This window comes from Echiichthys vipera, assembly GCF_963691815.1.
Source record: "Echiichthys vipera genome assembly, chromosome: X".
In the NCBI taxonomy this organism is placed as follows: Eukaryota; Metazoa; Chordata; class Actinopteri; order Perciformes; family Trachinidae; genus Echiichthys; species Echiichthys vipera.
In genome coordinates, this window is record NC_139825.1 from 10,076,716 (window position 1) to 10,138,323 (window position 61,608).

A 61,608-nucleotide genomic window follows, 5' to 3' on the forward strand; every position below is an offset into this window, starting at 1 on the left:
CAAAACTGTGATTACATTAAATCTGTGCTTGATATCAAAACGCCCATTCAGTCCAAAGAAGTTGCAAATCTCCTGACCCGTTTAAACTTTTAATCGGTTTCTGAGTTAAAGAATGGCGAATCGCTGTGGCCCCAAAGAGGGGCGGTTTTGAGCTTGGTCCATGACGATTTTCCATTGTTGTGTATGTAAAAATTTGGCACAATTTTTTTGCGATTTTCATGAAAACGGCTTGGCAAATCGTTGTCAAAAATAATAGCACACCATTCCCGATCTTACTGCACATTTTGGTGTATGTTTTGTGCATGTTTTGGAAACGCTGTCAGACTTGAATCGAATCAAAGTTTTAGGCGGAAGAAGAAGAATAAGCAGAACTAGAAAATGCATTTCCTGCAGAAAATGAGTGGACATGCTTTATACGCTGAAGGTACACTGAAAAAAAGACATTAAAATGGAGAATGTGCAAAACTATGAAAAAGCTGAATATTTAAAAAGACTATTAAAAAAGCTTAATGTTTGAAAAGAATATTAAAAAAGGTTAATATGTGCAAAAGTATAAAAAAGCTTATTATTGGAAAATAATATTATAAAAGCTGAATATGTGAAAAAGTATAAAAAAAGATGGGGAAAATTGAGAAAAAAGTTGAATAAAAGGATAAATGTGCTTAAAGGCTGAAGCTACACTGCAATGCTGGCTTAAATGTGTAAGTAGAAACTGAAATAGCAGGAAGAGTTAAAAGAGTGACAACGGGTTTAATAAGTATGAATGTCTATGAAAATTTGAACGATACCATAACCATATAAAAGATGTGGAATATTTTAAGGTTTTAGAAAAAGCTGCCAACAGTTTTGCAGGCTTAAATGTTTCAGGTGAAGGTGGAGTAGGAACAGTTGGAAAAGTGAGAACAGGTTTAATTGGTATGCATAGCATTCAGAGGATGAATAATACTACACTGTATGGAGAAGCAGTTGGAGAACGAATGCGTTGGAAATGTTGAAAAGGGTCTAATTAGTATGAATGGGATTTAAAAGATGAATAATACCACTAATGTAGGAAATGTGTTGAATACTTTTAGGATTGAATTGAGAACAAATCACTTGATAAGACGTACGTAAAAGCAGTTGAAAGCTGTGTTAAGATAAGATTTATGGAAAAAGTTTAGCATTGGAAAAAGTATAAAATGCTAAATACAGTTACTTTTTGAGTAATAAAAACACTTTTTTATTGTAAAGTATGAAAGAAGCCAAATATGAAAAAACCTTAATATTTGAAAATAATATCAAAGCTCAAGATCAGCTGAAATGTCCTCCATGTAATTGATTTGGCAAAGGGAAATAGACAGGCAGGCAGGCAGGCAGACCAACAGACAGACGGACAGACAGACAGACAGGGAGATCGACAGGCAGACAGACAGACTGATGGACATGTAGGAAACATTGCCCCATATGTCGCAATCAAAAGAATAGGGACACATTTTGCGATGATGCCCCTAGATGCCAGTCTGATCAGAAATCCCTGATACCTAATCAGACATCTCATCTCTCTCTCTGCTTGGCCTGCCTTTGCCCTATCTCTGTTCCTTTGCCCAGCTACAAACTGCTTCTCCACTCTCAGGACCTTTTGACCTTTTGGAGGAATCCCAAACTCATTGGCGAGTGAACGAAATGACGTCAAGGTCATAAAATGAAGAACCATGTAAGACTAATTTATGTGAGACAAACAGGCACTGTCAAAATGTGAAATTTATCTGTTAACTGATGGGGAAAGACTTCAGTCCCATCCCCCTACCCCTTAATTCAAGAAACCTGTGACACTTTTAATGACTCTGAGCAAGCCACAGAACTCATTATCTGATCTAATAAGAAGACAGACTCACCCTTTAATATATTCCTAAAGAAAACTATTATAGGATGTATAAACTGTTACAATGTGTATTTTATTCATCCGTAAAGAAATTAGTGTTGTTTTGAACGACTCTGCTCGTTCTAAGATCAAGATAAACAAAGTTACAGAAATGTGGTGATATTAAACCTGAGCATGTAAGTATTGACATTAAGGATCCACCAAGGATTATATTTTAAGTTTGTCCCAGTCTGTATGCATGTGTCATTCAATCATACCGTATATTATCATTGAGGATTTTATTTTAACACATTATCAAAATATACAGTATTTAGACTACACTGTAACGAATTGCTGTAATAAAACAGCCAAATTACGACAGTAACATACTGTTTCCATTAAAAAGGTATTATACTGTAGAAAACAATGCATTCTGGGCAATATTGGTAGGTAGCTTGCCGTTTCCCATAAAATACTGTAATAAACCGTAAATAGCATTGCATTCTGGGAGTGATGTTAGAATCAACAGCAGAGAGGCCGCGCAAATACGGAACAATACTGTATTTCTAGAGGAGACATGCTACAACACGTGGGAACAGTTGGAGTCATCAAGTCAACTCTGGTCTTTCCTTTCTTGGAACATCTATTTTAATCCTGCATTTCATGAGCAAATCACAGGGTAAGTTAAACTATATTTTATTTGTTTGATGATGTTTGCTTGCTATCATACTATGATTTTATTTTAGTTAAACTGTGATTAATCAGTATATGGTCATCTTAACTTTCCATGCGGTAACTGGACAGCTACAGCAGGAACATTTAGCATGCTATTTTATAGTTCTTTTTGTCAGGCAGGCAGATATCTACATTATTCATTTTGGTTCTTATTTGTTCAGTGAGACCAATGAGAAGCTGTATACAACCTTAATTAAATTTAAAAGTATCCTTTCTCAGACTCATGGACACTGTATATAAAAAAGTTAAATTACAAAGATAAAAAGGTCAGTAAAAATAAGACCAGAAGTTGAAAAAAGAGTGAAAAAACTCCATTACAGTAGTTCTTACGAAACTGTTCTCACTACGAATAAATTGTCTGTGCCCTACAGTTGTCTGCCACAGTTGATGACGTCGAGAAGGCCCTCACCTTACCGGCAACTCCTCGTCTAATCCTCCTCTGTATGTATTCAGTAAATGGACATACTGTCTATTTCATATCAGATGAGCTTTACGTTGATAAGTGAGTTCTCTGTATCACAACACAGCATGAATGTTCTTCCAAGTAGAGATATTTATCCAGGATTTTCAATCAATTCTGATATTACTCTTATTTCACGTTTCAGGTGGAACAGAGCGTGTGAATATTGGACACTGGATGATCAGCCTTGAAGGTTGTGTTAGGGCATCCAGCCCACCTTTGTGACAGGTCTTGCTGCTCTGATTTCCCTGTACTATATCTTCAACCTACAGTACCAAGAGGAGTCTTGAGTTAATTCAAAGGTAAGGCTTGTGTTACCTAACGGTCATTTTTCAAAGCAGTCATTCTGACATGAAATTGTGAGTGAGCACTTTTTTCGGGTTGTCTTTGGTCAAAGGCATTTTGATTTGATTTTGTCCATATCACCCAGTCCTCTTTATATAGTAGCAGACATTATTGCTATCCCTATAATCTCAGACTGCTGTGTTTTCAGGCGCTTCATCGGGATCAACCCAGAGAGAGTCCAAGTCCAGCTGGGGAAAGATTATCTCCAAGAAAACAGGAAAAGTTGTCCAGAAGAAGTCGGTCACAGTCAAACCCCATGTGTCCAAACTTCTGAAGAATCTGATGGACTTCCAGTGGAATTTTGTATAGGTTGGTCAGTGAGTCATCGTCACAGTCACTGTTTTTACCCATTTTTTGTTTACAGTTATGTATGTGTTCTCGTTCCACTGACTAAATATGTTATATTGCACTTCAAAAACGTAGATATTTATATTGTTGAACGCTGCAGAAAAACGTGTGTGTAGCTACAGTTAACAAGCAGGGATTATTATTATTGTTATTTATTATTTATTTTTATTCTATATTTTATTATTATGTTAGTTTTAGCACAACTCAGAGTTTCAATGCAAGCACTTTAAATAACTTAACTGAAATTCAGTGTTCCATTGCAGATAATTTTGTATCTATTCAGGGCCTTAAGCGCCACAAGCTGGTTAAGCTCCATTTTACCAAGTATCTCTTGCCTACAAAACTAAGCAAATCAATTACACTAAAACAGTTGAATTTGTTTTAATCAATTGTTAACATGTTAGGTATTGCAGTTGGTGATCATTTTTAAATAAAGGTTATATAATTGATATTTTCTAAGTCTCTTCTTTTACACATTTTAAATGGCTGTATTATAATTAACTAACTCATTCAGTATACGGTATATTAAAATTGCTAAACGAGGTTACAGTGAAGACAGCGCTTAATTCATAGGAAGTGGCTTTCAGACAATAATATGCTCTATCTATAAAAATGACTGCATTGTATTATATATGGGATTATGGTTAAATGCAATTAATGAAAAACAACAATATTGCAACTACCTTGCACTAGTACTGTATACTGTGAATTCATTCAGCACTATACTGTTTAAGTCTACTGTAATTCAGTATGTGGTTTTATCACAGTAACACACCGTGAAGTAGATAACAGTAAGGGAACTGTAAAATAAACAGTAGAATGCTGGCAACCCTGCTGCCAGTATTTTACTGTGAAATCAAGGAGATACAGGATTGTACTGTAATTCAGTATGTGGTTTTTATCACAGTAACATACTGTAAAGTAGATAACAGTAGGTGAACTGTAAAATTAACAGTAGAATGCTGGCAACCCTGCTGCCAGTATTTTACTGTTAATTAACAAGACAATTGTTTACAGTGTACTATCAAAGAATGATTCATTTAACATATGAAAATGTTATTGTTTGATGTTATTGTGTCACTGACATTTAGATTATTAACTAAGAGAAAGCTAACATTATGTGTTAATGTTTGTGTATCCACTGTTTAATTCCTACACTTGGCCTGATTTGTACTGTATATGTAAATGGAAACTGATCTCTTGTCTTAGGAGATAAAGGAAAGAGGGAGTTTCTGTTTAAGCGGGAAAATGAATGCATCTCAGTATCCAGGCCACACCTTTAGATAGCAGACCCAAGCTGCCTCCTCTTTCTTTTTTCTTCTTTTTGTCCTAGTCTTGTCTTAGTTTTTGTCTTAGTCTTGTCTATTGTACAGTCTTTTATTTTGTAACATCTATCTAGTTTATTTTTGTCTTTATTTTTACAAGTAACTTCAACAAAGTTCAGTGTTTTATTTGATTAATAACATTTTATGAATCAGTCAAACCTTGTTTTAAGTCAGTGCTCATGTTTTTGAGAACAAGATAAAATAAGCTTGTGAGAAATTAGGCTTTAGTCAACAGCGTGAAGTTACCCTTTAAAGTTTATTTCAGAGTCCAGTGTTCACCAGGAGCTTGAAAGTGGCCAACTGACTCTCTCATCCCCCTAACTCTGAGCTGCCGAAGCTGAAGGATCCACAAAGACTCTTTTTGGCTTAAAGCTGAAGATTTAGGGCTCACAACGAAAGTGACCCTTGACGCTGAACATTTGTTGCCACGGTGACGCGTCCCCTATCGAGAGGCTGTTACATGCCGCCCTATTGGACAGCCCGTCCACTCCATGGCCTCTGACGAATCCTCTGACGACCCGTTTCTGCCAGCCTTGCACCTCGGGAGAGACTTGGTGTTCTGCACATCTGGAACACTGCTCTGGAGCTGTGAATACACCTTCTACAAAGCTGAGTTTGGTGAGATGACGTCGTTGGTACTTTAATGAGCAGATCTGGTGACCACTGGCTATTTGATATTAAACTTTACTTTCCATAAAGGTATGATTAGAAATTGCATTTCCATATCATAGCTTTAACCATGCCCATTCGTTTTCTTTGTTTTTCTCACGTGTGTCATTTCATGTTATAATCTATCATGTATACTATGTATGGAAATATATTCATATTTCTGTAGTAAAACTCCCAAACCCCAGCTGTTGTCTGTGAGCCTTCGTTTTGTTTTGCAAAGTTTCGAGGTCACTGTTTTACGAGAACAAACATTTTCAGATTGAGATGGATATAAATTAATGGATACAATTAATTGATAAGAGAAACTGATAGAAAAGCATCATTTTATTATTTCTTGCAGGTGACTAGGTTTCCTTAGGGCTTAGTCCACATTACCTGTCTATACGTTGGTGGTGCCCCTTTTTAATGAGGAATAATTAATTCGCCTAATTTATACTTAATAGGGTGATTAGTTAATTTATTATAATATGTGTAGTTCTCTCTTCTTATCCTACAGATGGAAATGCTTTGTTAGCATTTTCACCAATAAGCCCATTCAATAAAAGCCCACACAAAGATACATGAAATCTGATTGGAGACTAGTCTCACTTTGTCCCACGGCAACATTAAAATAGTTTATATTTGTGTACACTTTCTCTGTTAATAATTGATTGTATTACCTAACCATTTCATTATAATATTCAGATTTATCATGAATAATTCAACAGGCACATGTATTTTAAGTCATGTTAAAGAGGGGTGGAGGTGGGGTCCAAACTCTTTGACACATTTAAGCATTTAAAAATGTACTTAAAATTAAAGCAATATTTACTTTCCATAGTAACTTGTTACTTTCATAATTTGTAACTCAGTTACTAATTCAGCTATTTTTGGGGGGGAATTAGTAACTGTAACAAATTACTTTTTTAAAGGAACGTGCCGAACACTGGTGTCTTCCTGATGTGTGTTTACCTGTGTGGCCGTTACTGTGACTGTGCTGAACATAGAGGAGCAGCAGGAGCAGGCAGAAGCCGATGAATGATGATATTGTACAACACAACAAGAAAGTGTAACTGCCCTTACTATGGATCACCTGCAGTAAAACACACACACACACACACACACACACACACACACACACACACACACACACACACACACACACACACACACACACACACACACACAATAGACAAAATTATATAGAATTAAAGTGTTTGATGTCCTATTGTGTTCTTAGAAGTGTGATGGGATTTTATTTATTAGGACTTTGCAACTTTGAAAGCAATGTATTATATCCACAGAACTGGTTTAATGCTGGTAGTTTTTATTCACTCAGACACAGCAGGCCGCCACCACCACACTCTCAGCCTCTTCTTGTGAACAATAATGCGGGCAGTGAATCATTTTGTTAGTAAAATACATTCAAGAAGAAAAAACACTTACCAATCCAACAAGCAGCTGCAGCATCATCTCCCCTGTGCTGGCACTGGTCACCAGGACAGTTGTGGCACAACCTTTAATACACACACACATACACACACACACACACACACACACACACTATAGACAAAAATGGCTGTGGACACTGTACTGTCTTGGCTGCAGCATCAAGTCAGAACCCAGAAGCTCCCGGAGGAAGACTTATGTTATTGCTGTCTTTGCACCCGTCTCTACTCCTCCTTTACTTCTCTTTCTATCTCTGTCTGTCTCTGTATCTCTCTCTCTCTCTCTGTCTCTCTCCCTCTCTCAACCCAACCGGTCAAGGCAGCTGGCCGCCCTTGAAGCCTAGTTTGCCTGAGGTTTCTACCCTGTTAAAGGGTAGTTTTTTCTTACCACCCTCACCAAGAGCTCGCATATGTGGGATTGTTGGGTCTCTGTTAAGTATAGAGAGTCTGATCTTAAACCTGCTCTATTTGTGATTACTAAGTGCCTTGAGATGACTTTTGTTATGATTTGCCGCCATATAAATAAAAGTTGATCTCTTCCAATGATTAAAAAGGTTAAAGTTAAAGCCCCACTGACTTTCAGACACCTGAGTATGGGAAATGTGTCCTCGGCATTTAACCCACCCCTCAGGGAGCGGTGAGCAGCAACAGTGCCACACTCTGGAATCCTTAGGTGGGGAACCCATGCTCCTGGAGGGCCACTGTCCTGCATGTTTTAGGTTTCTCCCTGCTCTAACACCTGAGTCTGACGATTATTACCGTGCCATACCAACTTTATTTATAAAGCACTTAAAAAAAAACAACAATGGACCAAAGTGCTGTATAAGACACACACAATGTACATAAAACGAAACAGAATAAAAACAAAGAAAAAAGTGCATTTAAAATAACACTATATAAAACCAATAAAACAATTTAAAACATAGTGTTTAGGTAAAAATTTGTCAAATAATAAATAAAGATTAACAGATAAGACATCAATTTAAAACGGGGTCAAATGCCATGGAAAACAGATGGGTTTGAGGCACTTTTTAAAAACATGCAGTGGTGATGCTTGTCTGATGTCAAGAGGCAGGTCGTTCCATAGCTTTGGTGCCACAACTGAATAAGTGCTAAATTGGGGGAAAGGTTCTCACGTTTATTTATTCCACTTAACAGGTGTGCGGCAGCATTTTGTACTATCTGGAGACGGGTGATGGCGGATGTGCAAAACCCTACATATAAGGCATTACAATATTCTGGCCGACTAGTCATAAAGGCGTGAATGGTCATCTCTAGGTGTTGCCTCGAGAGAATATGTTTTATTTTTGCCAACTGCCTCAGTTGGGAGAAACTCGACTTCACAACTGCCCTGATCTGACTGTCAAGATTAAGCCCAGGATCCATTTTTATCCCAAGGTTTTTGATGTTGGGTTTTGAGTATTGGGCTAGTGAAGCTAGATCAATTGGTGGAGTGTGCCATTAAAAACCATCACCTCAGTTTTATTTTCGGCAAAATTTAAAAAGTTCAGTGCCATCCAGGCCTTTAGGTCATTAAAACATTTTAAAAGGGTTTCCAAAGAAGATGCATTTTTCTTTTTGAGGGGCAAGTAAATCTGGAAATCATTTGCATAGCAGTGGAAGGATATGCCATGTTTGCGTAATATGGACCTCAATGGGAGCAGGTATGCTCTAATGTTGAACCCCTAATACCCACCCAGTGTTCTAAAGGAGATTTTGTAGTCCACTGTATAAAACACTGCCGTTAAATCTCAAAGCAAAAGTTTGTCACTATCACCAGAGTCGTTAGCTAAAAATATATCATTAAAAACTCTCAGTAGGGCTGATTCTGTACTATGGAGATTTTAAAACGAGATTGGAATATTTTTAGACTGTTGTGTTCTTCCAGAAAGGCCATTAATTGACTATACACTATCTTCTCAAGGATTTTTGAAAGAAATGGCAGATTAGAGGTATGCCTGAAGTTTTCAGGGATTGTGGGGTCCAGGGCTGGTTTCTTAATTAGAGGCTGGGTCACTGTTTAAGCGGTTTCGGAAAAACTGCAGAATACAGACTACTGTTTATAACCGCGAGGACAGATGGACCTACAGAAGGAAAGACCTCTTTGAAGAGGGGGTTTCAGGGGAGGGACATAGTAACAGGTTCAAACTCATTAAAAATAGCAGAGCAGGGGACCAAAATGGAGGGGTCATAGGCAGGAGGAGTGATGGACGCTCTGGATGAGGAGACTTTTTCAATGAAGAAGTTTAAAAAGGTTTCACAAGTGGCAGGATATGGTTACATACCTGCAGTCTGCTGGGGGTTAAGGACTGAGTCAATGATTTTAAATAATACTTGGGGCTTGTTAGAATTTGAAAGAATGATATTTGAGAAATTAGTTCGTTTGACATCTCTCTATGTTTTGTGGTAATGTTGCCAGTGGCCCTTTAAAATTTGAAGAGACTTTATTTCTTTTACATTTTCATTCCGCTTTTCGACACTCGCGTCTGGCGGCACAAGTGGCTTTATTTAACCAAGGCTCACGTTTGGCCGTAGGCAGCTTGGTTGTTCATGGTGCCATGGAGTCTAGATTGATTTTGCAGGTTGAGTGCAACCAAGGATGGTTTCCTCCTGTTTCCTCAGGTAATTCACCGAGTGCTGACACGTTTTACAGAATAACACGCCCCCATCCGCAGTAGAATCATTGGCAAATTCATATGCCCTATCAACCGCGGTGATCCGTGTCGCTAAATGACGACGCCTCAGCTCTTCTGCTGTTAATCTGGTTTTCGACATGATTTACCGGATGATTTAAAAAGTTTTTTTCCTTTGTTTTTTTCAATATTGAAAGTTGCAGAAGGGGGGGGGGGGGGGGGGGGGGCGTCCAGGGGGGGCGAGGGGCGTTCAGGTAAAGTGCTACACTACTGTGTTAAAATTCCGCGGAGCACTGTGGCGGCAGATTCCATGGCCTGGTTTCAATAATGTCAACTATGAAATTAATACTCTGTAATGTGTAACATACACTGCAGCTACTGCAGCCACTGCAACCGCACCAATATTATTTCTGACCCCCTTAATGACATTACGGCATTCACACAGAGCTCAGCTCAAATTAAAGGGAAAACATCTGTAGACTTCTGTGCTAGTCATGGATTGTCTATAACAAATACCATGTTCGGACATAAGGACGCTCATAAGTGTAGGTTGAAGGTCGATGATCGATTTTGTGATCATATCGTCTGATCTGAGGCCACATGTTTTGTACACTCACTGTCAACTGATCACCATCTGGGGATGAGTTGAGTAGTGCAGGTGAACTGGGCAATGTTTAAAGGTTCTATTGCTGAAGCTGCGGTGGTGAGCTGTGGCCTTAAGGGGCGGTTACCCTCGATCACCATGTAGGACACTGGTGGTCAGGGAAGCTGTACGATTGAAGAAGGACACCTTCCGGGACATGTTATCCCAGAAGACTCCGGAGGCGGTTGCAAGGTACCGACAGGACTGAAGGGCTGCAGCTTCTGCCGTATCAGAGGCAAAACAGCAGGTGTGGAAGAAGTTCGGAGAAGTCCTGAAGAAGGACTTTTGGGTGGCACCAAGGTGCTTCTGGAAAACCATCTGGCACCTTAGGAGGGGGAAACTGGGAACTGTCCAACCGTTTTCAGTAATGACGGGATGGTAGTGACATTAATAATAATAATAATAATGTGGGCTTCGTAGATAATTGGCAGTCTTTCTGGGGAAAACCTGGTCTTATTAGGAGAGATGGTATTCATCCTACTTTGGAGGGTGCCGCTCTCATATCTAAGAACCTGGATGCAGTTGTTAGCCGTCTAAAACCATGACAACCCAGTGTTGGGATCAGGAAGCAGAGTCGCAGTTTAATACACCTCTCTGCGCTGCCCTTATTGCAGGTGCCCAGGAAGCAGAGTGGCAGTCTTACACACCTCTCTGCGCTCCCTGTGGAGCCTTTTCCAGCTCAGTTTGGTATACAAACACTGTCTGCCCCACGATCATTTAAATTAAACGGATCAAAAATTAACAGAAGAGGAGCTATAAAGAAAAACTTGATACAAATCAACGCAAAATCTGCGACAATGCAACAATATCAGAAAATAAAATGTGGACTTTTAAACATCAGATCTCTGTCATCTAAAGCTGTATTAGTAAACGATCTGATATCAGATAACCGTATTGATTTACTCTGTCTGACCGAAACCTGGCTACGTCCCGAAGAATATGTTAGCCTAAATGAATCCACTCCTCCCAGTCATATTAATACTCATATTCCTCGAGGCAGTGGTCGAGGAGGAGGCGTTGCAGCTATTTATGACTCAGGCCTATTAATAAACCCTAAACTAAATTATAATTCATTTGAAAGTCTTGTTCTTAGTCTTTCACATTCAACCTGGAAAACTGTGCAGCCAATTATATTTGTTATAGTGTACCGTGCTCCTGGTCCGTACTCTGAATTTCTGTCTGAATTCTCAGAGTTTCTGTCAAATTTAGTCCTTAAATCTGACAAAGTAATCATTGTAGGTGATTTTAATATTCATGTGGACAGCGATAATAATAGTCTCAGTATCGCGTTTATCTCTCTATTAGATTCGATCGGTTTTAGTCAGAGTGTACATAAACCTACTCACTGTTTTAATCACACCCTCGACCTTGTTTTGGTTTATGGTGTGGAAATTAATGACTTAATAGTCTTTCCACAGAATCCTATTTTTTAATAACTTTTGAATTCATATTACAGGACTACTCACCTCTGGGCAAAAGTGTCTACACTAGATGTTTATCTGATAGTGCTATAACTAAATTTAGGGAAGCGATTCCATCTGCATTTACTTTAATGCCTTATCCTAATATTCAAGACTCCTGCACTAACGTTAGTTTCTCTGAAATTGATCACCTTGTTGAAAGTGTTGCAGGCTCTCTAAGAACAACACTCGACTCTGTTGCTCCTTTAAAAAAGAAGATAATAAAACAGAGGAAGTTAGCTCCGTGGTATAACTCACAAACCCGTGAATTAAAACAAATATCGCGAAAGTTGGAAAGTAAATGGCGCTCCACTAAACTGGAGGAATCTCACTTAGTTTGGCAAGAAAGTCTTAAAACCTATAGGAAGGACCTCCGTAATGCCAGAGCAGCATATTACTCATCTTTAATAGAGGAGAATAAGAACAATCCTAGATTTCTTTTCAGCACTGTAGCCAGGCTGACAGAGAGCCACAGCTCTATTGAGCCATGTATTCCTATAACCCTCAGTAGTAACGACTTCATGACCTTCTTTAATGACAAAATTATAACTATTAGAGACAAAATCAACTCGCTTGGCACTATTTTTTCATCAAACCCAGGAACCTTACGAACTGTACGACCTGATATATTCTTGGACTGCTTTTCTACAGTCGACCTTAACAAATTAACCTCTACTATTTCAGCATCAAAGCCCTCTACTTGTCTCCTAGACTCTATTCCAACTAGGTTACTTAAAGAAGTGTTACCTTTAATTAGCACTCCTGTATTAGATATGATTAACATGTCTTTATCAGCAGGTTATGTACCACAGTCTTTTAAAGTAGCTGTAATTAAACCTCTTCTTAAAAAGCCCAGTCTTGATCCTGAGGTACTAGCCAACTATAGACCTATATCTAACCTTCCTTTTCTCTCTAAGATCCTCGAGAAATTAGTTGCCAATCAGTTGTGTGACTTTTTACATAATAATGAGTTATTTGAGGATTTCCAGTCAGGATTTAGAGCAAATCATAGCACTGAGACAGCACTGGTGAAAATTACTAACGACCTTCTAATAGCTTCAGACAAAGGACTTGTCTCTGTACTTGTCTTACTAGATCTTAGTGCTGCCTTCGACACTATTGACCATCACATCTTGCTACACAGACTAGAGCATCTAATTGGCATCAAAGGAACCGCACTGAGCTGGTTGAAGTCATATTTATCAGATAGATCTCAGTTTGTACATGTTAATGACAAATCCTCCATGCACACTAAAGTTAGTCACGGAGTCCCACAGGGTTCTGTCCTTGGACCGATTCTTTTCACCTTATATATGCTTCCCTTAGGAAATATTATAAGGAAGCACTCCATAAATTTTCATTGTTATGCTGATGATACACAATTATATTTGTCGATCAAACCAGAAGAAACCCATCAGTTAGATAAACTTCAAATGTGCATTAAGGAAATAAAAAGCTGGATGACCTGCAATTTTCTGATGTTAAACTCAGACAAAACTGAAGTTATTGTACTTGGCCCCAAAGGCCTCCGAAACTCAATAGCTAAAGACATTGTTACTCTGGATGATGTTGTGTTGTCCTCCAGCACCACAGTAAGGAATCTGGGTGTTATTTTTGATCAGGATATGTCCTTCGATTCTCACATAAAACTAACAACAAGGAATGCATATTTTCACCTGCGTAATATTGCAAAAATTAGGAACATTGTGTCTCAGAAAGATGCAGAGAAACTTGTCCATGCATTTGTTACTTCTAGGCTGGACTACTGCAACTCCTTATTATCAGGCTGCTCCAATAAGTCTGTTAAGAGTCTCCAGTTGGTCCAAAATGCTGCAGCTCGTGTACTAACTAAAACAAATAGAAGAGAACACATTTCTCCTGTATTAGCTTCTTTGCACTGGCTACCTGTAAAATCTAGAATATAATTTAAAATCCTTCTCCTTACCTATAAAGCTCTTATTGGTCAGGCTCCATCGTATCTTAAAGAGCTCATGGTACCACATCACCCAACTAGATCTCTGCGCTCTGAGAATGCAGGGATACTCGTCGTTCCTAGAGTCTCCAAAAGTAGAAGTGGAGGCAGAGCCTTCAGCTACCAAGCTCCTCTCCTGTGGAACAAACTCCCAAATGTTATTCGGGAGGCAGACACTGTCCCCTTATTTAAAAGTAAACTTAAAACTTTCCTTTTTGATAAAGCTTACAGCTAGGGCTTACGATAAGAATTTATTCTGCTTAATTATGCTGCTATAGGCCTAGTCTGCCGGGGGATAATACTTTTCCTGATACTCTGAGCTTCTCTCCTCTCTGTCTGTACCATTCATGTCTCATCAATGCATGTTACTAATTCAGCTTCTTCCCCGAGGCTGTTTGTGCTTTGTCGTCTCGCAGGTCTCTGCTGATCGTGGTGGTGCCTGCTGCCGTGGTCCTACATGACGCTTCCTGCTGCTATTATCACTGTTACTCATATATACTATCACTAGTTTAATAAACTATAAAATGTGTAGCTGTATCGTAGCTGCTATTGCCACTACTCATCATTGATCATGTTTGCCACCATAATTATTATCATTTTCATATTCTGTCACCTTAGCTGTGCTTGTTTCTACTATTCTGTTGTATTAACTGTCTTAACATATACGTTATATTCACATTACTATAAATATTATTATAGTTACTGTTAGGCTTTGCTTGCATCTCTGGAAGTGTGTCTGTCTGTCTCTCTCTGTCCATCTGTCTGTCTTTTCTCTCTTTCTCTCTCCTTTTCTTCCTCCCCAACCGGTCAAGACAGATGGCCGTCCTCTACAGAGCTGGGTCTGTCTGACGTTCCTGCCTGTTATAGGGAAGGTTGTCGTTGCCACCGTACTCTACAGAGGAATTGTTGGGTCTATGTAAATCATAAATAAGTCATTGAGTGTGGTCTTTACCTACTCTGTAAAGTGTCCTGAGATAACTTTTGTTATGATTCGACACTATAAATAAAATTGAATTGAATTGAATTAACTGTAGAGCCTGTGATTGTGTCATTTATCCAGGTCATCGTTATCCCTTTGACTGAAATTGCTTTGGGGATTAACTGTAGAGGTAATCGGGCAGTGGAAGGAGCACTTTTGACTAACATGCCCTCTATTGTCGAGGCAGACCTGGAGGCTGATGGGGGATCATTGTCAATATCCTTGGCGGAAGTCACTGAGGTAGTCAAACAACTCCACAGTGGCAAAGCCCCAGGGATTGATGATATTTGTCCCCAAATGCTAGAAGCTTTGGGTTAGGATGGGCTGTCTTGGTTGACACATCTCTTTAACATTGCATGGGTGTCTGAGCCAGGTTCCTCTGTTCAAAAAGGGGGACCAGAGAGTGTGTGTCAATTACAGGGGTATCACACTACTCAGCCTCCCTGGTAAAGTCTACTCCAAAGTGCTGGAAAGGAGGGTTGGTCCTTTAGTAAACAAACCAGCTCTTCACTCTCGCAAGAATCCTGGAGTAGGCCTGGGAGTATGCCTGTCCAGTCTACATGTGTTTTGTGGATCTGGAGAAGACATATGACCGGGTCCCCCGGGAGATACTGTGGGAGGTGCTGCAGGAGTATAGGGGGAGGGGGTCACTTCTCAGGGCCATCCAATCTCTGATCACTCAAAGCAAGGCTCCTTCAGGATTCTCAGCAGTAAGTCGGATTCATTCCTGGTTTGGGTTGGCCTCCGCCAGGGGTGCGCTTTGTCACCAATCCTGTTTGTGATTTGCATGGACAGGATATCGAGGCGTAGTCGGGGTGGGAAGGGGTTGCAGTATAGTGAGCTGGGGATCTCATTTCTGCTTTTTGCAAATGATGTGGTTCTGATGGCATCATCGGTCAGTGACCTTCAGCACTCACTGGATCGGTTCGTAACTGGAGTGTGAAATGGGGGAGGATAAGCAGCCGAATCTGAGCCCATGGCTCTCAGCAAGAAACCGGTGGATTGCTTACTCCAGGTAGAGAAGGAGTCCTTACCCCAAGTGAAGGAATTAAAGTACCTCGGGGTCTTGTTCACGAGTGAGGGGACGGAGTAGAGTAGAGCCGCTGCTCCTTTGCATTGAAAGGAGCCAGTTGAGGCATCTGGTAAGGATGCACCTCCCTATGTCCAGCTGGTAGGAGGCCTCGGGAAAGAACCAGGACTAGGTGGAGAGATTATATCTCCACACTTACCTGGGAACGCCTCTGGATCCCCCAGGTAGAGCTGGTTAATGTGGAAAGGGACGTTTGGGGTCCCCTGCTAGAGCTGTTGCCCCCCCCCCGCTTATAAAGGAGAATGTGATCTCTTCGATTGGTTCTAGTCAGCACACAAGCTGCTGCATTGTGGACCAATTTGAGACTCTTAACAGACTTATTGTACAAGTATGGTTAAAAGGAGTTGCTATAGTCCAGCCTAGAAGAAACAAATGCATAGTTTTTCTGCATCTTTCTGAGACACGATGTTCCTAATTTTCACAATTTTAGGCAGGTGTCTTTGTCATTAGTTTTATGTGGGAGTCAAAGGACATATCCTGAAAATGCTCTGATTCCTTATAGTGATGCTGGAGGACAACACAACACTATCCAGAGTATTATTGAGTTTCAGATAACAATAACTTCAGCTTTATCTGAGTTTAACATCAGAAAATTGCAGGTGATCCAGGTTTGTATTTCCATAATGCACACTTGTAGTTTAGCTACCTGATCGGTTTCTTCTGGTTTGATCGATAAATATGATTGGGTATCATCAGAATAACAATGAAAATGTATGGAGTGCTTCCTTATAATATTTCCTAAGGGAAGCATATATAAGGTGAAAAGAATCGGTCCAAGGACAGAACCCTGGAGAACTCTGTGACTAACTTTATTGTACATGGAGGATTCGTCGTTAACATGTACAAACTGTGGCCTTGCTAGCTAGATAACATCAGGAGCATGTGTAACAATACCAGTCAAAGTGTCAGAATGTGTGTTAGTTTACCTTTGTAGTCGAGTATGTCTTCTGTAAAGGCCAACATTGACGGGAACACACTGCTGATGTACAGTCCCAACATGAAAGTACCGACAAAGAGAAACACACAGCTGGTGTAGAATATCAAGAGCAGGCACTGCACCAGTATGACCCCCACCTGAAAGAAAGACACAAACAATTGTACCGTAACAGATGCATGTGTTCTGCTGTGAGCATCCATCAGACCACAGCTATATTTGCTCTGCAGACCATGATCAATATATTCAGTAAATATCAAAACCAAATACATTTTTGGGGCTTCTGGTGGTGTGTATGTTTGCACTGCAAGCCTTGTTGTTTTTACAGCACAAACATACAGTTTTTCAAATAAAGGCTAATAGTCAAATATTGCCTCATCTAAAATGCTAGACATCTGTAGTGATGTAAAAGTGCTCCGTTGTAGCACGTCTCTCTTCAGTCTCTGTAAACACAACTATTGAGGACAACGCTCACAGAGAATCTTTTAAGTAACAATTACTATGACAGGACATAAAGAAAAGCATAATAAGGCCACGGTCACATATGCTTCACTGGTGACTAAGGATGCACACAAGTTGACTCACCATCCACACTACTAAGTTTTCAAACTAAACAGGATCAGTAACTGAAGTATTAACTGCACCTTCTACCTAAAAAAATCTTCACCAATACAGGCATTTGAACCAAAAGCCTGACTACCAGCAGGAATGTGATATGTGATATCAACTACCAAACCTATTCAACCATTCAATGGAGAGAGGTCCTAATCAGACTGCTAAGAGCCTGACTACTGCCCAAACCCTGAACTGAACCAAAGATCTTAAGATCTTCAGCTTAGTGACAAAGTTGATATCCTCTTACCTTGACACTATAGTTGTTACCTAACTTGACTCACTTCTAATAGCCCTATGAAATGTTTTTGTTTCTTAAATGTTGTGTTTTTCATCTCAGAGCTGCCGTATTCATTGAAGCTTCACTAAAGCACTCAACATATGTAACCCCAAAAAACGAGTAACACGTGAAGATTTCAAAGCAAACAGTCGCTACAAAATGTTCTTTGTCTATTTCATCATTCAGGGGTTCAAAGGTGCAGTAGTAGGCGTTATGGCCCCACATTGATGTGTTGCAGGAAAATGATGTGAACACATGAAGGACGCAACGGAGAAATGTGCTCAATCTGACTTTTGAGTCAGCAACTCTAACTCAATCAAGGCAACTTGTCCCAAAAACACATCTCCCTTACTGCCAAAACCTGGGATCAACAATGGACCATTAAACCTTCAGTCTAATGCTCTCCCAACTGAGCTATTTTGTTGCTACATCTAAAACCTTGAAACAAAGACCGTCAGCTGTACTGTCTGTGTTAATTTAATCATTCAAGAGAACAAACATACAACAGCAGGTGTTTGTCCCCAACATGGATGTGGTGCTTTGTGGGACTAAACCCATGTAAAAGAACACAGAAACTCCAGACAGGTGAACCAAATCAGCTATGGCATTAACTGCCAAACCATTGCAAACCCATGCTGGACATTAAATGGAGAGAAGACCCAATAAGCTCTAACCATCAAGGCAACTTGTCCATAAAAGACACCTCCATTTCTGCCAAAACCTGGGATCGGACCAGGGACCTTTACAACTTCAGTCTAATGCCCTCCCAACTGAGCTATTTCGGCACAAAGTCCCAGTTTATGGTGGCTTTCAGGTACAATATCTCCACCATACAACAGCAGGAGTTAGCCCCCTACATGATATGTTGCTTTGTGGGACTAAACCCATGTAGAAGATCACAGAAACTCAAGACAGGTGAACCCAATCAGTAGTGATGTCCAAATGAAGCTTTATGAACCATTTGAATTATTTTCCACTAGATCAGGGCTGTAAATTTACAAGATGAGCATTTGTCAACACTGGAGGCCTCCTGTGCCACACTAGCAGAGAGCAACGCTAAGCTTCTGGCTAAAGTAAGTGACCTGGAGTCCAGGAGCCAGTGGAATAATATCCGAGTGATCGGCCTACTTGAATCAGTCAAGGGGCCGTGGCCGACAGCCTTCTTTGCAGGGCTGCTCATGGAGGTTTTTGGCGAAGGAATCCTGGAATCACCACACACTATTCGAGAAGCTGAAGCCAGGCTAGAGAGCATGGTAAGTTTAAAGATTTTGTTACGACTCAAATCCGCTCTTACATAGAGTTTAATGACACCCCTGATGTCAGCAGTGGCACGCTGTGGGAAGCACTTAAAGCTACTATTCAGGGACAAGTGATATCCCATATTTCTCAAATGAGAAAGGCTGAACTTGCTAGGCTGGTGGACATTGAAGAGGAACTGTTAAACTTGATGGAACATACTCCGTCTCTCCATCCCCTTCCCTCTATAAGAAATGGCTACTACCACATTCAGTACACGGCCACTTAATGACAGGTGTATTGGAGAGACAGCTGCGACAATCCAAACAAAGATTTTTTGAGCAGGGAGATAAGGCAGGGAGACTCCTGGCACAGCTAGTGCTTCTAGACCAGTGGCAGCTGCTGGTCTTTCAAGGAGGGGAAGGACATTTTTCCGGCCTACATAATAAATATGTTTGTTTTTTTATAAGTAAATTCTACCCTTCATTCCTTTTCAAGAAAATGATATGTAACCTTGTCGTACCAACTAGGTTAAGTCTTAAACGGCCTCGGCCCAGCTGGAGCTGCTGCTTATTCTTCAAAATCGCTGATTCGCTCATTTAGCTATCAATCAAAAAAGTATCCCGCCTCAGAAAGCTCATCCAATCATCATGCAGAAGCCAAACTTCCAGGCCAGCCCACTGTCCCATAGACCCCCAGAGACACTGAGCTTCCAATATATATATTATATATATAATGAATATTCATAAAGGGAGTTATTTTTTGTCAACAACTTGGCGAGATCAATCCCACAATCAATATTTCCCTTTAAAACAGCAGAAGAGGAGTTCATGTATTTGGGGATGTTTATCACCAGCTCCTTCAGGGACCTTTTTCAAAAGAACTTCCAGCTGCTATTAGATAAATGCAAGTCAGACTTGTCTAGATGGGCAGCCCTCCCCCCTGTCCCTTGCAGGCCGGGTTAATCTTATTAAGATGGTCATTGTACCAAAGTTTCTGAATCTTTTTCAACACCTCCCAATTTGTCTTAATAAATATTTTTTTTTGCTAATCTAGACCAGAAACTTAATGGTTTTATTTGGTAGAATAAACCAGCCCATATCAAAAAACATATTCTTAATTTCCCTAAACCTGGAGGGGGGCTACCACTCCCTTATCTCCACCACTCTGGGCATACAACATTAATAAACTTTTATATTGGCTCCGCGGTGGAGTCCCAGACGTCTGCCTGCCATGGGCTCATACTGAGATAACATCCTCCTCCTTAAACTCTAAACTTGTCTACACGGACGAGAACTTTACAAAGAAAACAATCTTGGCAAGAATCACCAAACAAATAAACTGAAAATTGCTCCAGAGGGAGGAAAGGACAACAGGCGAAAGCTACACTGATCTGAATAATAATCTATGAAGAGTTCACAAAATAAAACCACTCACAAGGAGGAAAAAACAAAAGGTCACAAACATAAACTATGCTGCACAGAGCTAATTAAACTACAAAAATACTCCAAGGGGAGGAAAAACAAAGGCACTATGAAATTAAACTAGCTTCTCAAGCTGACCAAAAAACTTGAAACAAAAAGAAAATCACATTTCTACAGAGGTGTTCGAGGAAACAGAAATACAAGTCAATACTTAGAGTCAATACTTAGAGACAAGACAAGGCTGTGGTAATGGCTGGCGGTTCACGTCAAGCCGATATACTCTGGCAACAAGACAGGGGAAGATGAGGACTATATACACACGGGGGAGGATGACACAGGTAGACACAATCAGGTAATCAGGGAACACAGCAGACCGGTGACACAGGTGGAAGGGCAAGTGGCCTGAAACGAGAGGAAGATTAAAATGCATGGGAAAATGATTTGGGGGTAGACATTACTGATGTCCAGTGGAGGGAAATTCTTGAACTGGTTCACTCATCCTCAATTTGCGTCAGGCACTGCCTATTACAGTGTAAGGTGCCTCGTACAGCCAATTTCACCAACGCTAAATTGGCTAAGATATACCCTAGTCCCAGTGATGCTTGTAACAGTTGTAAGCAGTCCCCAGTCAACCACACACACATGTCCTGGACGTGCCCGAGGCTTGCTGAATTTTGGTCCAATATATTCCAAACCCTCAAACAGGCTCTCATCACAAATTTGGAACCCAATACCCTGACTGCTCTTTTTGGACTCCCTCCGTCTAAAAATCTGCCCATCATTACACAACGTGTCGTGGCCTTTACCAGCCTGCTTGCCAGACATTCTCCTCAAATGTAAACATGTTTTTCCGCCGACTCATAATAGTTGGATATGTGAAATTTTCGATGTCTACAGTTAGAGAAGTTAAGATTTTCACAGAACAGATCTTTGACAGCCTTCCACAAAACTTAGGAACCACTGCTGACTCTTATTAGTAATAGTTTCACTGTTATTCCTGATGATGCTGAGGATGCTTCCTAATGCTTGGAAGGAGAGAACCCTTTTTGTGGCTTAATCAGCCCATAGCACCCTGACACCGTGGCCAGTTTAATTGCCGAACTGAACACAGGTTGCTGTTTGCTATAAAAACACAGCCACCCCCGCGGCTCCCTCTCATAGGAAGTTGACATGCGGACAGACTTCATAGCATGTCAAATGACAACATGTTTACTTCGCTTTATTTAAGTCATAATACGTGTACATTCCCTGCATATTATGGTGCCTTCTGCGTTAGGCATTTCAAACCATCCTCTCTGTAAGAATGGAACTATTATTGTCAGAATATCAGCAGGTATTTCCTCCCTTCTCCATTGATAACTACTCTTTATGTTTCTTGTTGTATGTGAGCATATGATTGAGCAACCATGTATTTCGCTTGTTTGGTAAAGCCGCTGGCTGTACTATATTTCTCACGTTGTCGTATGTGGAGAGCTTGTGGAGTAAAAAACTCTGCAGACTGTTGTTGTGCACGTTTATAAACCGGTAAGGACTGTTAGAAGCTGTGCCAAAGTCCTAGTTAAATATGTCTGGTAGTATTTTGCCTGCTGGGCTGAGCCAGAGACAATAATAGCCCAGAAATAGCCCGTCTTGTTTAAGAACAGCTGACTCAAATGGACCGCTGCTCGCATTCCTGCGTGTGATGTAAACGAAGCCACATCGTAGAAGATAATATTCTGATCACAACTATGATTCTTATCATATTACTGATACAGTGATTGAATTATTTGACATTCACTGTCTTAACTTTGCTTAGGTTTTCCCTGAAACGTCATTGTCTTGTGAAGCTGCTGTCAGGTGATTGAAACCCTAGTCCACTCTCCCTCCAGCACTAACTAAGGGTGCACTTTAAATTGACCTGTTCAACTGCGGCGCTCCAGATGCAAGGAGCACTGCTGTTGTAAGTTCACAGGGCGGGAATCTGTTGGCCGGCTATTTTGAGTTCATCTTTTTAAGAGTGTTGCCTGCCAAGGCTGTGGAGAGGGGATTAAGGAGCAGACATTGTGACGTAGTACAACCGGACAGTGACACCAGGACTGACCTTTACAGAGAGTGTCACAAGTGAGGCGGCAATTTCCCATTGCTTTCCAGTTTGCACTGTCCTTACTTCGATACTATAGGAAGTCCCTGTGCCAGTCTACATTTACAGTACAACGCATCGTCAGATCCAATGAGGATATTTGCTTTTATACAAGGTATGTTATTATACTGATTTCCCACGTCTCCCTGTGTGTTTGTGTGTGTGTGTGTGTGTGTGTGTGTGTGTGTGTGTGTGTGTGTGTGTGTGTGTGTGTGTGTGTGTGTGTGTGTGTGTGTGTGTGTGTGTGTGTGTGGACCAAATTTTTAGCTTTGCAGCCTATCCAAAAGAAACCCTATTAAATCTCCACAGACTGCTTGTCAATTAATTGCGGCTATTTCTGATGTATCTTTCTGTGGGCCTGCCTCTGAGGGATCCAGTCAATCCTTTTTTGATTCACCGGACCACCGTCAGCAGGATTATTACAGCATGAACTCACTTCTTGTATCCACTGCTGGATTCCATTCACCTGTGAATACCACTAGAATATTTCAAATCATATCTCCCACCTGAATTTGCTTCATTTCCTGACACACAGTGATCCTGGACTGCAGAGACATATTTTGTCACACCCCCTCCTCTCTGTGTCTGCATGGCGAGGTTTATTTTTTGTCTTTGTGCCTCGACACGCTGTTTTAATGTGATAAACCTTCCAATAAATTATCAGTTTGCTTGATGTTTACCATTTATTTTATTGCCTCTGGCTGGGCCACAAATACATCAGACATTTTTCTGAATAAATAGTTGCATTTTTAAATGAGCTTAACTCCCAACAGTAACATAAGGCACCATGTCAAGGTTTATAGTGATAACTAAATGCACAAGCAGGAATGTATATTTTATTTATGTTTGTATATGAATTTGATTAATTGTATTAAATAGCTTTATGTGTATATATAGTTTTTACAATTAGTCATAAAACATATCAAGAGGATTTTACTTACTTTTGGTAAAAGCAGAGTCATTTTTTATAAAATATTTGGGTAGAGGTTCATTTCTTTGGATAACTTTTTCTTATATTGAAATACAAATTCATAAAAATGATTTCTTTGCAAAACATTTGAGGTAGACCACTGGATGAACATCATGGGTTTGTAGAGAACTGTTGACATTTAACCGCACACAGGAATAGTGGCATCTGTCTGAGCTGAACACTTTAAAAAAAAGGCACCTTGTATAGGTTTGTACCAAGGGAGAATGGAGTGACTCACGTTTTCATGGAAAATGGTAAGTAAAAGTAGAAAAAGAAAAAATCCCCCTTTTCCCTGTAGTGAATTCTGTGTCCTTGTAGATCCTTTGAATGACCATGTCCTCCTTTGCAAACACAACAAAGTCACACCAGTCAGTGTAAGCTCATAAGCTTGCTGGATGCTACCACAGCACTAACATCAGTAAAAATAAATAATAATCAAAGTGAACAGCATCAGCATCACAGTTGTTACATGTGACGTGATTTCCCAACTGGCATGACCACAAACTTTATAAAAGTCAAGCAAATCATTGAGGTTACCATAGACTGTAAAATAGATAGTTTACTTTATACTACAGGGTTCGTACACCTTTTCTAAAGTCAAATTCAAGCACTTTTCAAGCACTTTCATGGTCCATTTTCAAGCTTTTCCAGCATCTTACAGCTGGGGTCAATTAAAAATTTCTATGAATACATACATATTAAAAATGATTATTTCACTTTTTTATCACATTAAAAGAGTCAGTATTACGCTATAAACAAATAAAATTGTGTCCGGTAATATCAAAAGGATAAGAAATTAAATTAAAAGTCTAATCTATATCTATTTGTTGTGAAAGAAATGCAGACACAATTTCGAGCATTTTCAAGCACTTTATCCAAAATCCAAGCACTTTTTAAACCTTGAAAACCCAACATTAAAATTCAAGGATTTCAAGCACCTGTACGAACCCTGATACTATCTATGAAGTGGACAGTTAGCAGATTACCACAGATGTCAATAGTGCTACAGGTTAGCTAACGCTAATGTTAGATTAGCTGCTGCTAACCTATCCAAAAGTGAATCTGAAAGACAGTGCTAGATGCTCATTGTATCAATAATGACAATTATAACATAATGACATGCTCTATATGAAGATACTGATCTCATATCAGTGTAATGTGTGTATATTAATCCAAAATATGTAATGCTTACAGTAGATCCTTGATCTTGCGTTTCGTCCATGTTCATCACGGTTCATCACATTACTGTCCAGTTGACTTGACTTGACTGAAATCAATGCTGAGTCAACAATAGTCAACAGCTTTCCAACAGCGCCCCTGCTGGTTGAACAGGGAGGGTGCGTTCCCTTTACATTCAAATCCAGCAGGAATTAATTGTGGATCGATCTGCGGTAGGAATGTCTCAAACTTACGTCATCGAGAGGAAAGCAAAAAGCGATCCACAAATGCAGAATCCAAATACAAAAGCACATTTATTTTCAAATCTCAAAAATGATTTTTACAAATATGTTTTTTTTTTACAAATTAGTTTATTTATATGTATTTCACGTTTTTATATGTGTATATTTGTATTAGTTTATTTATAAATCTATGCTTATATATATATATATATATATATATATATACTGTATATATATATATAAAATTTAGATATGTATTAATCTTTTTGAGACAATTCTACCTCCATAGGTTATGCAAGGTGCCACCAATTTAAATTTGAAGTTGAGGCATCACAGCTAAAACTTTTCCGCTTTGAAAACCAATTAGGCATTTGACACCTGTACACAGGGTGTTCAAAACTAGTTTGCATCACAGAATAACGTACAATTGTTACCACAACCTTACCCAGCCCTATTAGTATTCTCAAGTCTAAAATATTTACACACCTTAATAAGTGAAATTTGCAAAGGTAAATTTAACTAAGTCAAAGTAAAGTAAATAAACAGATCAACAAAACTACTTAAACAAAATTTTGCTTTATTCCTGTTACATTTAAAGACAACTTTAACAAAATGAGTGCAGCCGAAGGAAGAGACAAAGACACTGGCACTTCAACACCAACCCGTGTAACAGACCCCAAGGACCACTTGGAGACAGGCTTGATAGAACTCACACAGCAGTTGGTACCTGGTTATGTGACACATCAACTCCTTACCTGGAGGGAACCCTATCTGAGCTTGCGTGTAAAACCATAACGACACCACTTAAAGGTAGGTCCCGCAAAGAGACGCTGACATCTTTGGCTGTGGTGTTGTTTGGCAAGCTTAGACATACCACACAACTGTTAGAACAGGGTATGCATAGACGCGAGTTACAGCTACTGGAGAACAATCTCAAAACTCAATTCGACGAAACTAAGCAATCTTTAGTAGAAACCGAAATACTAGTTTCTGAGTTAGAAGACAAACTTGAGCAACAGGAGGATGAATCCACAGCAGAAAGAAGTGAACTTCAGCTCGAGCTGACACATGAGACTGAAGATCTCACTAGACGCCTTGAGTTGCATAAGCGACAGCGCAAGGAGGCAGTGGACGACCTGAAAATGGCACAGGTACATATTGGAAACCTTGATGCTCGTCACGAAAAGATAAAAAAGAAGCTAGACTCAGCTAAGAGCAAGCTTGAAGTTTCTGAATTAGCTAGAGAAGCGGTACTCACACGTCAGGAAAGTAAAGAAGCTGACATAGAGGAGCTTCTATACGCTGTCGTTGTCTGATTACCTGAGTCAGTCTTTTCCCACCGTCAAACTATCACCAAACGCAGGGTCCCTCTGAACGAGACTTGGATGAGTTGGCCCCATGTAAGCCGATTTGAGCCTAAACCAGGTGGCATGCATGACATCGACTCTTATCTTGGAGATATAGAGTTTTATCTGCGGAAATTCCCCAATGCTTCGGTAGATGACAAAATCTATCTGATTAGGGCGACTTCCAACCAACGTGTCATTAAGTTCATACAGCGACAACCTCTCACGTCAAAGAGGACTATGGTAACCTTTGTAAAGCTTTGAAGGATGAGTTCAAAGGTTATACATCCAAACCAGGCTTGACCAACGCCTTGACCATCAGACAAGGTAGGCAAGAGACCCCTAAGTAGTACTATGAGCGTCTCCATACTGCATACTTTGGGTCTAGAAATGATACTGAAATGGAAGAATTCCTCTGCAAGCAACTTTTCGTTAAGAATCTCCATTCTACGACCAGCCATCATCTTGGTGTTATGGCATGTCCTGAATCCCTCAACAGTCAACAGCTATGTGATCTAGCTATGAAGGGTTTTTTGCTAAACAAAAACAAACTATGGTGAAAACCACAGAACCTACCGGTGTTTTGAACGTCAATGCTCCGTCCTCAGACCTGGAGCTGGAAGGAACTGCAGGGGCCAAACCAAGGCCGGCCCCAAAGTCCTCACAGTCTTACCAGTTGGCAAATCAACAGAAAGGTTACCCCTCTCAATGACTGGAATCAGGACGTGAGCGCCCACCAGCACCTTGGTCAGGTAGAGACAAATATCTACAGTTTGACTCAAACCGCTATCCCTCGGACATGAGTAAGATAAACAACAGCCAAAAAATGCCGTCGCAGTCCGTCTGTTGACGAAAAAAACAAGCAAGTAGCCAAAAACAAAGCCGACAAAACAAAAGGTATGTCTAACCAACCACCGTTGGCTGAAAAAGACATTGAAAGCATTAGACGCCTAATCAGGGGACTGAGTAAGGAGGAGAGGAAAAGGGTGGGAATGTTTACAGTGATGGCCGCCGTGCCTGCAAACCCTGCCTTCTCTCTGAACACTCCCCCAAACCAGCCTGATGTGGTGATAGAGGAAGAGTTGTATCTAGGTTCTGATTCTCGGAACATGGCACCGCCAAGCCTGGCCCCAGTGGCCCAGGTTACTACACCTACACCACCAGAAAAGAAGGGTGAGGACCCAGTCTCAACCGCAGTCCTAGTGTCCCAGGTAAACCCAAATGACACCCCAACCTTTGAGACAGTTCTTAGGTGATCTAAAAGGAAAAGGGGTTACCAAGAAATTTTACCTGTCCACTACACTTGAGGATGAGCTTGAACACAAAGCACTTCTTGACACAGGGGCAGACATCTGTCTAATGTCCTCTTTGCTTTTCAACAAGCTACAGGGAATGGTGCGTCAATCCAACAGGAACATGACTCTACAACCCTGCTTGCAAGAGATACAACCGTACTCATCCACAGGTGAAACTGTGACTGCAGAGGCGACGATTCACTTCACCATCGGGCCTATGAGCCTTCTTCATCCAGTGTACGTGTCTCATCTAGGGTCCATTCCCCTTCTAATCGGTCAGGACCTCCTTAACTGCTTAGAGCTATTGCTTGATTAACAGCGTTTGAAACTCTGGGCGCAGGTGAGGAGGCCTCTTCCTTTGACCCCTTCCCAAATCACTGAAGCTCAGAACTACTCACTTGAGACTGACGCCCTCACACCTGTCAGTCTACCGGATCAGCCTCAGATAGCTGGCAAAAGCAGAAAGTCAGACACTGGTGAAGCAACCATATGGCCTCAGGGAGAGCCCTTGACTCCTTATGCTCGTTGAATAACTCCTCTGTGATGCACACGTTCTGTCCACAGATAGCAAATGGTGTCAAGCTGGAGAAAACCAACATTGATGGCACAGTTTTAGCCCTCTGGGCTGATAAATCTGCCATCAGCAAAGAACTGTATGAGTCACTGACACATAACAGCCCAAACATTCGTCTTGTGAAGAAGCGTTTCTGCTTCCCTTCAGAGCTCTCAACACAATCAACTCTGACTGCTGAGGGGGTTTGCGCCTTAAAGGTTCAGTGGAACCTGTAAAGCTTAACCCATCTTTTTCTGATCGTCCCAGATCTGCCATACCAGGTCTATGTCGGCAGTAACATACTGACTAGGCTGGATCTGCAGGTGGACATGATAAACAACATTCTGTGGTCCCTGACAGGAGTTCAAAACGATGACATTGTCTATTACCCAGAAAACATGAATTCTGAACAGACTGCCATAAGCCTGCCAGGTGGCCAGCGGACATCACATGGTGGTTCCTGCCAAAACCAAAGATGATGCTGTACAGGTCTACATCCAGCCCGGTCAACGTTTGAATTACTCACAGGCATTCTTTCAACCTTCCCTTTTGTTCTTCTGGGGGTGTCTCTTGAAGCCACACCCATACTGAACCTACATTCTAGGTCAGCCTACCTGCTGGTACAGAACAGTACCACAGCAGACATATTGATCCCAAAATCCATTTCAATGGATTGGATGATCAGCACCAGGTTTCATGACTTTGAGTTAAGAATTCCTGTGATAGGGCCTATGCACCCTGCCTTGCTCCAAGACCAAGCAGAGAATGGTGTGCTGTTCACTAAGCCCTCAAGAGCTATAGCTCTCTTCTCGGACGTGGGACTCACAGCAGACAATGCCTGTCGAGTTGACCTCGCCAAACAGGATGAAATGGTTATACAAACCATTACCTTCCTCGCTCTTGACTTGACAGTGCGGTTCCTGTAAAGGAAATCATAGATGATCTTTTGGAAAAAGGCATAATTCGTCCGTGCAAAAGCACATACTCAGCACCCCCCTGGCTGGTGAAAAACCAAATGGAAAGTGGTGCCTGACTATTGACTATCAACGTCAACCAGCAGGTGCCGCTGTCCAGATGGCCCATGACTCAACTGGGACAGGAGCTTCCCAAAGTCAGGAATGCCAAGTACTTTTCTTCCATGGACATAGCACCAGGGTTCTGGACTCTGCCTGTCCACCCTGATGACCAGCACAAGCTGACGGTCACCTTCACAAACAGACAGTGTACTTTCACCAAGTGCCCCTTTGGGTATGCCAACTCACCTGCCGAATTCAACATTTTCTTGAACAAGGTGTGTCCCGATGCTCACAGTTGTGGCACCCTCATCTATGTGGATGACATTCTTTTGCGAATTCAACTCTTGACTCCAACTTAGAGGAATTGGACCATGTGCTCGGACAGCTGACTGCAGCTGGTACAAAAGTCTCCCTCCCTAAGTGCCAGTGGTGTAAAACCAAGGTGAACTACGTAGGCCTCCATGTAAGTTTAGATGGAGTTGAACCACAATCAGACCGCATTCAAGAGCTCCTACAAACATATCCAAGCTTCGCAGCTTCAAGGGGTTTTGTAACTATTCCCGCCAGTTCATAGAGAACTATGCAGACTTAGCCAAACCGCTAACTGAGTTGCTTAAGAAACACTCTCCGTTTGTCTGGGAGATGCCACAAGAGCAGGCCATGCAGACCTTGAAAGAAAGGCTGTGCTCTGCTCCCTGTCTGGCTTATCCAGACTGCATCAAAGCATTCCACCTGGAATCAGAATCAGAATCAGAATCAGAATACTTTATTGATCCCCGGGGGGAAATTCTTTTGTTCCAATGCTCCGTGCACAGTAGAAACAAGCCATAAAGATGAATAAAGTAGAAATAAAATAAAGTAAAGACTCAAATAAAATACAATTAAAATAAATCTAAGTAGCTAATAAATAGCCAATAAAATACAGTACAAATAAATAATAAACAATCAAGTAAACAATCTGAAGTGGGTGTGAAAATACAATCTGAGATATATACACTGTACAATTAGGTTGTTATGGCAAATGAAATGAAATGAGAACAGATATTTATATTTTGTTTTGTTTTGTTTTGAAGTAGTCAAGAGTCCGATAATTAAAGAGATGAGTTGTACAGTTTAATGGCCACAGGTAAGAATGACCTCCTGTGGCGCTCAGTGGTGCATTTAGGAGCAATCAGTCTCTGGCTGAAGGTGCTCCTCTGTTCAGCCAGAGTGCTGTGGAGAGGGTGAGAGCCATGCTGCAGTATCGCCCGCACCTTCGACAGCATCCTCCTGTCTGACACTGCAGCCAAGGTGTCCAGCTCCACCCCCACAATGTCACTGGCCTTTCTGATCAGTTTATTGAGTCTGTTGGCATCTGCAACCTTCAGTCTGCTGCCCCAGCACACTACAGCAAACATAAAAGCACTAGCCACCACAGACTCATAAAACATCCTCAGCATGGTCCGACAGATGTTGAAGGAGCGGAGCCTCCTCAGAAAATAGAGGTGGCTCTGTCCCTTCTTGTAAAGGACTTCAGTGTTCTTAGTCCAGTCCAGTTTATTGTCAATGAACACCCCCAGATATTTGTAGTGTTCTACAATGTCCACGTTATGCCCCCGGATGGAAACTGGGGTCACTGGTGTCTTTGTCCTCCTCAGATCCACCACCAGCTCTTTGGTTTTTGCTGTGTTGAGCTGCAGGTGGTTCAGCTCACACCATGTGACAAAGTTGTCAACCACAGCCCTGTATTCAGCCTCCTCACCCTTACTGATACATCCCACTACAGCAGAGTCATCAGAAAACTTCTGAAGATGGCAAGACTCTGTCTGGTAGCTGAAGTCCGTGGTGTAAAGGGTGAAGAGGAAAGGAGAGAGAACAGTCCCTTGTGGTGCGCCAGTGCTGCTAACCACTGTATCTGACACACAGTGACGCAGGCGCACGTACTGTGGTCGACCAGTGAGGTAGTCCACAATCCAGGAAACAAGGGGGGGATCCACCAGCATCGCCGTCATCTTGTCACCCAGTAGAGCAGGCCTGATGGTGTTGAATGCGCTGGAGAAGTCAAAGAAAGTGACCCTCACAGTGCTCCTCGGCTTGTCCAGGTGGGTGTAGGCACGGTTTAGCAGGTAGATGATGGCATCCTCAACTCCAATCCGGGGCTGATAGGTGAACTGCAGGGGGTCCAGGTGTGGCCTGACCATAGGCCTGAGCTGCTCCAGGACGAGTCTCTCCAGGGTCTTCATGATATGAGACGTCAGTGCCACCGGTCGGTAGTCTGAGAGACCGCTGGGCTGCGGCGTCTTTGGCACTGGAACGAGGCAGGACGTCTTCCATATCACAGGGACCCTCTTGAGGCTCAGGCTCATCTCGAAGACGCGGTGTAGAACTCCACATAGCTGTTCGGCGCAGGCTCTGAGAACCCGTGGACTGACACCATCAGGGCCTGCAGCCTTACCGGCGTGGAGTTTGCTCAGTTGTCTCCGTACCTGAAGCGGTGTAAACTGTGCAGGTTGAGCAGGGGGAGGTTTGAAGTCCAGAGTGAGAGGAGGGCAGGTAGCAGGGGAGCCAGGAGAGGTGTGAAGAGAGGGGGATGGGTGTGAGGGTCTCATGGCGTTGAATGAGGTGCTAACAGGAGGAGGAGGGGGGGTCAGAAGCAGTGATGGCTGTAGACAGTCAGCAGGAGAGACAGCAGGGGCCTGGGCTGCAGTGTCAAACCTGTTGAAGAACAGATTCAACTCATTAGCCCCAGCCACACTGCCATCAGATCCACCGCTAGCTGGTCTGAAGCCTGTGATGGTCTTCATGCCACTCCAGACCTCCCTCATGTTGTTTTGCTGGAGTTTCATCTCCAGCTTCCTCCTGTAGCTGTCCTTAGCCTCTCTGATCTTGTTGTTAAGCTCCCTCTGAACGTCCCGAAGCTCCTCCCTGTTGCCACCTCTGAAGGCCCTCTTCTTCTGGTTCAGAGTGGCTTTGATGTCTTTGGTTACCCAGGGCTTGTTGTTTGGGTAACAACGCACAGACCGAGCTGGGACAATGCCGTCCACACAGAAATTTATGTAGTCTGTGATGCATTCAGTAAGCCCATCAATGTCCTCTCCATGCGGCTCACAGAGTGCATTCCAGTCTGTCACCTCAAAACAGCCCTGCAGTGCCTCATAGCAGTCCTCTGACCATGTCCTCACTGTCTTTGTGGTCACAGGCAGCCTCTTCACTAGAGGCACATAGCAGGGGGTGAGAAGCACCAGGTTGTGATCTGATCTCCCCAGGGGGGGAAGGGACGTGGAGGTGTATGCGTCCTTCACATTAGCATACAACAGGTCCAGGGTCCTTTCCTCTCTTGTTGTACAGGTCACATACTGGGTGAATTTCGGCAGTGTCTTTTTAATGCAGACATGGTTGAAGTCACCCGAGATTATAATCAGAGCAGTCGGGTGTGCGGTCTGTAGTCTGGCTATTGTGGAGTGGATGATGTCACATGCCGACGTTGGGTTAGCGGACGGGGGAATGTAAACAGCCACAACGATAGCATGTGAGAATTCACGGGGTAAATAGTACGGACGGAGGCCCACAGATAACAGTTCAATATCCGGACTGCAGATGCGGTCTTTGATGGTAACGTGACCAGGATTGCACCACCTGTTGTTCACGTAAACAGCAAGCCCCCCTCCTTTACGCTTGCCGCTCGTAGTGCAGTCCCTGTCAGCCCGGACAGTGTGGAAGCCCTCGGTGGAAATATTGTGGTCAGGAACATCCGCGTGTAGCCATGACTCCGAGAAAATCATCAGGCTACACTCCCGGTATTCCTGACGACTCCGGGTTAGCGCTGTTAGCTCGTCCATCTTATTCCCCAGTGATCTCACGTTGCCCATGATGAGAGATGGGAGACACGGCTTGAATGTCTTCCTCTCTATAAGTCTCCGGTGTTTCGCTCCTTTTCTCCGCCGTAGCGATCCTTTCCCTCTGCCTCCACGGTGTGTTTTCCTCCATAGTTCAGCAGGGATGTCCGCCTTCACCGTAGCCGAGCCGGCCGGCTTCAGCTCTATCAGCTGATCCCTGGAGTAAACAATGCGGAGTTGCTGAGCAACCGTCGTGTGGCGGAGTAAAAGCAGCGATTCAACCAAAAACGCCACAACAAAAACTCTCCACACAAGCATGTTTAAAGAGAGAGGCTAATAAACAACTATGTTAAAAGAAAAAAAAAAAAAAAAGTAAGATAAAGTAAAAAGGAGAAAAGTTGAAAACAAAGTAAAAGTAAGCAGGAGCGACTAGAACAGGCTGCATACACCGCGGCGCATGCGCACATGGTCATCTCTGACGGCTGTATGAGTACGGGCCTGTATCAGCTGCATGACCGCGACAAATGGGTCGTGGCCTATGACAGCAAAACCTTGCTGGCCCCCGAACTCAACTACAGCGATTGTGAAAAGGCATTACTAGCAACAGTGTGGGCTGTCAAACACTTCTCCAACTACTTGGGTGGACAAAAGGTCATCGTCGAAACCCACCACCAGCCAGTGACCTTCCTCAACAGCCAACGAATCAGAGAGGGCGTTGTGACTAACGCCAGAGTTGCTTCATAGCTGATGGCTCTCCAGAGTTTTGACCCCCAGCCTACAGAACCGTCACATCACCACTACTTTGATCAAAATGTCTGTGCAGACATGATCACAGCTTACGTTAATGGGTGTTCTTTCCACCATGAAGCCACTGTGCGGGCAGGTGTAGGAGTGCCGTTGGTCGAAAACAATCCATTTGAACCTTAGCAGTTCAACCTGGGATCCCAGTCCTCCCAATATCCTGAAATAGCAAGCGTTCTGATCACGCTCCAGTCAGCAGTGCAAGGAGGCATCAAAACATTGGTAATCTGCACAGACTCCAACTATGCACGTCTGAGCTTTTCTTGCCACCTCCCCTTGTGGAAACAAAATGGTTTTCTGACATCCAACAGATCACCTGTCAAACACAAGGAGGTCTTCATAGCTCGCGATTACCTAGTAGAGACACATGTTACGCAAATCTACAGGAAAAAGTGCAGGGTCACTCTTGGATCCCTGGACAGGACAAAGTGCTCAATGACCTGACTGACACTTTGGCAAAGCAGGGCGTCGTAAATGGGTCTCAATGGCAATTCAATGCTGATTCTTTCCCCTGCCCTCCCACCCCAATGGTCTATGCGGTTACTCTGGCCCAGGCAGCGGCTTTTGCCCCCACCGGGTTCACCGATTCTGACCTTGTGTCCCTTCAGTCGCTTGACCTAGCTGTTAGCCAGATGCTTCTGAATGTGACTGGAGCTTCTGCCCAAGGCGGTGATGCTAGTGCATGCCCATGACTCCCCATGCACAGGCCATAAAGGAACCAAAGCAACGTGCCAAGCACTCCAACAGGTTGCCTACTGGCCACACATGCAGGAAGATGTAGCTGACTACATCAAAGGCTGTCTTGTCTGCTGCCAGTTCCAACCATCGAACCTGCTTCACAGAGCCCCGTTACAAAGGAGAGGATTTTCGTTCCCCTGGTCAAACCTCCAAATTGACTTTCTTAGGGCGCACTCACACTGTTGTAGGTGCAACCGGCACCCCAAGATGATTGTTCATTTTCTGGATTAACTCAAACTTTCAGTTTGATTAAAGGAAGGCCCAAAGCCTGCTGAAACAAAGGCCTCAGCAACTAGGCCCAAAGCCAGGCTGCCTTTGTCTCTGAAACAAAGGCCTGCCATGTCTTCTCCCCAACAGGTCACACCCAGGTGTGAATTCTCCAAGGCACCCAAACTGTTCATTGGCTGAATTGACCCCCTGGCGATGACATCACGGGGCCTATATAAAGTGTAGCAAACTTGCACTCCCTCTCTTTCTACTGCTCTTCCTCCCAATCTCTCTCCCGGATCACTCAACTTGACGCGATCCTGCGGATCCAGGAGACCAGCTTCCCGCTGTCCCCTCGGCCCTGGACCTGGCCTACGGCGGTCACCAGCAAAAGTTTAACCAACCGGTTATCCTCAAAGGAGCACGGCACAGAGCGATCTGTTTCCTCTTTTGCCTAAGAGCCACAAATAGGACAAGAACCTTTCTTCACCACGAAGCTTCCTTTCCTCAACCAGCCGCTGGCATCAAGCAACACAAAACATCTCCCATCTCATGGACTGGTAACTAATCACCAACTGGGCATTACTACATGTTATAGGACTTTATGAACGGCTAGATTGTAACTTTGTCAGAAGAATTGAGAGATCAGGCTTCTGGTCTTTGTGTAACTTAAATGTTCACACCTTCTCTGCAGGGGTCCCAAGCCCCCACCTCTCCTCTTTGTCTCTCTCTCTCACACACACACACACACACACACACTCACACGCACACACACAAACACACACATTTGCTGTTAGCTTTAGTTAGTTATTGTGTTTTGTTTGTTGAATTTATTAATTTGTTAATAAATGTTTGTGTTAACCATATGTCTGTTTATTTAATATTACACAAAGATGAATGAGCCAGCTTCTACTAAGAAAATAACTTTTAAATCCTTCAACTAATTAAACTATTACATTTATCGGTGTTTAACCCTTAATTAGTAGTTTAAGAGACTTTAATATTAGTTATCACTCCGTCTATGACGGTGGTGCTCCGAGGAACTCTGGTTTGACTAGAGTCATTTTTAATATTATCTTTGATAATTATTGGTGATAACTAATATTTACTTGATTAACGATAAGTTTATTGAGAATACTCAATCTCATAATCTGAACGTGAGTCAAGGCCTACATTTGATTGGTTCTCCGTGTGAAGTTTTAATGAATCAAAGTTAGTAATTTTTGGTAATTTTTCTTTATTAATTTTCTTTGTCAAATATTTCATTTGAAAGTCACACTATTGATCCAATTAAACCCAAAGTACCTACACTGTCCTTCCGCACCGGGCCAAAACAGGTTTTTCGGGTAGAGCCTAGTGGGTTTAACCAGTGTGAGTGCAACCGCTCTGCGTCTAGCTGGCCGTTTGAGAGAGGTGGGCTTTTGTAGAGCGCGTTTGCACATGTACGAGCACGAGCGTGCGCAGACATTTAACAACAACAACAATGGTGGCGAAAGGTTCACGTTGGTGTGATGCGGAGGTGGAGTGTTTACTGCAGATTTGGGCGGATGAAAATATTTAAAAACAGTTGGACAAGACACACGAAAACTCTGAGGTCTATGGAAAGATTTGTAAACAAAGCGTTGCATTGCGATGACGTCAATCAATGCGTGTGAAGTGTAACGACGTGATGACATATGGACAGGCAAGAAGCATTTGCGTGAGGCCCAGGCAGTGTGAGCGCAAACGGGCTGGCCAGCGGGGGGAGAGGGAGGGGGGGACAAGTACCCTAAAGCCCGGGGCGCGGTGCGGAAGGACAGTGTGAGTGCGCCCTTACCATCACATTTCCATTCAGCATACGGCCAACCACATATTCTCACTGTTTGGCCTCCCAAGTCACTGACTCGTGTCGACTCACACACTTCACCGCAGAGGTCATGCAGAAACTATGGCAACTGCTGGGTGTGAAAGCCAATCTCCACATCAGCTACCACCCCCAGTCCTCTGGCCAGGTAGAAAGAGCCAATCGGACAATCATCAGCATACTGAGAAAGTATGTGGCACTCAACCAGAGAGACTGAAGCTTCCTTTAGTTCTGATGGCTATCAGACCTACTTCTCACAAATCAATGGGATTCTCTCCCTTTGAAATGATGACTGGCAGACAAATGACACTCCCACTGCATCTGCTCTACTAACTGACTTGAACAAACACCTCAAGGCTACCTTTGCTTTCACTCAAGAACACTTAGAGAAAAGCGCAGAAGGACGTAAGTCGTACTACAACCAAAAATTGTCCCACGGTGAACTCCAGGTGGGAGACAAGGTGTGGTACTACATCTTTGCCTTATGTAATCAAGGGCAAACTCTCTGGCGTGTTTACCAGATCAAGGTTAGCAGAGGTCAGAAAGAGCCAACATTTAAATGGGTACATAGAAACCATATTAGACCACACAAAAACCCCATGGGACTTGTAGGGGACACCAACGTCTCTTTTTAAGTCATAAAAGGGATCAAAACATCTAACGCACCAAAGGTGCCAATAGCGAGTAGTGAAAGAAAAGGGAAAATCCCATGGTTGTTTTTGTGTTGTTTACAAATTCAAAGTAAATTGATTTTTGATTCAACTCAATCTCATCCAATTGAATAACTTGTCACCTCAGGGGGGTTAAACAACAGTAGCCTCCAACAGACTAAATTGTATATCTAATCATGTGCATTCTTCTTGCTGACTCCCCTGACCCTCGGCCTGGTGACTACTGCTGTCCTTCCTGAGATAACAGAGCCAGGGCCGAACTCTGGGATAGTTCTTAAAGAACAACCGGAACACCAATTGCCATCTGCACACTAAGAAAGTGTTTGTCAAACTAAACCCCCTTGACGTTTGTCGGAAAAATGTGCCGACCATGGCCAAACTCACAAGGTGGGCAGGCCTGAAAGGAAATCAAGAAGCAATCATGCATGCTGAAGCAGATGTAACTCATATGCTGCAGCAGCTGCAGAAGTTATTCCCCCACCGGACTCCGTGTAGTGGAGGAAGGGAGTGATGAATCACATTCAATTTTTGTCCAAACCCCCTCCGTCTTCTAGCAGATTAAGAATAACCGAAGAAAATCAGTCTAGAGATAGTTCAATTTCTTTATTCCCTGTGTGCCCCTATATTTTCTTATTCCCCTTTTTTACCTTCGTTAAAAGTATTACATCAACACTTAACAATGAGCTGTGCCATAACCTTTTTGCCTTCTCCATGGCGACGGGCAGAACTCCCCATCGATGACCAGCAGAGCTTTTCCACTAGGACCTGCAGGACTTCTCAAGCCAAAGGATTCAATCCCTTTGGTCGACAACAGGGGGAAACTGTAGGAGGGTCTCTGTGAACCTCTCCTTTGGGACCTTGCATTCCTTCTCTCCCCCGTTTTTGTCATTGATTAACTCACACATGAAAGATAAGTGAGATAAGAAGTTTTTAGTACCTTGTTCCCCTGCATAGGATTAAACAAAAGGGCATTCCAGCCCCATCATTATATGCTCATGTTGTTTTCCTCAGTGGGGCTATCTGTTAAACGGCATTTCTAAAGATTTGGGCTAAATTGGATATGAGAAAGATTAATAATGTAATGCTGGATATAAGACACCGCTGCCTTATTTCGCCCCGAAAGTCGACCCGCCCCTCTGTGGATAAAATAACAGGGAAAGGGGACCCGCATTTGATTCTAGACCTCTTAACTTCTCTCTTTACTTCTTACCTTCACTTCTACTTTTAAAACAGTTTTTCCTCTATTTGCTGCATCTCTTCGTTTCAATCCACGTGGAGTACTTTCTTTTAACTTTGACGTTATAATTTTTCTTTGTTCTTTCGTTTGCTAGAAACATTATTTTAATATTTTTCCTTACTAAAGTGTTTTCTTTTATTAAATTATTTTTATCATGTGACTTCACAAGCCTTTTATGCTATTTTTTAATCTCACTTTTAACTATAGTTAAGCCACTTCCGTGCTGATCTTCCTTGCATCCGTCCGGCTGGCAGATTGCATTGAATTTTGCGCGATATCATCTCAACAGAACCCAGTCAGAACTCTTTTTGACCACCAAAGAAACCCAGACTTCAAAGGCACCCGAAGGGCCCTGAACCATGGAGCGGTGAAGCTATAGCAGTCCTGCTCCAGTTGCTCCTGTCCGACAGTCGACCCTTGCACAGCCGAACTGCAGAGCCGACAACACCAAGCCTCGGTGATCCAAGGATCCAGCTGCCCTCTCTCTCTCTGTGAGACACTTAAGTAAGGAATGGCAATTTTAATACAGCTTCTGGTTAAGAATGCTGGTGGTAATTAAGTTCTGATCATAGTTCTGTTGATAGGTTAATTAGAGCAAGTTTAAGTCTGCCGGTAACGTTTTTAAAACCAGCCCAGTAGTTCAAACCAGTTAGGTTTGAACCACTCTAAATGTTTATAACTTCACACCGTTGTGAGAATCTTCCCTTTCTGTGCAGAGTTGATAGTCACTGTTACGGTACAAATTAACGGATTCGAGACGAGACTGATGAATTTAGTTTATATATTACATTGAATTGCTAAAGGTATATTTCTACATAAACAGGATTAAACCTTCATCTAAGTTTAATAAATATCCTGTACAAAAAAGGTGTGGTGCCCTAGATTTTCGAGGTAAGTTAAATTATTGAAGTTGATTTATTTTAGTCATAATACGTGTAGATTTCCTACAACTGTTTGATTAGATAAAAGCAGCTGTAGATGTATAAAAACTTGATGACACAGCTTTGACAGGCTGTGAATGCTCCTGCAGAGGATGTATCAAACCTAAATGATAAGTGATGAGTGATAAGTGATCAGGGCTTTACTCAACTGGAAACGGATCAAATGTGCCAATCACATTCATGTACACCTCAGGGACCTGTCGGAAATCGTATAACCTAAGAATATTACAGCCAGCTCATTCAAAATGTCCAGGAAACGCAACTGGTCAGCAGCTCTAACCTACATGGTAATGTGTTCCCAAAAAAACTGCTGCCAAAACCCCGAACCACACCAGAAATTTTTAGTTCTTCTGTTTTCTGCTGATTCATTATTTAATTGTTAAAATAACTGACTGATTCACCGATAATAACAATAACTTATCAGTTGCAATGTTGACTATTCTGTAACATTATAGGTTTGTTTTTCGTTCTCTTCATTTTATGATGTTTATTTGTTTCTCGTCCAAAATATAGAGAGAATGTGAGTGAACAAGTGAAAGAGGGAGTTAATGAGCCATGGTAGTGACTGTGAAAGTGGTCTAAGGGTACAATTCACCTGTCAGACCACTAGAGGGAAGAGCTCTGTAACACTTAGTACTGGTATTGACTGGACATAAGAGACAGTGTAAATAGCCTACTTGTCCATGTATTCAAAGACAACAGAGATAGTCTATTCAGTAGTTGATAATAAAGTGTTCTTACAGTAACTTAATCAAGTCTATGGCATAATAAAGAAAGTTTAATTTGGCAAAGAGAGCCTGTTGTTTGTATAACTCCTTAATGTTCCACGGAACAATGTCACCTGATCCTGTCATGTGCATTCTCACCCAGTTCAAATATTTAAATAGAACACTCATATACCAGCTGTGCATGAGCTCTATTTTTCATACTATATTCATTTCATGTATAATTGTTCGCTCAGTAGAGCTATAACCATTAGCTATCAACTCTTATTGTCAACTGCAATTTCCCAGCTTGGTATCAATAAAGTATTTATATTCTACTAAATTAGTAGTATTAGTATTAACTGTTTTGGTAATCGATTAATCATTTTGATGAAGAAGAAAGTAAAGAAAAAGATCTGATTTCAGCTTCACAAATGTGAATGTTTTCTGATTCCTTTACTCCTCTGTGACAGTCAACTGAACATCTTTGAGTTGTGGACAAACGTCTTGGACTTTGTCACGGGGGATGGGGGGTGGTGGAGCCGATTCCAGCTGACCGCGGGCGTGACAGGACGCCAGTCTATCACAGGGCACATAGAGGCAAACAGAGACAGAAAACCATTCACACCTACGGGCAATTTAGAGTCACCAATGAACCTAACACATGCATGTCTTTGGACTGTGGGAGGAAGCCGGAGAACCCGGAGAGAACCCGTGCAGACATGGGGAGAACATGCAAACTCCACACAGAAGGGCCCCAGCCCGGATTCGAACCAGCAACCCTCTTGCTGTGAGGCAACAGTGACAGTACATTTATTGCTGGTCCTGAGGTAAAGCCGGTCACGTTCCTGCGGTTTGATCCCTTTTCAGCCGAATCATCTTCCGGATCAAGGCTGGACACCTGTGTTAGAGTCCGTTTTGTCCGTCTTGAATAAAAGGCCAAGGAGAAAATTTGCCGGGAGGAGCAGGAGTTCCAGCTGGAGGAAGTCACCAAACCAAAACTACATTGACTCTGCCAGAGAGAAATGCGTTCTCTTTGATAGGTGGTGCTCAACATGCAAAGCGGATGATTTGGCCTCGGTAAAACAGCTGATGTTGTTGGAGGAATTTAAGAACTATTTACCTGAACAAATTGTGGTTAATTTAAATGAGTGGAGGGTGAGCTCTCTCTAACAGGCAACTATTCTCGCTAATAAGTTTACTCTAACCCACAAAAATGTGTTTGTCAGCCGCAATTATTCCTCGCACCATGATTTTCCTCCTAAACTTAGCAGTCCACCACGGAACATGCCTGGACGACCGAAGACAGAAAAACTCTGTTTCTCTAATCATAACCCTCTTGTTTTCCTGGCCCGAATGTACAATCATAACCACAGGCTGATGTGCTGGGCTCTGCTGGTCCAGGGCTACAACCTACAGATCCAGCACAAGAGGGGGAAGGATAATGTGGCTGATGCCTTCTCTTTGTTGTTCTCTTTGTGCTCCCCGGCTGTAGGTCCTTCCTTTTTCCCTACCTGACATCAATTCCGGCCAATCAGCGGGACCTTAAAGGGAGGAGGGGATCGGCTTCGGTGGCGGAAGTGGAAACAGTGTATTCTTCTTGCAGCTGTTGGAGCTGTGTGTGTGTGTTTTTTTCTACAGCTAAACACAAATCAACGTGTGTCACACTTACAAAAACCTGACACTCACCTGTTGAGCTCTATCCTCACTGCTCTATCCTCACTACTACTGTATTCACTTTCAGGTGGATTTGTCCTTTAAATGTATGTTCTTACCAGACTGAAGGTGAGCAACCTAGGTGCTGTGTATCTGTTGGACAGGTAGATGAAAGCCAGTCTTCCTACTGTGATGGAGGCCCAGAATACACTGTCCAGACTGCCAGCGGCCTTATGATCCATCAGCAGAGGAGCAGACACTGCGTAGGTGTAGACAAAGCCAGCGTAGGAGCCCTGAAGTACAACAAACACAGCAGGAGGTCAACACAGACATTTCAATCCAATATAATTGTTGCCATGTTTGCTATGTACCGATGTATGTAGAGAGATGTAGGCAGACAATTATTACTTTATAACTTTGATACTGAAGGAAAGTTCTAGAGTTATAAGGAGCGTCTTTTTTCTATATGATTTCTAACTGGATTGATGGGTGTTAATATGCCACGGACATCACGGATAGCATAGTGTAAGTCACACTAGACTTTATAATGTATCATGTTTGTTTGTTCCGATTTGACTGATTTGAGCTCTGAGTCAGAATGTTTTTTCTCAATACTGGAGAAAAAAAAACTATGAAAGATTAGATGAAATTATGACAAAACATAATGCATTGTGAACAGCAATTTGGGTTTGCAGCTCAGAAGATAACTTGGTTTTTACTCATAAATATATTATTATTATAGAAAATAAAGAATCTAATAACATGGAAAACTAAAAAAAAAACTATGCTAAATAAGTAAAGAATATGCAGTAGGGGTCTCATAAAACCATTTGACACTGTAATTTACACATGATATAAATGTATTTTGTTGTAATTTGGATCAACTTTTGGATACAGTGGGAAAATAATTTGAAGTGAAAAAGAGTGAGTTTGGCGCTAGTAAATAACACTGAATTTAAATTGAAAAAAATTATAATCTTGTTTAACTCAAACGGAACCTCATGATAAATGGAGTCTCTGAAATTACATTTTTTTGGAGTAATCATAATAGACCATCTTTTGATGGGATCACCCATATTTACCCCCTTACTTGGATCCCACCCATTTTCGAACTTGGCATTGATTTTGATGTCAACATTTCTTGACTGCATCTTGCATGGTTGGGATGTTATTGGGATGCCTCGATTTATCATCACTATAAATGCAATTGCAACAGGTCAAAGGACATCAGATGGTCACCCTCATGATGTTGTGGAGCAGCGTTTTAGATGTGAGGGGTCGCCCCGCTTAATGGGCTTGTCACTAGCAGTTATCAATTTCTCTTCAACGACCACTGATAAACAAAAAAAACAGGTTCCACTCGCCTACAACTACAATGGCTGCGCCTGACTGGATGAACGCGGATTTCAAACAGGCTGGTTTGGAAACATACTCTTAGATTATGAAAATAGTTCAAAGAAATGTGTTTCTAAAAACATTTTAGGTGAAATATAACCCATGCTGAAGCAAATAGATTCTTCCTTTGGAGGAATTGCTCTACGGCAAGTTTCTGCGACTGCTGCATCAACAGGTAGTGGTTGCTGCGCTTGGGTGGCTGCCATGTCTAACGTAAATTGTAAACACAAAGCTGCGTGCAACGCTTCTCTGTCATCTTCGTGGTTAACCAGCCAATAATGCGCCAGGTGAAAAAAGCCAGCTTTGTGATTGGAGCCAAAAAAAATTGGTATAGGAAACAAGAAGAATAGACTCTTTTCCAGACCCAGGTGCAGGGCAAATTTAAATTGCTGGCAGATGGGGATACCCAGTCTAGGGTGAGATGCCAGGAGACAAATTTGGGCAAATTTCATTTAAAATAATAAAAGTTTTCTGGTTTACATGATTGTGCCAATGAAACACCAGATTATGTTGAAAAAACAATTTCGTGGAGAAATTCAAGCATATTCCTTACCTTGAAACCATAACGATTAAAATTAAGCATTTTCAAAATATTTTCAAGACTTTGTAGAAACCCTGTATATTTTAAAATGTACTTCTTTGTTTTTTTAACATGTTCAAAATAAAATCTTAATCTAAGATAAGGAGTGCAATTGTTTATGTCAATTGTAGTAATTAGGCTTAAGGGTTTATCCGTAACTTAAAGTCACCCCACACTCAAAAATATGTTTTTCTTCTGTTTATGGCCTGTAAAATGTCTGACATGCAAATGTGTTCCGAGCCACTTTAGTTGGAACATCACTCTTCCATAAACCAATCACTGTCTCATATGTGAAATACTATTCAACGGGGGAGCAACTTCAACACAACACTGGCAAAGAAAACACACTGTCATCATAGCTGTCAGCTGACAGTTACAAGCTAACAAGCTAACAAACAAGAGACACTAATAAAATATGCTAACTACACTTACCATTCTGATACATCTCCAAGTCCATCATTTTAGTGACAACATATTTCTCATCTAATTCTGGGTCTGACTGACACTGGGTTCAGGACATCGAAACTGACAACCATCCGCCCACTGTGGTGCCTCCTCTCTGAAGCTGGCTCAAGAATGTCTGCCTATGGCGGATTCTCTCTGGCTGATGTGTTTATTCATCTTGATGGTAGGTTTTCACACTTCTCTTTCACCTTGGGCTGCTCGTCAACTTCCAGCAGAAGCTTGTAGAATGTAGTCATCTAAGAATCTCAACATAGCACAAATGCAAATGCAATGAGCATGAGCAGTGGTGGACGAGGTGAGGCCAGATGCAGAAAATCTCACTGACGGATTGAGAGCAGATGTGCTTCCAGGCACTTTTTTTAAACTTCTATGCGGGAAATCCATGTTTAACAAAATATGAATCATGGCAGAGTAGTTTTGACGTTTTGACTTTCAAACACGTCTGGATTGGGACTTTAATTGACTCCATGAGTGTGTCACAGCCATCTGCAGTTCTTCTGACTGTATTGGTAAATATGCCAAATCAGCAGCCAAACTACAAAAACAACCTTCCCGCCAACATGTACATTTCAATTTAATGTCATGCGGTATCTTTGCTTTACATTTCTCCCTCCCAGTGTTGTGTGCAATGTTTGTGTGTATACATGTGTAGTGTTAGCAATAAGTCTCACTATAATTCCATCAGTGATGAAGAGGATGGCCCCGCCCAGAGCGTGGAGAATGAAGAAAGTAGCAGGGCGACCCCGGAGTTTGGCAGGGTTACAGCAACCAAACAAACTCCCATGACCTGGAGAGAGAGGGCTGTTGGGTTCTGTCATTTCATTTGAATACAGGGGTCACAACAAGCACACATACACATGTTCTTTACCTTGACCACCGTCACCTGTGGGGTTCGTGCTGGACAGAGAGTCTCTCCTGAGCAGACGTGGGCTGTTGTTGGAGCAAGGCAGCAATCTCTCATGGTGCATCAAAGCAAGCACCAGTGCTGGCACTGGGAGCTGATGACACACACACACACACACACACACACACACACACACACACACACACACACACACACACACACACACACACACACACACACACACACAAACACACACACAAAGGGGCTTTTGTTAACCAAGTTAACCAAGTCAACACTTCCTGTCAGCTGATTCAAATCATAACCCTCCCCTCATAAAAGTGGAATCCACGCCAACTTATATGGCCCTTTGCTTAAACAGATCCATTTCGAATGGTATTTTTTGCTGAGGTGGGAGCTTATCATTTTACCTGAGAGGCTTATAGCCATCTGAAAAAATGCAAATAAGAAGCACAAAACTGAAAACAAGTGGCTGTGAAGAGCAGCGTTGCTGTTTAGAAATTGTATTACATCATTTACTTCCTTGATGGCTGTGCAGCACAGCATGGAAAATCTAGTCATGGGATCCCTACAATGTATGATTATGCTCCAAAAAAAGCCTCACCAGAAAGAACGTGCTAAGCTTTGTTTTCTCGTGTTGGCCTACAGGTCCAAGAAACCGACTAAATATACAGTAATGTTTAAATGTTAAAACACAGAACTTTCACCCAGGAGACCGCAGTTCATGTACCGTTTATGTTCCGTTCATGTCCCGTAATGCAGTTATGTGACAAACACACTTATTTTAACCTCGGACACGATATTTTCCTAAAGTAGTTTTGTTTGAACGCCAAAAGGGCCTGACTAAACGGCTGTATATGACGAGTTGAGATGAGGAAGAGTTGCAGCCAACTATTTAACATTACCACTAGGGATAGGTGCAAAAACATTGTATTAAATATTGTAGTGTTGATAAACTCGGCCACTTCCAGTTCATTTATTGGTACTTCTCAACTTTTTAACCTTTTTACACTTGTTGCTGTCAGAGCAATACAATCATCTTGAGTAAAAACTAGTGATGGGAAAATGAGGCTTCCTGAAGTCATATTAACCATTTTCCACTAGATGGTGCTTTCTTTTCAACAAAGGGTTGAAAGCACACTGAATTACCAGTCATTGAGCAATATTCTTTAAACCAAGAGCTCCATCTAGTGGACTCAACAAATACACCTGATGGGCAAATCATTTGCCCGTCACTAGTAAAAAGCTAATACTTTATCAATAAACCTGTTCACCAAGCATAAAGGTCTCTTTAAAGAGACCTTTAGTTTATAAAGTGACTTTAGTTATGTTTAGGCTAAAATATAAATACTAGGGCTGGGACATTAACGCGTTAATTACGATTAATTAATCACAGAAAAAATAACGCAACAAAAAAAAACAACTCAATTAATCCCAATTTATTTTTGCACAGTGTAGAACGTGGCTCATCGCACAAGTTCCCGCCAGGCCCGTAATATTGATGCACAGGACGCAACACAAGAGAAATGAAACCGATGAGAAGCATATGATAAGTTGTTGCTGAGTTCAGTGGGCGGACATTCGAGTTCTAGAAAACGACCAAGTGGAAACATGGACAAGAGCACGACTGTGTGCAAATTGTGTAAGAAAGAATTCACCATCATTTTTGTTTCTGTGTTTTTGAAAACATGGAGAAAAAGCACACTATGTTTAACTGTTTATTTTAAGCCAAGGATATTATTCTAAATATTTTTGCAATGTTAGGTTTCCACTTTTCTTGAATATACCGTACTAAGCACTGTTTTATTCTTTATAATATATTAAGTCATATATCAAAATCCATTTAAATTAAAAAATGTTGCTACTTGTGTGAAATATTGATATGCGATTAATTAGATTACATTTTTTAATCGTGTCCTACCACTAATAAACAAATTATAATGTTTTGTCTATCAATTCTGTTCTGAATGTTTCATTTGTTATAAAGAATATATATTTTTTAAAAGCAATTATTTATTAATGAAAAAAAACAATAAGAGTATCGATAAAGAACCAAATAGATCCATGAGAGTAGTAGTAGCAATAAAATCCTAACGATACCTATCCCAAATTAACAAATACTAGTTAAGTTTAATTTGTGAAATGTTTATTCTGTTTTTTTAGCCGCGCTATTAACATGGCTTTAGGATTTGCAGTGTGAGCCGGTCCACTACTTTAGTTAATTTACATATCTCGAAAAATAAGAACCGCGTTGACAGAAACTATCCTTTAGTTGCAAAACAGGCAAACGGGACAGAGAAACCATTACTATTACTCAGTATAAGAGGCTTCTGGCTTTATGCCAGAATACTGCATGTCATGAGTAATCTTTAATCTTAGTCAAATTATACAGCAACACCTGGTTTCACATCTTGCCTGCCAACCAGCAGCTAAGAGTCACTGTCATTTACCCATACACAAGTAATAGATAATGGAGCCAATAAATAGATCACTTGTACTAGCATGCATTGTACACATTTCTGTGTCATCAACCGTGTAATTGTGACATTAACTCACATTAATAAGAGCCATGATCCAGAAAGCGTACGACACCCTGGTGATGACTACACCCTCGGTATGCAGAGGATACTGAGAGATGTTGTGTATTGCCGCTCCATTCCCCGCCAGGCTGCTGCGGAGGTGCTGTAGGTCTGAGGAAGAGGATGAGTTGGTGGTCAAGTTGACACCCAGGACACAGCAGTCCTCTGCCAGGAAAGGATCAGCCACCAGGGGACTGACCAGTGCTCCCAGCCCTATAAAGAAATGTAATGCCTACAGTAGAGCGAGACATGAACACAATTTGATTATACTATCAGCTTCATACGTATTTGCACAGTGACACCATATTGTTTAGTTCTGCTTAACAATGGATTATAAATAAAACAATTAGCTTTGGTGCATACATTCAGCTTTAATTTAAAGGGATACTTAAAGTGCGATTCTGGTGCAAAATCATCCCATGGTCTTTTTCGGCACTTACATACATCAAACAAGCCATTGAGACAGTTTTTTTGTGTAACAACTATCAATGGAGAAATCCGGGAGTGTTGCTAACACCTGGACGTGGCTAACACTGATTAGCCTGGGGCAGTACGGTAAAAACAGCTTTTTTAACACTTTTTAAAATACTGCTCAAAATAATACCAAACCTCTGCAGCAGCATGATAAGTATCCCTACACATAAAACAAGGGGCTACAGGTAGAGGTAGCATTAGGGTAGCATCAGACATGGCATCAGTCTTGGTGTGCGGGCATTTTTTGGTTTGCCTGTGGGTACTGAAGAATGTTTATGCTGCTAACAGAGTGAATCCTCTTCTGACCTGTAGGAAGATGGCAGAGTCCTTCTGGTACAGTTTGACCAGCTGGATGTTGGCAATGGTGTCAATCACCCCCATGGCTAAGCCAGCAATCGCCATAGCAAAAGACAGCAGCACCACGTGGTTACATAGCGGTATGATGGCAAACACGAGTGAAATGATGAGAGTGCAGGTGAAGAGGGCTGACAGGCAAGACAGAAGTCTGGAGAAGACAGAAAGAGAAGACAACATCCACAGCATTATGCAGTATATTCACACTATTTTTAAAATATATTCAGTCACTCAGAAGTGTACATGTAAGGCCCAGTTTATTCATTTCAGGTTTTAATACTCTACTTTTACTCTACTCTTTATGCAAATGTAGGTTTATTATTATCGCAACAATCCAAAAAACAAGACAAATAATGGCCAGAATATTCTCCAGAATGACCTAGAAGGTACTGTATGCTCGTAAAATGCAATCGGAAATTGCCCTGCAAGATGTAGCCACCCATCTAGCTATCAATGTTGAAAGTTTGTTGCAAGGGGCAGGAGCCTCTCTTCATCAGCTATATGCTTGGCCAACAAGTTATATTTGAGACTGGACGTACTCCTGTGGTAACTCAGTTCACATGGACATTAAATGCAGATAACTTGTCCAGAGAACCATCTGGCTTTTAAGATGAACTTGACATTCAAAAGAGCCTCTCCATTCATTTCTATTCAAGGAGGTTTTTCTTTCTGCTGCATCACTTCCTGATTTCCCAAACTACAGGGAGGGCCGAGGATCATAATCACGTCAGAACGTGTACATGTTTATCGTGCGTCAAACAAATTAGTGGCTTAAAGAGGAATCTGCATTAACACGTTATTATCGTGTTCACTTTGACAGCCCTGATATATACAGTATACATATGTATATTTGTCATGTTTTGTGTTTCATAATGCAACAAACATTTTCGCTGGTGACCAGTCAGGACTGCAGGAGGCTAGTTAGCAGCTGTACTCTTTTCCTACGGTACCATGCTGCTGTAATACTTACATAATGTGGATGGCATCGTCTTGCTGAAATAAACAAGGCCTTCCCTGAAAAAGGCGTTATCTACTTGGCAGCATATGTTTGTCCAAAACATGTATATATAGTTCAGCACAAATGTGCAGATGACCCATGCCATGATGCACCTCAATACCATCACAGATGTTTGCTTATAATAAGCCGGATGGTCCCTCTCCATTCTTTTAATGATATTATGTACTGTAAACAATGAAACGATGACAATGAAAGCCCCAACTTTGCAGTTTTACAGTCTTAGAAGTGCTAAGTCCTGTTACTTTCAGTCCTGTTTCTCATAATACTGTAACTCAGGTCATGCTGATCAAACAGGGAATTTTCAGCTTGTTGTTGCAGTAAAGTCACCTTGTTGGTCTGCTGTTCCTTTATCATTTATTTATCACCTCCATATTATCTTCACCTTGTATTATCCTTCTTTTCTGCCAACTTTCCAATCTCTTTTTAACCTTGCCCCCGATAACTTAAAGTTTGTTAGGGACAAAAAACATTAAGCAGAGAGGACGAAATCAGTACTTTGCTCCAGCATATCTGAACAACTATTGCACAGATTGCCATGGAATGTTAAACATACATTCATGATCATCAGAGAATCAATCATACTGACCTTTCCTTCAATCAACACTTTCAATTATCCTGTAAAATATATCTCAACAAATTGGCACATAATTTGGTAAAGGCATTCATGGTCCCCAGGAAATGAATCCTGACTTTTTAACTTTTCTTCTGGAGCCACCATAAGCTTGACATATTCGATTTTGAACATTCAAGACCCCCCCAGGATAAATTGAATTAACTTTGGGGATCCCCTGACTTTTCATCTAGCATCACCCTCAGGTACAATACCAGTTCTTCAAATACTTTGGTCATATTCATTCATCTGCCTCAGCTGCACTTTGTATTTATTGCTTATTAGCACATGGTAAACAAAGCACAGCCTCGCAGAACATGGCTCCAAACTCGTTTTATTTTGAACCAGGACAATGAGATGGTTAGTCTTTCTAGAGAGTCCAGTAACTCTATCTAAAACAGCTTATACATTGTAGACTAAAGGTGTAATAAATCAAGATTGATTTAACACAAAACAAATATGTGACAAAGGAGAGATATTTTAAGTGACAAGTTAAGATAGTGTATTAAATAATCACCTGTCCTCACACTCGTTCCTGTCCACTCCACACACTCACATGCACACATTCACTGGCTGCTCACTGTGTGAGTGTAGGCACAGACCTGAAACAACCAGCTTTCATTTAAATTTTGCAGATTTGCCAGTCAAATTTAGACTTACACTAACACACTTAGTCTCAATGTGATTCATTGACATACTTCAAACCCATACTGTGATAACTCTCGCTGATCAGGCCTCTCCCTCCAGGAGCCTACACAGGAGAATCAGTCTGTCCGGGAGATTGAGTTCACCTGGTCTGGCTGCAAGACTATGTAAGTTAGTGGCCAGTCTTTCTCTCTCCCTGACTTCCACTTTGTTTGGTTTTGCTACATTTAGTTTGGTCGATTATTATCAAGTATTCTACCTCAAGGGCAAGACTGTATTGCAAACCAAGATGGCACCGCAGATGGCAGCCTCTGTGTGTTGTAAAGACACAATTAATGATTATTTAATTGGAACCATTTCGGCCCCTCGCATTTTCTTGCTCGGGTCGTAATCCCGAGCAAGAAAATGGGAGGGGCCGAAATGGTTCCTGGCACAGAACATGCGATGTAACCTATTGTTTTTGATTAAATTACTATTATTACTATCAGGGCCCAAGCACGAGAGTGCCTAGGGCTGAAACTGCCCCACTAATTACTTTTAGCATTTTTGAGGTGCTAATCATGCTCTTAAGCGCAAAAAACGTTGCACATGCATCATTAGTGTCTAAATGTAATGCCTGATATGAGTCTTGGGTTGTGTGTGTTAAATTGGCTAAATGGCGCCCCTTAGAATATTTCAAAGTCATTGCACACACCTTTAAATTTGATGTAGATGTGCAAAATTTGGTAGGCACATGTTAAGTATGGAGACTTAAAAAAAGCCTCTTGGAGCCATACCCTAAGTCCAACAGGAAGTCGGTCATTTTTTATTTACTGTGGCATTTTTTCGGCAGACAGTGAAGCCAGTCAGACGTGTTGTACTTTAGCAAACTTCTTGCCCAGTGGGCCCCAAATTTCACATGCTGGATAACAGTCCAGGCTTGAAAACATCTACATGCTGAAATTGAATCATAATCATAGCGCCTCCAACTGACAACAGGAAGCCAGCTTTATGTGTCAAACTTCATCGGGGCTTGGGATTCTAAAAACCCACCAAAACCATAAAGTTCTGCTGTAATTGGGCTTGTGTGTAGCCAGCGGGCGTCCCCAAATGCACGGCATGGTTGGGAAAAAGTTAATTTGATGTCCACAAAATTTGGTGAGATCATTGCTCTCATCTTAAAGAACATATTGACATTTTTTTTTTAAATTTTCGCCTGCCAGAAAGTCAGCCATCTTGTATTTTGTGCAATATCCCAAAAGCAATTTCAGTCAAAAGCAACTTGGACTTGGCTATTTGTCTAGGAATATGTTTCACCTCTAATCCAACAGGCTTCATCAGTTCATGTACGCAACTGACCAGGCTTGTACTGGTCCAACTATCTGGTGTGGAGATTCGGGTATTAAAGCTCTCACAAGGCCGATGATGTCACTGGAATTCTTTGTGCTCCAAGTGTCAACGACCGTCGTTAGAGTGACAGTCGTTGGTGGGAAGTAGGTTTTGACTTTGTTAGTTAGTTGAGTCTTAACGACAGTCGCTGGAGTCACAGGAGGCCTTTTGTGAACAGTTGTTCTTTGAGGTTAGATTGTTGAATCTCCGGGAAGGGATGAAAGGGCAGCATTGTAAATTGGAGATAAGTGGTGAGTCAGACCTCCTCCTCTGTTTAGCAATGGTTTCTCTACTTTTGCATAGATGGCTTCTTCTACTCCTCTTTCAAACCATATGTCCTCTCTGTCCAGGATGTGAACATTGTTGTCATCAAAGGAGTTGGCTTTCTCCTGGATATGTAAGTGGACAGCGGAGTCCAGGCCTGAGGAGTTAGCTCTCCTGTGTTGGGCCATGAGTTTATGCAGTGGTTGTTTTGTTTCTCCAATGTAAAGATCTTTGCATTCCTCGTTGCATTGGACAGCATAAACCAGATTGCTTTTGTGTGTGTGTGGTGTTCTGTTCTTGGGATGTACTAGTCTCTCTCTGAGTGTGTTACTGGGTTTGAAATACACAGGGATGCAGTGTTTTTTGGAGATCCTCCTGAGTTTCTCTAATACCCCAGCCACATACGGAATGACTATGTTGTTTTCTTTTTGTTTTTCAAGCACTTTCTTTCTGAGGGCGTGATCACACTGTCCTCCCGGACCACGACCCGGACTTTAGGGTACTTATCCCCCCTCCCTCTCCCCCCGCGCCCCAGCCCTGTTTGTACTCACACTACCTGGGCCTCGGCCGATGCTTCTTGCTGTCCATACGCCATCACGCCGTAACACGTCACACGCATTGATCGCGTGTGTGTGGCTTTGTTTACAAATCTTTCCACAGACCTCGGAGTTTTTGTGCGTCTTGTCGACTGTTTTTGAATATTTTCATCCGACCAAATCTGCAGTAAACACAACGTGAACCTTTCACCACCATTGTTGTTGTTGTTAAATATCCGCGCATGGTCCGTCCTTCTATTTACATGTCCAAACAGGCGGACATAACGCTACTGCCGTAGGGCTCGTGCTCGTACACGTGCGCACGCTCGTGCTCGTACATGTGCAAATGGCTCCGCTAAAGCCCACCTCTTTCAAGCGGGCCGTGGCGGCCCAGCTGGCCCCAGTTGAGCGCGGAGCGGGTGCGCTCACACTACTTAAAGGTACTAGACTTTAGCTGAAAAACCGGTTTTGGCCGCGGCCAAAAGGACAGTGTGATCACGCTCTGAGAGCAGCTTCCATTTTCACAAAGGTCCAGCCGGGGTAGCCAGAAGTTGTGAGGGCGCCTCTAAGGTGCATGCGTTCTTCCCCTTGGGTCTGTGAGCTTGTGGGTACGTTATCAGCTCTGTGTTGCTGTGTTCTGATAACTCCTAGCTTGTATTCCAGGGGGTGGTGGGAGTCAAACAGTATATATTGATCTCTGTGAGTGGGTTTTCTGTATACCCCAATGTGGAGGCTTCGGTCATTCTCCATATGGACGTCACAGTCTGAGAAAGGCAAACTGTTGTCCTTGACTTCTTCTCTGGTGAACTTGATGTTTCTGTCCACTGAGTTTACATGTTCGGTAAAAGTTTGCACCTCTTTGGATTGGATTTTAACCCATGTGTTGTCCACATATCTGAACCAATGGCTCAAGGTTACTCCTTTGAACAACTGTTCACAAATGGCCTCCTGTGACTCCAACGACTCTCGTTGAGACTCAATAGAGCACTAACAAAGTCGAAACCTACTTCCCACCAACTATTGTCTCTCTAACAACGGTCTGTTGGCACAGATGTTAAATACCTGGATCTCCACACCAGACAGTTGGACCATTCCCAGCCCGGTCAGTTGCGAATATGAACTGATGAAGCCTCTTGGATGAGAGGTGAAACGTCTTCCCAGACAAATAACCAAGTCCAGTTGCTTTTGACTGAAATTGCTTTGGGGATAACAATGACCTGGAAAAGTGAGAACATTCACAGGCCTATTTTGTGCATTAGTTTTAATTTAACGAACACTTGTTTCAGGCCTTTAGGATGCACAAAAATGCACAAAACTGTAGACTCATGTTCAGACCAATTATGTTTTTGATTTGATGCTACATTTTCATTGTTGTTTCATCTCGAAAGGGCACAAAACTTGGCAGAAACAAGAAAACCCTTAAACATTGTGAAAGTATACAGCAATGTGTTCCATTAGTGTTAAGCTGGCTCCATAGCGCCCCTTAACGCCTGGAAAGCCTTAGTTGAAACCATAGACTGTTTAAAAAATGGACGTAGCCTCTCCGCCGGGGCCCGTTCTTTCAACTTAATCCAATCATATTCGCCTCCAGGAGCCGCCATCTTGTCAGACTTTGACTCCTCCTCATTTCCTCTTACGAAAAAAGGGCATTGATATGACGTTGGGGGGAGGGAGATACGGGCATCTGGGTGATGTTTACAGAATTAGCCTCATTAGCTCACATTAGCTCCACCGCCAGGGAGCTAGGCTTACAGAACACATTACTAGTTTCTAACGGAGACTCTGGCTCTGGGAGTGAAGTGCAGGCAGCATTTATGATCTATGACTTAAACTGATTAGCATATTAGCATCTAGTGTACGTGTCATAGATAGCAGGCTGTACTGCAAGTCATGGTGCAAGTGCGGCTATGTAATTAGCATAACAAAGCTAACGTTAACACGGTGTGTTCCTAAACCATCTGTTTGTACAGTTGATCGAAGAGCAAACCATCTTGTCACTTATGGTACTTACATATACAGACAGGCTTAATGGGGGTCAATGAGAAACTGCTCTACTGTGCAAACTACTCCTACTGGACACTCGGAAAACTACAGTTTTTGGCACTTCTGTATTGGCTCAACCAGGAAGTCGCTGTGGTGGGGGCTTGGTTGAAAAAATGTTGCTCTGATATTCACAAAATTACCCACATAGCTTTAATCATTTCAGCCATATTTCCCATTAACTTTCATTAGCTCCGCCCAACATGAAGCCAGCCATTTTGAATTTTGTGCAGTTTTCATGTATTTTATGCAAACTCAAACTCCTCCTAGAGAGATAATCGGATTCATTTCATATTTTCTTGGGATTATCCTCCCACAAATTGCGAATAAATAGTCAATACCTCGAACAATGATGTCATAATTCATGTGACTACCTGCCATTTCATGGTGTTTTTCATAACTTCACCCTAGAGAATTCAACAGGTCAATCTCAAACATGGTCAGCAGAATCACAAGGACCGTATGATGCCAAATTGCAAAGCATTTGTGTTTTACTGGAACGGGTTGCTGTGGCAAGGTGGGCAGTTTGTATGTTTCGCCATGACACAGAAACTGTTCTAGCATGACTTTACATTGACCATTCTGCCCCAGAATTCACATTCTGTATGAGAGTCCAGAGTCCTCTACACACCCATATTGAGTCAGAGTCACAGCGCCACCTACCAGACATCGTCTGATTTACATGAAATTTATATTGTGTGGCCTACATCTGATATGCAACATGGTGTATCGTTAATGTGTGTTCTCTGGTGTCTCATAGTGGATAGCGGAAGAGATATAAAAGTTGAAATCCATAATTTGCAGTGCCCAATGGCCAAAACAGAAAATAATGTATTGGGTCATGCATGCAGAATGTGATGGTTGAGGGAATGTACGGTTGGGTCTGCCAGCATCCCGCCTGCCACCCCGACCTGCGTGGGGTGTGAGGGCTCGTTCAATGCTGCTTGCAGCTTTAATTTTGCCTTGTTTTTATTGTTAATTCAATTTAAATAGTGTCTTATAAAATATATTATTATTATTATTACTATTATTATTATTATTATTATTATTATTATTATTATTATTATTATTATTATTATCATTTTTCCATCATTAAAGATAATGAACAATTGTGCCCCATTTGTTGAAAACACAGTACACCTCTTGGAAGCCAAATTGCGTGCTTAAGTGCCCTCTAGGTGCCAAAACCTGTGCTAAAGTGCCCTCTTCAGTGGCAAGGATGCGCCTTTTTTCCTCTTTGCCCCTGCCCTTCAAAAAATCTGTGCACGCCACTGCTCTTAAACATGTCATCAGTAGCCTATGCAATCAGGTTTATAAGCAATACTTCATAAAAATTAGGAAAAGTCATTAAGTATCAAGGCAATGAAACAATGTTAGGTGTGTTGAGCTGAAAAAACCAGCCTACAGGTCCAAATTCTAGATCAATTTGGCCTTCCATGAGAAATAATATTTAGGAGCAGATACATAGAGACATTGCGACTACAGGGTCCTTGTTAATTACCACATACACAGTCTTGATATGAATAGCCTACTACAGGAAAATTACATGGTTATAATTATCCTTGATTTAATAAGCAGCACACTGTCAGACCTCCGGACATCCTTCTCAACGCTCACCAAAGACACTCACGTTTTCTTGAAGAGTCCTCCCAGGCTGCTGCCCATCAAGAGGAAGAACTGCTGGAAGAAGAAGACCCAGGTGATCTGCTGCAGGGTGGACTGGGTCTGACACCTCAGGTCCAGGACGGTGGGTCCCAGGAAGGCGATGCACAGGCCAAAGCTGAAGAACACACTCCAGTAGGTTAGAGTTTGCTGCCAGTGGCGCTTAAACAGCGACCAGATCCGCTCGTCGAGCAGCTTCATGTCGGTCCTTCCTTCGGAGGAGAAGTCCTGAGTGCTGCAAAGGCTGAATAGCTGCTGCTGCTCATTTACAGTGACTGTGGAGCTGACCCACTCACCCACACCTACTGCCAAAAAGAAAAGTAAACAAGACTCACACGACTCACTCAGCCGGAAAAGTCTCCTTTGTGTTGTCCTATTGACGGACGTGGCGCTGATTGGCTGATGTCCCAAGGTGGCACCCTGTACTGCATTTAGATCCGTTTATATCTGGTGCACAAAACTGGCTTTCGCTTGTTGTACTCATATAAGTAGGCTAGAAGTAGCAGTTTAACACTGTACAAATAAGCCTTGTGAAATACAGCAGCATTAGCAGCCTGTGTATGGATGAATACATGGGCATGTTGTCTTTATGCAGAGACGAGCTGAAAAAAAACAACATTTGAATAAGGTGACGTGGCTTCCAGAGAGCATATAATCTAAACTATAAAAACAGGCTATTTTTAATTAACAGCCACAGGTATTGTTTTCACCTGTGTGTGTGTGTGTGTGTGTGTGTGTGTGTGTGTGTGTGTTTGTGTGTGTGTGTATGTGTTTTATCAAGGCCAAATGTGGTCCTGGAGACACCTGTGGCAGGAAACTACAGAGGAGGTTTTGAGTAGCCTATGTGCAGGCCCCCAGAGTATGCAGACCACGTAGGGCAAGTACCTGGAGGGGGCCCCCACAAATTAATATAACCCAGGTTACTAGGCCCTACCATGAGAACGGAAATAAAAGTAAAAAAACAACAACAAGGGTTAACTGTAGTTTATTAAATAGGAACCATTAAACAAAATAGGTAAAATAAGGCAGAAGAGGTAGCATTTTTGTAGTGATATGGTTAATTCTTTCAAATCTAATGACTAATGACTAATGACTATGCGTGTTGTTTCCATTTCGCAGACATCAAGGTGACAATTGAGTGAAATAGCCCTTTGTTCATGTGACAAGCGCATGATAGCCAGATGATAGACCTATGCAGCCAATCAGGATTAAGCTTTGCTGCGTGATCCGGGGAAAAAAACGTCCTGCAACTGTAAGTAGTAGAGCAACATGAGAAGGATGGCCGACATTGCGCTGTGGATTTTTCCAGAAAACTTCACACTTTTACTTTTTTCTACATGGATATAGATTTTCTTGTGGAGGTATTTTTGTACTCGTGTGGAACGGACTAGGATTTAGCGGTTGTACACTGTGTTACTTCGAAGGAGACATAAGTTACTTTGCCTTTCTCTTTCTCTCTTTGAGGCTAACGTGTTTGCTAGCAATGGTCAATTTGCTGCATAAATACACTCGAAAATGGATAGTTTTGAGAAGCTAGATGCGTAAATAAGGGCTATTTTATTTCTGTTGTCACCTGTTCGTTTCTGCAAAAGTGGATGGACATCTGGAGTTGGTGAGTCGTGGCTTCTAGTAGACTGTGACTGACATTGAACTTTCTGGTGAGTAATTTTAGTGTGATTTCTGTGAACGATTTGGTTGAATTCGACCTGTAGTAACAGCTAAAATACTAATGGTTATTGTATGTGTGGTGCTATATATTTAAAAAATAAATAAATAAAAAATAATACGAGGAAGCTTTACACTCCACGTGTGTGTTCCCTTTACACGCTGCGGTTAAATGGGAGGAGAATAAGATGTTCGATCGGAGCAACCAATTCAAATTGTAATATTTTCAGGTATAGAAAGAAATGTTTTGAAATTAATTTTAATAAATTGAATGGTTATGGTTTGTTTACTCTAGACTTCAAAGACAAAGTAAGGAGTCATAAAAGAGTATTTAATAACAGTTTATTATTTCCACTTAAAGTTTATGCACAGTAAATTCATAAATTTGTTGTTGTTTTTGTTGTTTTCACTCGTCTTTGCTTTTTCCAGATGATGTGGTCCTGATGGCATCGTCGGTCAGTGACCTTCAGCACTCACTGGATCGGTTTGCAGCCGAGTGTGAAACGGCTGGGATGAGGATCAGCACCTCTAAATCTGAGGCCATGGCTCTCAGCAGGAAACCGGTGGATTGCTTACCCCTCAGGGAATGAGTCCTTTCCCCAAGTGAAGGAGTTCAAGTACCTCGGGATCATGTTCACGAGTGAGGGGACGATGGAGCGTGAGTTTGGCCGGAGAATCTGAGCAGCCGGGGCGGTGTTGCAGTCGCTCTACTGCACCGTTGTGATGAAAAGAGAGCTGAGCCGGAAGGCAAAGCTCTCGATCTAGCGGTCAATCTTCGTTCATACCCTCACCTATGGTCATGAAAGCTGGGTCATGACCGAAAGAACCAAGTCGCGGGTACAAGCGGCCAAAATGGGTTTTCTCAGGAGGGTGGCTGGAGTCATCCGTGAAGAACTCGGAGTAGAGCCGCTGCTCCTTTGCGTTGAAAGGAGCCAGTTGAGGTGGTTCGGGCATCTAGGGAGGATGCCCCTGAGCACCTCCCTAGGGAGGTGTTCCAGGCACGTCCAGCTGGGAAGAGGCCTCGTGGAAGACCTTGGACCAGGTGGAGAGAATATATCTCCACACTGGCCTGGGAACGCCTCTGGATCCCCCAGTTAGCGGTTGAAGATGAGATGAGATGAGAAACAAAAACAAAAATTTGTAATTGGTTTTTAAAAAAGGGTTTCAGATGTGAACTGTTTTTAAGAGGCCTGTTGACACAACTCAGTGAGTACTTTTATTTCAAAGAGACCACAGACATTGCCAACTGTAGTTACATGTTTGTTTTCTCTTCATTTCATGTTTTCAAGCATCCAATACAGTGAGCTTTTTTCCCCTATAAAACTTACCTGTTGTTCATGAGTCTTATTTGCTCTTGCTACTTAGGTTTTGGCGTCTGAACACTCATTTCTCCAGTGAGCGAATCTTGACTCTTCTGATATACTAGTCCTATAAATTGTTGATTTGGAAGATTTTATCTTTGTACTATCCTGTGTCATATATAGCTATTTGGCCTGAGTTGGGTTACATTAAGGTTAATAAAAAATGTCATCATAATTCTTACATTTCAAAAAAATATTAATTAATTATGAATAGGCCCACATTTAAAAAAAATTGTGAACCCTATCACTCAATTCAGGCAAATTAGATGCTTTTACTTAATCCATAAAAATAATCCCCCTCCCCAGGTTCTCTGAAATGGTACAGCCTTCAAAGTTCGTGACTTGTCTTTTCTCATGGGAGTTTGCTCTGTGTAGCTTTTTGCTCTTTTTGTAGCAAACGTTATTGAATCTTAGAGTGTTTACAAGGGAAAGCAGAAAATTAAATATTTACAATATATATACTGTATATATATATATATATATATATATATATATATATATATATATATATATATATATATATATATATATGTATATTGTAAATATTTAAATACATGTACATTAAAAATCCATAATGTGCCAGGGAAGGGGCTTGGCTCGATCCTGAGGTCAGTCCAATAAGCTTTTGCCTGGACTTGAACTAGCCATAGTTAGTCTGTTTTATTAATCTGTGAATGTTGGAAGTAAGAAACAACGTGGATCGGGAGCTGAAAAACAGAAGAAGGGAAAACAGAGAGATGATGCCTGTGCATCCCTTTCTGGTAAGTGTTTATTTGTTTTGCTAACGTAGCTCGTAGCTAACGTCAGCCAGCCAGGCTAGGTTAGATTTAATGTAGGTCTTCGCCAAAAAATATATAATCTAGATTTTCACATTGCATGTGGCACGTTTGCAAAGTTGACAGTTGTCATCTGCCTGTCTTTATTAGACAGGCAGATGAATTTACCAATAAATAATTATAATTATTATTATTTTAGAACTTTTATTTAAGGCATGCATGCAGTTAGCAGATTGCTGGAAATATTAACACGGTTTAGTTGGTTGGACTAAAATGCTGTCATTGTTTTTTTTTTATGTGTATGATTAGAGTACATCCATATTTAAGGTATTTGTCTATGTTCCACTAAATTTATATAATAGTTCTCTAATTCTATTATCATTGTGAAATACACAGGCTACTAGATAGCTATGACATAATAAAGTGCTTTACAGATAAACAGAAATCTTAAGCTGATGCATATGATAATAATTTAAGTCACTTGTGTTTTGGTATTTTATTTAGCTTTTGCTAATCACATTTTTTTTAAATTTCAAAAACGATTCACAGGGTCACCCTGACCATTCTGACTATTTATGCTTAGGGCCCCAAAAAGCTTAGCAGTGGCCCTGACTATGTGCCAGGTGTTCATATGTCTGTCTCTCTGTTTGTCTATGTATTTTTGATTTATGAATTGTAATTAGTTGTATTTATTGACCCCACTAGATGGAGCTCTTGGTTTAAGGAAAATGGCTCAATGAATGGTAATTCAGTGTGTTTTCAACCCTTTGTTGATTCTAGTGGAATCAGAAAATAAGGAAAATGGTTCATGAAGCTTCATTTGGACATCACTACCTTGCCCCCCCTTACTCACGAAAACTTTACAGGTGTGTAGTTGAGATCAAAATGAAGGCGGAGTCAAAGATGTCTGAACAAGGGCAGCAGAAGTAGGGGAGTATGTAGGAAAGGGGTCATTTCCCACCCCCCACACTTTCCTCTGGCCTTATTTGACATCACCGCTGGTGTGATCCCATTACAAGATGGCCTATTAATGTGTAACAAAGTGTCTTTTGTATTTTATAAACTGAACACATCTTATTTTTAAAATCTTAATATGAAAAGTTAAGTTGACAAAATTAATAAATGCGGTTACTCAAGTAAATGACAATTTCATCAAAATAGTGCTTAAGTACAGCACTTGGGTACATTTATTCAGATAGTCATGTGCAAAAGTTCAAAAGCTCTAGCTCT

General features: G+C 41.7%; 1 protein-coding gene across 1 annotated transcript; it reads right to left on the bottom strand.

Annotated features, from left to right (window-relative positions):
* Positions 1-5,433: 5,433 nt before the first annotated feature.
* On the bottom strand, positions 5,434-56,777 carry mfsd4aa (major facilitator superfamily domain containing 4Aa; the record flags this gene model as incomplete). Its single annotated transcript, XM_083939522.1, has 10 exons — positions 5,434-5,612; positions 6,674-6,794; positions 7,148-7,218; positions 16,853-17,000; positions 41,844-42,017; positions 44,836-44,951; positions 45,033-45,162; positions 47,583-47,837; positions 48,386-48,584; positions 56,545-56,777. 10 exons carry the CDS (start codon positions 56,775-56,777, stop codon positions 5,434-5,436), a joined length of 1,626 nt encoding a protein of 541 aa, XP_083795648.1.
* Between the last annotated feature and the right edge of the window lie 4,831 nt (positions 56,778-61,608).